Raw genomic sequence first — 72,089 nt, 5'->3', positions numbered from 1 at the left:
ATGCTCCATTCCTGAAGCCAAATTTACACTCTAAATCCCATTGTTTCTCCCGTCTTCTGAAGTTTTCCTACATGATTTTGGCATGAAACTTCTCATTATTCATGGTTGTCATTTTTTCACAATATAAAATCATTTTTCTAAGAGCCTCCAACTCTATTGGTTGTAATCCTGATTATGCAAGGAGTATCTATTTTGGGGTTTTTTTTTCAATCTTAGGTTATTCAATATTAAGTGTTTTGTACCCATTCCAACTACCTCCACCTACTTTTTAATACATTTGGGCTCCAAAATTTGTAGCTACATAAGAGAATCGATGTAATGAGGCCTTGAAAGAGGGAATGCTAGATCTTCCAATCCCACATCTTTGTTGTCCTACATCTATTTTTTAGTAGAAAGAGATCTCTTCACCTCCTTTTGTATTTTCCTTGTGCACACATCCCAAATCAATTTTTTTGAAATTCAACCCCAAGTATTTATATTCTTGGGTTATTCCTAATGGCTCTATGCCTAAGTAAATTTTGGGTTGCATTTTTCTTAACCATACTACCTTATTTTTCTTTGTGTACATGCACATCCAAAACTCTATGTAAAATGTCTCTAAGCATATAATATGTGCTTACAATATACATCTTTCTCTAGCCATAAGTGTCACATCATCTACTTAAAACAATATCCTAATTAGAATCCATGTTATTCATGCCCCCATCTTTCTTGTTTGTCTAGTCTTCTAGGTTGCCAATGTAGAGGTTGAAAAGTGTGAGGGAGAGAGATCAACCTTGCTTTACCCCAATATCATTAGTGATGATTTTGAACAACCCTTTGTTGTTTTTTATTTTGACATTATAATAAATGTATTATTTCCCTCCAATTGTTTTGGACTGTAATATCTACCGACCCTTCCCTCAATTTATCTCTTGGAATGGTGTAAAATGCTTTCCCAAATTCAATGAGACATCACCATAAATATTTCCCTTTGTTATCAAATGTTATCTTTATTATATGTCCGAGTGTGATGTAATGGTTTATGGTGGAGCTTCAGATGAAAAATTCCTTGATTTTTATCTATTTTATTCTTATCCTTGAATAACTTTTATTTCCATAACTCTACCTATAAGTTTGGTGAACATCAACATGATCATGATTTTCTTGTATTTGCTGCAACTGTTCATGTACCCCCTTATAAATATCGGTAGGATCAAGGGTTACTGGATAGCTATTCGAAAATCCTTCTTTAACCAATTTGTTGAGGACCATTGTGATGTGGTCATTAAGGGATTCCTTACCCAACTTTAGGAATTCTACTTGTAACTCTCTAATGTCCATTTATTTCCCTGGTACCATCTTCTTTTACACTTTTTATACATCCTTTTAAGGAAAAGTTACTTGTCTATATTCTCAAGCTCTTAGTTGAAGCATTTCATCCAGTAATAGCCAATGATTTTGTAGAGCTAAATACCCGGCCAAAATTAGTGCCTTCCTTGAGAACAATAATTCAAATTAGTAATATTGTGAATGAAGTGAGTGGTTTGCAATGGAAGACACTTAATGTGATTTTAGCTCTTCAAACAATCATTAAACCTTTCCAGTACTTCTTGAATCCAAAACTGGCAATAGAATTTGTCCTTAAATAATTGGAGATGATCACAAAGGAGGCCCTTGTTCATTCATATGGAATTTTTCATCATTGTGTAGAACATGTAGTGGCATTCAAAGGCATGGTTGCAGTAGAGAGTGTGCATGTACTACTAACTCTCCACAAGTTCTTTCACTTGGATGAAAGGTCACACCTGCCATTTACTTTGAATCCTTCCTTGGATTCATCAAATTAAGAATTTATTGTCCTTTTGGACTATTACTTTGGACACTCCAGTGGAAGAAGCATAATGTGTTGGGGAACTAGCCCAACGAGGCCCATTTGAGCTATAATACATACAACAATGGATTTTATTCCAAAAAGTTCTGGAAACCCACCAAAGGAATTTACGTGATTATGAGTTTTGTTCTCTCATAGTAGAGGGGCTATGAAAGGAGATTCTGACAATTACAAATAGTGGGGGAGATGAGTTCAACCCAATTGCTTTATCACATTAATGGAAAAGATTTACAATATTTATATGTAGATTTAATGTCATAATAGTGTGTTGTACAATTTGAATTTCAATACCTCAACTGGAGGCATTGGACTAATTAGAAGGCATTGTTTTTCAGTTAGTTGTGAGTTGGATGAGTTTGAACAACTTGTTCATAGAATGCCTATTGTTAATGGGGATTTTTCCAGCCTGAATATTGCCTACATGGAAAATATAATTGATTTTGAAATACTTCATGGCATACTGAAGTGTACCTAAAACATCTCCATACATTTAGGGAAGGATGTTCTTGCCATATTCTATGAATTTTTAGTGAGGCCATCAAGTGTTAGTTTTAGTAAATTGTGTGTTGCTTCCATAAGATTCTGGATACAAGATATGACTATTATGTTTTGAAGAAAAGTAATTCACATGTTGGATTAGATTATGTCCATTAAAATGAACATGAATATCACAACAATCAAAGAAAGTTTGCTATCGCTATATTATTATCTCTACAAGATTTTTGTGATAAATTTGGTGGTTGGGATAGAGTTATGGATGTTAATGAAATGTACTTAAGCAATATAATTCCATGAATATAATACAAAAGGAAAACTCTATAATGTTAATACAATATTATTGGTTCAATCAACTACTCAGGTTTCATAAATCCAATTCGAGGCCGCATGCAACTTAATCCTATTGCTTGGTCATTTGGTTAAAAATTGAGGGGTAGGTGAACAAAAAACTTGCAAATGTCTAAATAATCTAGTTTCAATTGATTCCAAGGGTATAAGTCTTGAAAAATGCAGTAAGAAATTCTCAATTTGATTTTCCTTGATTAATTGAGAAAATTTAAATTTCCACATTAGCAGACAACTTGGATGTAGTTAACTTGTGTGACATGGCTTGTGTCACCTAGTTTACTAAGTAAATTCGAGTTGGAGGAGTTAGAGTTTATTCAAGCATGTGTGATTGCTAATTTGTAGCAATTAAGGTCAATCATCTCAATTTGTTTTCAGTTAAACTACTTCCAACTATTGGAGGAACTAGTGGAAGGTCATTTGTGTTGTGGACTTCAGTAAAACTCAATGATCATCCAGTTAACTAATCATCAGCCAAAAATAGCTAATTCATGTAGAGGATTCAAGTTCCCTAGCTGTGGTGGAGATTCCAAGGCAGTGTAACATCAATTATAGACTAGTTTTGAGTGTATAGGTGTTGCATGCATTCAGATGATCAACCTTGGGAATTGTGCAATCCATTTTGGAGAAATTACTAAATAATAGGGGCCTAATTTATCAAGGAATTACACAAGAAATATGGGCTCAAGAAGAGTTAGAAATTCACTAAGTTTGGGTCAGAGCTTCTCAGTGAGTAGAGAGATAGGTTATTCACTTGCAGGTTGTGCTCAATTGAGAAAAAGCAATTGTAATACATCTCTATTCATTAGATTAACACAAGAAAACATTGGGGTTTTTAGTAGATTTCTTTCCCCTATAAAAAATACTATGTGCATTTGTTATTTCTCATTACATGTTTTTGATTTATGTTCTAAATTATTAATTGAATTTCGCAGAGTAGTAGAGTAGGTTTGTCTCTTGTGATTTTGATTAAAACTTCATGAACAGTTGCATATCCACATCATAATTTCTACATGGTGTCCTTATGAAATGTGGTAGGAACTGAAAAATCTATTCCAAAACAGTAGTGACCACATGAAGTTACCTCTCAAGGATAAACTTTGAAATATCAAGATGTAGAAGAATGACACTATCTCGCAGTATCCGAGAAGGTTCACACAAGTTCGTGATTGTTATAGACATTTTTGGGCACTGCAACCCCAAGCATAAAATGTCCATAAACCAAGGGCTCCTAAGTCCCTAAAAGTGTTTTTCCAAGCCCTAAAGGAACAAGGTCAACTGATTACAGCTTCTCCCAGAAGTTCTCCATGAAAAACTGCCCAGAACTGGTCAAAACAGGATCATTTCACTTGCTCCATAGGCAAAGTGCGTTGCATCTCACCTAAGTACACTCTGTGGGTGCGTTGCATTTAAAAAATCCCTTATATGGGGTGCGATGGGCGAGAAGTGACAAATGGCAGTGTCAATCCGCGAGGTGGAGAGGCATGGAATCTTCTAGAAACTTCTCCTGTGACACTCGCCTCTCTGAATTCGACCAAGGATGAGTAAGAGATCATAAATCTCCAAGTGGAAGCAAGAACTATCAGAGGGAAGACACTAATCAAGTCACAAGCTGACTCATATCCCTTACAGATATCTATATATGGATCCCTCATCCCAAAGATTCAGAGGCTGGAATTTTGCATCTTGTAAGGAATTGCTGTTGGTTTCTTGAGGCAACATCATAGTGTTGGGTGATCTAAGCTTTGTATGAGGTGAAGAAGGGCTTACTTGCTGAGAGGATGATGCTGGGTCAGAACAACTGGTTGTAACTGTCTTGGCTCTTTCTTGATTATCAATAAAAGCTATTCAAGTTTTCCTCCATACTCTTGTGTCGTTTATGTTTTATGAATTTGTATGGTCAATTTACATCTGATCCTAGATTGTTTATGATAATAGATCCATGTTCTTGTATAGTGTTATGCTACTTTGATTCTACAGGTACTCTGTGAAGTTGGGTGTACAAGGAAGCAAGTAGAAAAGGACTATCAGAAGAGAGAGGAATCGAACTAGGAGCCAAGCGCAAGACAGAGGTTGGTCTCCTTTATTCTTCTCTCATCTATCTTTCATAAAGGAAAAACGAAAGTAGCTTTACTTTGTTTGTTTCTAAGGTAGCTACCACACCTTAGTGGGATTAGCAGTTCTGCATAGACACTTTTTCCTGTAACAAAATGGCGACCCTGCTGGGGAGCGACTAGGTTGTTTGTTTATCTACCTTGTTGTTTACTTTATAAACTTACAGACGGAGCCTGAAGTCGAGCCAGGTAGCTTTCGAACTGCATTTGCTATGCAAATGCAAAGTAGATAAATGCCGCTTCAGTCAATCTCCGGGTTTTGTTTATGAATTAAACAACTGATTTACAAACTCTCTAATTTCCCTTGTGGTGGCTCTAGTAACCTCCTTAGATCTACCCCTGTTGTTGATTTACTAATTACCACTTGCTCGACCAAAATCCCTGAACTGAACTGCAAACTGTGACCCGGAACCCAAGCAAAGTCTCGTCTCTAGCCCAGCTCAGTCTCTGTTCTGTGAATCTGAAATTCAGTGCACTTCTCAAGTGTAGTAGGTACGCTGCATTTCAAGTTCACTGTGTTACAGGTGCGTTGATCAGACTAGGCATTGTTCCTCAATTTTTTTTTTTGTGTTCATTCTTTTTAGTTCTATTCATGAGTTTTGCTGCCTATGGTCAGTACACCTCTATTTGAAACCCCTTTCCTTTCTGATATTCCGCCTCCATTGTGCAAATAACTGTAAATGTTTTTGTGTATTTGTTGAGTCATTTTCAGTTCTCCTTTGCAAAAAAGTAACGTAATTGTACTATCGTTTCTTGATTTGAAAGTGTCACAAGTGTCACTTTCAATCATAGAAGAGAGTTTGATTGCTCCTGATAGTCGATTACCCTATTACTGTTGTATTTGATCTGAATTTGTAGTTTTTCTAGTGTCAAAAGCAAGTCTTCATGTCCAAATCGCAAAGTGTTGTGATTGTCTTCATTTTGATTTTGAAAAGAAACTTGTTAGTAATTGTCGCTTGAAAAGTAATTCAGATTTGCGCATTAGCTTTCTTTTTATCATTCACATATTAAGAAGGCTGAAAACAAATACATGCATGTGCATTTGCATTTAGACTGTTTGATTGGTTTGATTTAGGACAGTGCATATAGTGTGTGCTCTTTGCTCTTTGTTGAAAGAATTTTGTCTTTCTTTCCTTAGTAGCTAGGATTTTCATTGCATAAAGAAGATAAAAGACTGTTTATCATGTTAGATTGCATTTTAGGAATTGTACATCTACATCACGCGGTGAACCTGAAAGGAAAATTTATTAAGCAAGATCAACTATAAAATAAATTTAATGAATCTAACAACGCTTTGGAACCTAATGCACAACATCTAGAAGTCTAGGCTAGAGACGTATTCGGGCGTTGTAAAGCCTGGTAACTGTTGTTCTCACTGTTGGTTGTGTGATTCCTCCACTTTGAGACGATAAGTGCCAGTACGGACTTGTGCTCCCACGTACCGTTGAGTATATTTTGGGAGACCACAATAGGCTTAATCCTTTATCCATAGGAAGCCGTGTCTGCCGCCCTATCGATCGCAATACACTGAACACAACATTCAGGAAGATTGACTGTCGTATCATAAAAAGTATTCAACAGTTTTGTGATTGGTTTGGTAATCCCTCTACCTAGATTTCCAGAGCAGTCCCTTTCGTTCCTTTTCAGACTCCTTAACAGAAAAGGTCCATCTGAGCACTTGTCACTTCAGGCTCATTAAAAATCGAAGGCGACTAGAGTCATCTTTTGTTTTTTCTCAACTCTTTAAAATTGAAAAAACAAGTTGTGTCAAAGCGTCTAAAATTTATTTTAAACGTAATAATCATCACCTTTCCTACGTTGGTCTTAGGTTGAGAGAATGGAGTCCACCAACCAAGGAATTCCCCTTGGAGGAAATCCTAGTCCCTTCTCCTCTTGGGGAGATGTTGGTGCACCCCATATGGCCACATTGTCACTTCCAGGATTGACAATCGGCTTTCCCGTATGGCTCTTCTCAACCTCTATCGTTTAGAACACCGCAATTCCTGAACAATTGAGTAAGCAACTAGACAATTCCAGAGTTACCCACCAACCTTCTACTTCCTCCAATTCTTCCTCTCCTCCTTCCTCTTTGCTTGATGGGGCTGATAAAGCCAAAAATCAAGTACCTGAGAAGAAGAAGGAAAAGAAGAAGAAAGAGAAGAAGAAGAAGGAGCCAAAAGCGAAAGGGGGCAACCAAGCGTCGTCTAGCGAAAATCCACACACTGCACTGACTAGGCCTAAATCGCCATGTGTCATTTGCAAAGGAGACCACTATCATAGAGATTGTCCCTGCATCCCTCGGATCTTAAGGGACTAGTCTCCTCGTCTGCACAACCCGGTGTCGTCAACCTCTGATGATCATGTTGAAAACACACCGTCGACTAGTGAAAGTGAAGCCCCAGGACAAAAAGGAAAATATAGATTTCCTTGTAAACTGTGCAAAGGCGATCATGCCGTCCACCATTGTCCCTTCTTGGACAAGGCTAAAAGAGTTTTAGACGATCGTCTGGTTTCACCATTACGACTTCCTCCTGGATATAAAAAACTCTTGCCGAGTCTGTCACTAGTTGAAAATCCGGCTGACCTGCCCAGGTGGTCGGCCGAAGCGTCTATCATTGAAGACAAACCATCTCAACCCATACTAGACGAAAGTCAAAAGGTTGAGGCGGCAGTTGACAAGGTCTTGCCTTTAGAGGTTCCGTCTTCAGATGATACAGTCACAGAAGAGATCAAGGATGACACCGTCCAAATTCTTTTCGTAAGCACAGACTTCGATGAACATGGGGGAAATTTACCCATTCCTTTACCGCAGGAAGGAAGTTCGTCAGAGTCGTACCCGGCTGTCTATTCGGTCCCACCTCCGAGCAACCTAGTTGTTTCCTTTGACTGGAATCAACTAGGCAGACCCCGTTTACCGACTAATGTACCATTCCGAATCATTGCTCAAATATATAGAATGGTCATGGCTGGTACCATCATATATGAAGGGGCTTCTGTGAGTATCCTTTCCTCGACTGCTTGGAAAGCGCTTGGTTCGCCATCGCTTTTGCCTGAGATGAGAAATATAACAGGCTTTGACAAAGGAACCAGTCGACCGTTAGGGATCCTTCCCAATGTGCCCATAACATTGAGAGGGAAAACCGTTCATATGAACATAATGGTAGTCCAAGGACCCCTGGATTATAATCTACTCCTTGGACGAGACTATATTTATTGCATGGGAGCCATTGTCTCATCACTCTTTAGAGTAATGTGTTTTCCGCACGAAGGAAGAGTGGTCAAGCTCATAGACCAACTTTCATTTCCCAGATCACACATAGCAAATAGTCATATACCATCCCTGAATGGTCTTTTCGCACAAGGAATGTCTCATCAATCCCCAGTCCGTCCACCTGATGAGCGCGAGTGGTTCAGGGGACATGACTGAAACCCAGGGGGCATGCACCCTGGTCTGCTTCGGCAGGAAAACTTCGGGTATAAGGTAGGTTTCCGCGAGAGATATATGACTAGTCTGTACTCCCGTCCGTGATTGGAAAAGGGGGTTAGAATGGAATAAGATTCCCTCATCAAAGTTATGTGAGTGGATTGTCTCACCTTTGTCTATTTCGGTAGACATCGCCGAAGAAGTGTTTTATTCGCATTGTGAATAGAACAATCTTTGGTAACCTGAAAGAGGTAGACCTTTCCTGATAAAACAAATGTTTTTTCGGTAGAATAAAAGGTGACCTTGAAGCTTTATTTTATACCTGGGGGCATGCAAACCTTTTGGCATGCAAGCGAAGAGCGACTATTTATTTTTTAAATTTGTAGGTCCTCTAACCATTTAAACTCGTAGGATTGGTCGTTTCCTAACTTGCATAAAGAAAGGATGTGGGGCAAAACTCTAAAAAATGTTGTTTTCATATATGAGACATTCTTATTATACGACTGGATTAATCGAGCAGTTTTAACGCGAACTTCATGCTCGTTAAAAAATAAACATAAGCAATGAGCAAATGTTTCCCCCAGCGTTTAAGCTCAATAAAAAATGAACCAATTCCCGGTAAATAATCATCGCGAATGTAGTACTTCAGCCTTTAAATCCTTGGTCGTGTTCCCATCATCACCTCCACTCTGTATTGGCTGATCATTCACCTCTATTTGATTGTTTACCCCTTTTGAGGAACAACTATGAAGAGTGATCCCACTAGCCATCCTTGTAACACTGTCGTGATTGGAAAATTCCAAACCTTACCTGGAATCAACTGCTACCAAATTTTATCACTCGTTCCTAAAAAACGAGTCTCCTTTAAGCTCTTTTCAACTGACTCGTAAAATATGAAAAGATTGCCGAGCCATTGGCCTCTCCAGCTCGTTAAAGGGACCAGAAGTGTTATCCCTCCTTTAGATTTTAATCTTTTTGGGACTGAGGGATTATTACACAAAAATATTGAGCGCTTGTTTTGTTCGGCTCGGTAAAAGTATCGAAAATTCATCCCTTCTGTATTGTTTTATACTTTTTCGGACTTAAGGGATTAGATGACGAAAAAGGATTTTTGGAGTTTTCTTTACATTCCTTTTCAAACTCTCTAAAATTGAAAAGGACCGAGTTATATTTGTCGTTAAACTCGTTAAAACTTAATAGCGACAAACTTGTCCATAGCAGACAAGAGAGAGTTTCACTATCGCTAGGCTTGTTAAAACATAGCGATGGGTTTGCCCGAAGGGAAAATTATAGAAAAAGCATATGTTATCCTCCTCAAGCTTGACAAAAATAAAGAGGTACTGGTCAACAATGACTGGGGAAAAATTGGGAAGAAAACTTGAAGAAACTTTGTTGGTAGCAAGTCGCTCTTGAACATGACACTTTCACTCCGCATCCAAGTCGGTTGGGTTGTTTCATTCACCGGTCACATCAACATGGTCCCATCACACCATCCACATTTGGGGTTAATGCTACCAATCCATCACGTCATTGTCGCCGATATGTTCAAGAGAAGTCACTCAGATAATCCACCTATGTCTCACCCGCTGCAATACATTTACGCTCCATTCTTTCATGACCGCCACCCTAAACCTTATATCACCAGATCGTTTTCACCTCCATTAAAATCATTTGCTTCGTTCCGTGTCATTGATGTGGGATTCATTAAGGCCCCCCTATGATGGATCGCTTCTTGTCGACATCAGCTCATTATCCAAGAAGTTGATCTAGGGACACCCCTTTCAGTGCTTTGAAGCTTGCATGCCTCAATGGCAAGTTTCTCACTTCCGGCGACAGGTTTACATCAATGGCCTTCGACCGAAAGATTTTGCATGGTGTTCGACGCCAAGTCCTTTATTCACACCACGTGAATTGTACTGCAGTACCATGAGGGTCATTATCATTATCAGTGATTCCTCTCGCGCCTGTTAACAGCTTACATCATTGGCTGGTAATCAGGCGATGTCTTTCCATGTTCGACTCCAGAACATCTCTCACTTGGATAGACTTGTAATTCGAGTGAAGATCGAACAAGATTGAAGACCCCGGATCTAGTTTCATCCATCCGGGCTGCGATATATATTCAAGGAAATAAAGACATCAAATGTACATCGTTGTTGCACAGATAATCATCCAATCAAAGGGATGATGGCTCTACCAGAATCATCAGTCTACACACAGACGATTGTCTGTCCTATGTACATGAAAATGAATTTATAAAGCTGAGCATGGGAATGCCCGCCTTAGCTAGATCATGAAAATATGAAGATAATGTATTGTATTGTATCTTATTACAGGTCTCCTCCCAGCTTGAAAGAACTTCGGATCCTCATGATAAAGCATTTCACCCGACATCAAAAAGATTAACGACCTCATGCTTTAGGGGGCAATTGTTATAGACATTTTTGGGCACTACAACCCCAAGCATAAAATGTCCATAAACCAAGGGCTCCTAAGTCCCTAAAAGTGTTGTTCCAACCCATAAAGGAACAAGGTCAACTGATTACGGCTTCTCCCAGAAATTCTCCATGAAAAATTGCTTAGAACTGGTCAAAACAAGATCATTTCACTTGCTCCATAGGCAAAGTGCATTGCATCTCACCTAAGTACACTCTGTGGGTGCGTTGCATTTCAAAAATCCCTTCTATGGGGTGCGATGGGCGAGAAGTGACAAATGGCAGTGTCAATCCGCGAGGTGGAGAGGCATGGAATCTTCCATAAACTTCTCCTGTGACACTTGCCTCTCTGAATTCGACCAAGGATGAGTAAGAGATCATAAATCTCCAAGTGGAAGAAAGAACTATCAGAGGGAAGACACTCATCAAATCACAAGCTGACTCATCTCCCTTACAGATATCTATATATGGATCCCTCATCCCAGAGATCCAGAGTCTGGAATTTTGCATCTTGTAAGGAATTGCTGTTGGTTTCTTGAGGCAACATCATAGTGTTGGGTGATCTAAGATTTGTATGAGGTGAAGAAGGGCTTACTTGCTGAGAGGATGATGTTGGGTCAGAACCACTGGTTGTAACTCTCTTGGCTCTTTCTTGATTATCAATAAAAGCTATTCAAGTTTTCCTCCATACTCTTGTGTCGTTTATGTTTTATGCATTTGTATGGTCAATTTACATCTGATCCTAGATTGTTTATGATAATATATCCATGTTCTTGTATAGTGTTATGCTACTTTGATTCTACAGGTACTCTGTGAAGCTGGGTGTACAAGGAAGCAAGTAGCAAAGGACTATCAGAAGAGAGAGGAATCGAACTAGGAGCCAAGCGCAAGATAGAGGTTGGTCTCCTTTATTCTTCTCTCATCTATCTTTCATAAAGGAAAAATGAAAGTAGCTTTACTTTGTTTGTTTCTAAGGTAGCTACCACACCTTAGTGGGATTAGCAGTTCTGCATAGACACTTTTCCCTGTAACAGTGATAAGATTGTAGGAGTTGGTGATATTATTTTAGATGATGATTCGATAAGCCTAGCCTTTCTAGGCCTTCCCAAGAGCTGACATAACTACCAAGATTCGATCAATTGGAGGGAGAAACTACTAAGTTGGAAGCACTTATGGTCCAATTTGGTATAAGAGGAAATAAGGCAGAATACCATAGATGGAACTTCATCCAAGGGTGAGGATAAAGAAAAAATTACATTGGTTGGAAATGGAAACAAGGGAAAAGGGAAGAAATCTAAAACCAAAACAGAATCCAGTAGAGGAAAGAAGAAATATTTTTCCAAATTAAATGCTTCCATTGCCATGAATTCGAGCACTATGCCATGAAGTTTCCATAAAAAAAGGCGAGCAAGAAGACCTCAAGAGGAGCAGAAAGTGAAGCCTTGGCTTCACAGTTCAAGCTTGAATTTACCCTTGTTGCATGCATGGCCAACATAATGATGGGGAGCGTGTTGTACTTTGACTCAAGTGCATGGTTCCACATGACAGGGTGTAGAGAGTTTTTCGGTGACTTAGAGGAGAAAGGTTTTCATATGCACATCGAGCTAGGGGACAACGGAAGGTACAACGAAATCGGGGTTGGTATAGTCACCTTTCAGAGGGAGTCAGGCTCCCCTCTCAGTCTCAAGGATGTCATGTTCATTCTGAACCTAAAGAAAAATATCATCTCTAATGCAGTTTTGGAAGACCGTGGTTATGATGTCATCTTCAGGAAAGGGAAAGCATTCTTGAGACACATAGCCACGAGAAAGGTGAAGCAGATAGGGGTTCATGTGAATAACCTGTATAAGCTAGATGTGGAGAACTGTGCTACACTAAGAAATAAGGTAGAGAAGGTGAAGAGTCATGATGTCGGTGAATTTTGGCACAAAATACTTGGCCATTTGCATCATGGCATCTTGAAGATTATGCAAGAAATAACCATTAGCCTCCCCAAAACAGAACATGAGAAACATGATGTATGCAAAGGATGTACCTTGGGGAAGTACAAAAAATCCACATTACATGATCAAGATGGAAAAGCACATGTAATCTTAGAAAGGATCCCCTCTGATGTTTGTGGACCTTTCTCGACAACCTCCATTGTCAGAGACAAATGTTTTTTCATTTTTATTGATGACTTCTCACGGAGGTGTTGAATCTTCTTCATGCAGAAGAAATATGAGACATAGTCCAAGCTCATAGAATTCAAGGAACTGGTTGAGAAAGAAATTAGCAAGAAGGTGAAGGATCTTAGGAGTGATAATGGAGGTGGGTACGTGTCAAATGGATTTAAAAATTTCAGTGTGAAAGAAGGCATTCTACGAGAGTTGACAACACCCCAAAACCCACAACAAAATGAGGTGGCTGAAAGAATAGTAACACCGTTGGAGAAACTTGAGCGATGTTGCATGATCAAGGCCTACCTCTACATTTGTGGGATGAAGCATGCAACACAATAGTCTATTTGCATAATTGGAGTCCTCATCGGATTCTGAGCATGATTACACCAGAGGAGGCTTTCTCGGGGAGAAAGCCAGATGTTTCACACTTCGAGATTTTTGGAGCCTCTATTTACTGCCATGTATCCAAAGAATCAAGGAATAATCTTGAGCTGCGAATAGAATTGGGGGTATTTATGGGTTACACAGAAAATCCCCACAACTACCGTGTGTACTTTTTGTCCCTCATAATGAAAATTGTGTGAAGGATGTAAAATTTGATGAGGAGAAAGCGATGCAGTTCTCTCTTGAGAGGGAGCTTCAACTCCAATGAGAAGAGGATATTTTAGCTCCAAAGGAGGATCCTCAAGAAGTTTTGGAGTAGCCACAAGTATAGGAGAAAAGAGTGGAGACATCCACTCAAGCAGAACCATCCAAAGAAAGCAGAAAAAGAACCACAAAAGCTGATAGACTTGTGCAGGATGCGAGGAGAATGTGGGAGCTCCTTCAAATTTGTGTAGGTAGAGAAGGTCACCCGATCAATACACTGGCTACATGGATCTAATGTCTGAGCTTATAGAGACTGAGTCGTTCTATTTTGATGAATAAATAGAGAAACCTGTATGGGTTGATGCAATGGTGGAGGAATACAAATCCATTGTAAAGAAAAATGTTTGGCAAGTGGTCCCAAGACCAGCAAATAAATTGGTGGTGGGTTTGAGAAGGATCTTCAAGGTTAAGCATGCAACAGACGAAAGAATAGAGAAGTATAAGGAAAGATTTGTGGCCAAGGGGTACTCTCAAGTTTAAGGAGTTGACTATGAGGAGACCTTTTCTCCTGTAGAAAATTACTCATCCATTAGATCAATTATTGCATTGGCTTCACAAATGAGGTGGAAGATCCACCAGACGAATGTAAAAACAAGATTTCTCAATGGAGTTATTGAGGAGGAGGTGTAAATCAAGAAACCAGAAGGTTTTGAGACATTTTATCGAGAGTCTCATGTGTACAGAGTCAAGCGAGCATTGTAGAGTCTCAAACAAGAACCCTGTGCTTGGTACACTAGGATCGATATATATCTCACCCATTTGGGCTTCACCAAAAGTGAAGTAGATGAAAAAATCCATCATATCTTGGTAGAAGGTAAATCGATTATTATTGTCTTATATGTTGATGACTTGATTTTAAATGGTGATGAGCAGTTGAACAGATCTTGCAAGGAGGACCTTGAAAGTGAATTTGAAATGAAGGACATGGGTCTCATGCACTACTTCCTCATGGTGTAAGTATGGCAAGGCAACGGGGAACTATTTTTCACTCAAGGAAAGTATGAAAATGAGATACTACAAAAGTTCTGCATGGAGAGTTGTAAACCCATGGAGATACCTCTAGTGACCAACTGGAGGAAGGAGGATGCCACTTCAAGTGAGGAAGTGGATGCTACCACTTATCGACAACTAGTGGGTTCACTCGTGTATCTTATGAAAAGATGACCAGATATGTTCTATGCAGTCAACCAACTAAGCCAAAATATGGTTAGGGTAACCAAATTGTATTAGAAGGCAACTAAGCATGTTTTATGACACCTCAGAGATACTACCCAGTGTGGACTATGGTACATACAAACAAAGGGAGTGAAGTTGTGTGGCTTCATAAATGTAGATTGGGTGGGAAGTCCATCAGACCAAAAGAGTACAACCAGTGGAATTTTCAGTGTTGGGTTTGTAACTGTTCCTGGTACAACATGAAGAAAATATCTGTTGCACTTAGCTCAGCAGAAGAAGAATACATGGCTGCAAGTCAAGCAACATGTGAGGCAATCTGGATGAGAAAGATACTTGTGCGACTATTTGGTCAGATGATGGATCTAACTGTGATCTATTGTGATAATAAAAGTTGCATTAAGCTCTCTGAGAATCATGTATTTCACGATCGATCCAAGCATATATATATCTTCTATCACCATTTACAGGACTATGTGTAGAGGTAGATATTATTGCTACAATACATTCCAAAGGAGGAATAAGATGCTGATATTTTGAAAAATGACTTTTCAAGAGGGAATTTCAAGTTCCACAGGTGCAGGATAGGGGTGGTTGATAATCCCTTTCTTGCTGAGGGGGAGTGTTGAAAAATGCATCAAGAAATTCTCAATTTGATTTTGCCTTGATTAAATTGAGAAAATTCGAATTTCTACATCAGCAGACAACTTGGATGTAGTTAACTTGTGTGACATGGCTTGTGTCACCCAATTTACTTAGTAAATTTGAGTTGGAGGAGTTAGAGTTCACTTAATCATGTGTGATTACTAATTTGTAGCAATTAGGGTCAGTTGTCTCAAGTTTCTTTCAGTTAAACTAGTTCCAACTATTGGAGGAACTAGTGGAAGGTTAGTTGTGCAGTGGGACTTCAATCAAACTCAGTGATCATACAAATAACTGATCAATCAACCCAAAATAGCTAATGCATGCGGATAATTTGACTTCCCCAACTATGGTGGAAATTCCAAGGCAGCATAACATCAATTGTAGACTAGTCTTGAGTGTGCAGGTGTTGCATGCAATTAGATGATCAACCTTGGGAACTGTGCAATCCATTTTGGAGAAATTCCTAAATAACAGGGGCCTAATTTCTCAAGGAGTCGCACAAGGAAATAGTGGTTCAAGAAGAGGCAAAATTTGACTAAGTCTGGGTCAGAGCTTCTCAGTTAGCAGAGGAATAGGTTATTCACTTGCAGGTTGTGCTCAGTTGAGCAAAATAAATTGTAATACATCTCTATTCATCAGATTAATGAAAGCAGGCATTGGGGTTTTTAGTAGATTGCTTTCCCATAGAAAAATAACTATGTGCAAGTTTTTTATTTCTTGTTGCATGTTTGTGATTGATGTTCTAAATTGTGAATTAAATTCCACAGAGCAGTAGAGTAGGTTTGTGTCTTGTGATTTTGATTAAAACTTCATGAAACATTTCAAATATACATCATAATTTCTACACTAAGATATTGATGTCAAGTGTTTCTTACTACATAGGATGTATAAAACATGTGCAAAAGCTCCACCTGTTGAATATTTGAACTCACATTTTTCTTTACAGAATATTGGGGAGGAGTTAAAATGAAGGATCGGATCTAGATCATTATAAGGACCAAAGCTCAAATGGAATTTCTTCATATGTTCAACTATTTTTCTGAACTTTTGAAATCAAAGTATAGTTATGTAAGATGTGGATTTAATTTTTTTTTGGAAAGGCTTCTTCTACAATATTAGCTGTTAATGTTCAATGACCATGAATTGACCAAGGAGTAGTTGACAGAGAATTTAGGCTAGGTGGAAATGACAACTCATATATCTAGGGAAAGGGAAAATGTTGTCATTCGCTTAATGAAAAAAACAATAAATTGCATGGAAAGGGAGAAGCAAGTGCAACTGGTAGCCACATTCATCATCCATGAAGACTAATCATAATTTTGACTCATGTATTTCTTTTATTATATGGAAAATATTATTTTTTTCATAATTATGAAAATGGGGAAATACCAAAGTCATGTATGAGTCAATAAGAATATGAATAGTCACTAGGGGTGTGATAGGTCAAGAGGTAGTTGAATAGTCATGGGGAAGGTGAAAAGTCACCTACCCAATTGTATAAATATACCCTCATGCATCTAGCAAAATGGGGATTTTAGCTTTTAGGTGGTTGTTAACACTTAGGTAGCTTTGAGCACTCTTACTCTTGGTATTTTTGGACTAAGTGTGGTGAAGTCTGGGACTTGCTTAGAAATGATATGAGTATCTCACCTTCTACTATTGGACTTGGATGGAATTGTGGTACATGTACTTGATATTTCAACAATATCAATGAGAAGCTATCTACTCTTGGCACGATTCTCGTGCACTTTCATGATGGTTGTAATGGCTATCTGATACTGCTGTTACATGTGCATTCTTGCTTTCACATGAGTTATATGTTAATGAACTAATTCATGGCATATGATTCACATGCTTTATAATGGATCTATGCTCTTTCATTCCACGCATTACACTAGTTATTAGTTGTGAACTACTTTGAAATTAGTTTCTCGTGCTCTTTTTACTCTTGTATGTCTTGGATGGTTTTATATAACTAATTCCTCTTTAAAGTACTTGGTATTATTGTTTTAATGTTATACTCTTACACTTTGTGTTTCAAGTTTATCATTTGCTAACTAATTCATATTCATACTCCAAATATTTCACACTGGCCTTCACATTAACATATCTTTACTCAAGAGCCAAGAGAAAACAAACAAACATGGTGTAATCTAGGCCCACATGTCGGATGGGACTCCTATTCTAAATGGTGTGAGGTCTAATTGGGACTTCATACTTGGGAAATACCCTAACCATTAGCGGTGCATTTCACCCTTTCAACATATTGGTTGAGGTTCACCTTTTTCTTATGTCTCCTATAATTATCCCTTGTCCTTTTACAATATTTATTGAATCATGGGTTCATTAGGAAGTTGTTAGAAGCTGCTTTCCCTCTCCCTAGCTACTTGGGTTTCCAATTTCCTAACATATTTATTTTTCCTCCATGATCTCTTCACATTGGTCATTCATGTCTTTGTATTTGTTCATGAACCTACATTAGGAGGCGATTATTTTAATTGTGGCATTGTAAATCTATATGTACTCTATTGTAACTTTCATTCCATTTTGTGAATTTTTTTTGTCTTTTGATTTAACCCTAGGTATCCCTTTTGTCCACCCCATTTATATAAAGAGCTAATCATGATCCATTGGAATCACCTCATGGAAATTGTTGATTATAAAGGTTATTACCCTGCCTATCCCACTCTAATATTATTATGTAATTGACCATGAGTTTTTTATTATGTGTGTGACAAATGGCCTTGCTTAATCATTTTCATTGCTCAAGTCTATTATATACAGTAATTTTGTGTGTTACATAAATGTAAGATATCCTCCCTAAATAGTGTGATACATTTGCTTCAATTTTTTGAATTCCTCTTCCATCAACACTCCTCTTTGACCATCCACAAGAGGTGTGCACATTCTACAAAATCTAACTTTCCTTTTTCTTTAAATTATGTTATGTCTCATGCTAGCCAATTGTATGGATCTTCCTTGCATAATATTTTCTTCTTATAGAAATCTAATGAATAACATGCTTCCAAGAAGGTAGACGTGGTCCCTCATAAGCCAAACATATTGTTTGATATTTTCTACATTTTCTTTGGTTATGTTGTATTCAATCTCTTCTTTTATAAATTAAGTAATCCCTCTCCCCAACCTTTATGTCTTTTTCTTGCCTTATCTCATATGGAACAAAGTTTGTATCCTTGAAACTCTTGAATCCTACAATTTTCATGTTTGCGGGTCACAACTAGGACAGTAATGGCTTGCAATTCTATGAGAATCCCTATGATATGAGTTTTCATTCCTAGATATCTCCTGAAGTTTCATATAATTAGTTTTAGTTTTCCTTGGGTCATTTTGGACACATCTCCCTATATTTGGTTTGTGCCCATGACTTTTTGATATTGTACTTACCATTCTAGAGGACATTTGTCATGGACCTAAGATTCTATCCTAGATATTTTTTTTTTCATCTCTGATCATGTACCACTACCTTGCATCAGCCATAATGGTCTTCCCAAGTCATTCTAGCTAAAACTAGACTACACCTCTTCACTTAAATTTTGCTTATAACTTCACCTTAAGCTATAGTATGTTAGATGCACAACTGACTCCAACACAACCTAGTTCACCCAACAATAGGGACATGTCCAACTGTAACGTTAAAACCTACCAAAAATGCTTATACTTAGCCAATATTTCACTACTTAGCCAACACAAAGCAAAGAAAGGAACATAACATTCATCCAAGTAAAAAAAACCACAATAAAAAAATATAGGTGGCACCCAAGGCATATGTCTTTACTTTATTTATATGAATAATGTTACAATGTAAAATAGAGTAATTCAACCAAATGCCTATGACTCATTTATATACTATACTTACAAAAGGCATGAATACTTACAAGAACCAACAATCAAATCCCTAAAGAAATTGTAAGCATACCTCCTATAGGCCTCGTCTTCTTTTTTCCCTAACTCAACTAGTGTAATTTACCCTACTAAACCTAATACTATACTTAGAACAATCACAAAGCTCCCTCACACTCCTTGGGTACCTTAGCACTTTTGGAGAATCCTCTTTTATATGAGACTTAATTTAGGTGGACCCAAGTGACATTAGTCAACTTGCTTCTTTTGGTGCCTTATCTATCAATCATATACATCCAACAAGTGCACTTAACAATGTTTCCAAGTTCACATGACATGCACCTAAGTGCATCCACCTACATCCAAGTGCATCCAATTTTTCTCAAGTGTGTCTGAAGGTAACTCCAATGGACATGGAACACTTATCCCCTTAGGTTTGCATCTCTAGCTCATGGGATTAAGGAATCCCAACTAATATAATGACAACATAGAATGGTTCTCCACTTTTCCCACTAATTGAACATACAACATATTGCATTGAAATTTTTTACAGGAACCATTTGTACCTACCTAGGTAGTGTGCCTACTACCAATCATAGGAGAAGGCCTTACATCCCCACCTTTCCATCATTCCCTCGCCTTTCCACCCTATTAAACTTGTTTCTATATCAACAACATCTAACCAACACTTTTCTAAGTTCCTTGAGCTTTTGCTTCTCAAACTCTCAGCTCCTATATTCATATTGCCACACCACCTCTTTCCTTTCCCAACTATTCTCCTCTTTAAATATATCTTTCTAATTGACAAAATACTCTTTCCTTCCATTCTTAATAAAGTGGTTGGTCATATGTGCAAGTATCTCATCCACTTCTAGCATTGGCCTATCTATGATCAATATAGGTAATTTGGATGGTGAAACTCTACTACGATAGCCTTCATTAATCCTACAAGGCTTCAACTGACTAATGTAGAAAATTAAATGGTGACCCTCTCATGTGGTCTAGCTCCTCCAATTTTCAAGTGATATTTCCAATATTATCAAGTACTCTAAACAATCCTTAAAACTACTATAGCAAGGAACTATGCATTGCACTTGGTGGCTTAAATTTCTTTTTTCCAGCTCAAGTAAAACCAAGTCACTAACTTGAAACTATACCTCCATCCTATCATTATCTTCTTATTCTTTCATATTTTCTATGACATTTTTTAATTGATTACAAGCCATCTCCAATGTATTTTTCCATCCCTTTACAAAGCCCAAGGCTAATGGGTTGCACCCATATTAGCCTTGTAAAACTATGTGGGGCATCAATCGTTTTTATATATTTTCCAACTCAAAAGGACTATAGCTTATTACATAACTCTTTAACATGTTGTAACTAAATTGAGTTGCATCAAACAAACCTATTTATTTTATTTGGCCTTCAAAAATAAAATTCCTTAGGTAATCCTCCAAAAGGCCATGGATAATTTGTCGACCCATTAGTCTACGAATGAACATTTAAAATCATTAGTAGCTTTTTCCAACAAATCCATTGACAACCCTGTCCAAAATCACATTGTGAACCTTATGCACTATAGGAAATGATGTTTAATGGGATACCCTGGTGCTTCAAAACATTATTAAATAACTACATTGTAAATTTTTATGTTACATAGACACCTTCATTGGCATGAAGTGTGCATTATTGGAAAATAGGTAAACAACTACCATTATCCCACTGCAACCTTGTGAAATTAGAATATGAGTCATGAAGTCCATAGAGACACTTGCCAAAGGTCTCTCTAAGACTAAAAAGGTTTGTAGTGAACCAACTTGCATTCTCCTGCCTGCCTTGCCTTTTTGGCACAAACATAAGTTTGGATGCATTCTTCCACATCTAACCTCATATGTTCCCACTAGTAGCATTGATCCAACAATGCCATTATCATTCATTCTCTAATGTGTCCTTCCCAAAGCTAATCATGACACTCCTTTAAGATTTCTTTCTAAATGTTGCATGGATTAGACACATAGTTGTGCTCACTAAAGTAAAAAATATACTATCCATCCAAAAATTCCTCCTTTTTTTTCCTCCATCTACTTCATGATAATCAAATTTATGGGATCCTTATGCAATCCCTCTTTGATCTTATATTGCAATCCTATGAAAACCTATGGCTAAATTTCTATGGATACCAACAACTCATCCTCCTCTAAGGTTACAAGTTGTGCATTCCTACTCAAGGCATTAGTTATTGCATTCAACTTGCCTAGTTAGTACTTAAAGGTCATGTCAAAAATTTCCAAGAAGTCTTACCATCATGCCTTCTTAGGTGACAAATTTAGTTGGGTGGAAAAGTAACTTGTTTCCACATTTCCCATCTTCACAATAAATGGATTTCCCAACAAGTAGTGTCATCGTGCTTGTAGGAAACATACAGCTGCAATCATCTCTTTTTCATGCACATGCCACCTCCATTCATGATCCTATAATTTTCTACTTTCACAGGCCACTAGATGACCCCCTTGTGACAAAACAACTCGAATAGAAAAACTGGAACTGTCTGTGTGCACTTCAAATAATTGGTCAAAGCATGGAAACTTCAACCTATGTGTGGAAAAAAGTATATGCTATAGCTTGTAGAGTACTACTTGGCACTTATCCATCCAAATTCCTGGTTTTTTCTTCTTCAATAAGTCATTATCTGGTGCTAGAATATTAGAGTAAAATTCAATAAATCTATTAGTAGTAGTAGTTAGCCAAACCAAGGAAACTACTTACCTAATGAATTGTTCTCAATTCCTCCCAATCCTCACTTTCTCTTATCTTCATAGGATAATGGCCCAAGAATGGATTTTTATATTACCCAAAATACATATTTGGACTTCTTCAATTACACATAATTTTTCCTTATCCCCTTAAATTTTTATTCCAAATCACTCTTATGTTATTCCATGTTTTTACTAAAAACCATTATATTATCTAAGTAGAAAACTACTAACATATCCAATAATGGTATGAACACATGATTCATCAAGTTTCAAAAAGTAGCTAGGGTGTTTCAAAACCCAAAACACATAATAAGAAATTGAAAACCACCATACCTTGTCATACAGGTTGTCTTAATTGACTCATCTCCTTCCACCATCCTAACTTATTAGTATCCTTGCCTTAGGTCCAAATTTGAGAAAACCTTGACCTCAGTCAACTTGTCAAATTAATCTACTACCATTAAAGATAATGGGGAGTAAGTTTTTACAATTTATCTATTCAATGCACAACATTCCTAGCACATTCTCAGTTTTGGGCATCTTGTAATGTCCCCAACTACTTAGGAGATATAAGACAGGTTCCGCTAGCCTAAACAAGTTCTTGTAGGCTAAGATAGGGGATTTTTTTAATAAGGGAACATGATTCACCTAGGAAAACATTATAAATGCCTAAAGGGTGAAGAGGGGGATGTATCCTAGGTTAATGAAAAGTCACCTTCATTTTATAAAGTGAAAAAGTTATAAAAGTTACTTAATAAAATTAAAAGGGTAAAATCACGACAAAAGTGGCCACTCAATTATAAAAGGAGAAAAGTGAGGAGTCTCTCCTCATTCTATCACTTCAATTTTGAGAAAATGATCTCTTGGAAATTTTTTGGAGAGAATCTAAGGGTTTGATAAACCCTAGATTCCATTGCTATCTTTGGTGTTGAAACTATACACCCTAGTTGTTTCAAAGAATGGAATCACTCAGATTTCACCATTTCACTACTAAGGAGAAGAATATTTGCAAAAGAGAATGGAGGTACACAATTTTATTAGTTGATTTTATCTCTAATATTGAGCTTATCATTCTCTTTTTAGGTTGAGGACTCATTCTTGGGAGAGCTTGTTGAAAATGCAACAATAAATTCCTAACTTAATTTTACCTTTAATTAAATTAGGAGAAATTTCAATTTCAATTTCACTAAAATACATGGAGGAATTTAACTGAGGTGATATGGCACTTATCACTCAGTTAAATAAGTTAATTCAAGTTGGAGACACTTGATTTATGTTTAGTTATGGTTGATCAATAATTTCTAGTAATATATCTCAGTTAATTTGAGTTATTGTAAGTTCAACTAGTTCTAACTGATATATAACTAGTGGAGGATCCAACAATATGGTGTGTACCTCAGTGATCAACCATTTAACTCATAAATCAACCCAGAATAATTGATGTATGCAGATAAATCGAGTTACCGAGTTGAGATTTGAGTTTAAGGGAAGAGTACTATTAGTTGTAGACAATTCCAAAATGTACAGGTGGTGCATGTAGTCATAGAAGGGTTGTTGGGGTTTTTTGTTTTTCCTAAAGGACCAACTGACCTCTACACATTAAATCATCAACTTGGAGTTTTGTTTGTTTATTTCAAGGATGTCCACATAGTTTGTGCAAGAGACAGTGCTAATGTCACATAACATGTATGGTCCTAATGGAAAGTAAAGGCATATGAATGAAATGAACAACTCACACTTAGTGAAATAAATAACTCATACTCGACTTCTAGAATTCAATCTTAAACAATAAATACTGCTAAAGGAATCAAATCGTTAAGTCTTTTGTGAAAAAATAAAGAAATCGAACTGAATACAAAGTTGTTTCCTAGGGAACTGCATCTACAATAAAGTAACAACACTATAGCTAGAAATGAATTCACCAGAAATGATATCAAATCATAAGAATTAACAATTCTACATTAATCAATAGGAAACAATAGGAAATATAGCACTCCAAAGTACCAATTGCAATAAATCTAACTCTGTGATATCCAGTTGTAGCTGTTGCAAAAAATCACACTTGACAAAAAATCTCTTTAACAACAGCATACCTGAACAACTAAATAATTGAATAACAAGAATTAAAAGCGAAATTCAAACTTAATAATACAAGAAAGGACAATATTCATTCCAAGACTGAGCCGAAGATCACTGGAATTCAACTACCTCATGGCTAACTTAGCGCAAAAAGTTAAAGTTGAACCAAAAATGTCTCCATTAAGTTATAATGATTAAATTACAAGAAATGTCAATAGAGTTTTACAATATAGATCAAAATTATTGCATCTCACACTCTTCTCTTTATTGAGGCTCAATCCCTCACTCTTATATTACAAAATGAAGCTATTTTCAAATAGAGAGCGATCCTAAGAATCCGAAGATTCTTAGGATGCTCTATTTAAATTACAAAAATATCCATTTCTTCCCGGAATAGCAGGGCCAGGATCTTTTTCTCCCACTGATTCATCAGAATATAAGTCAATCTCATTCAACTGGCTATAATTAACTCGAACAATCCCACATAATCCATTCTTCCTTGACTATTCCAGGGAACAACATCCAATATCAGATATTGTTGTTCAAATAACGGTTCAAATTGTAAGTAAACCATGCCTTTTTTAGTTTAAATAAATTAAAAAGAGATGAAATAATGAAATTCTATTGTCTCCTTTCTAGAATCTATATTGCGCAAGTTATCACATTATGCACACAAAAATCCTTAGAAAACAAACATAAAAATAAGAAATAAGATAAGAAAATTGTTTCAATTATGAAGCCCAACATCAACCCCCAACTTACCTTTTTGCATGACCTCATGCAAACAAACAATTGACATGAAGAGTAGTTAGGTAATATGCTCGGTAAGGTTCTTCTCCTACATGTTGGAATCTGTTCCTACTCCAGATTTCTTGAAAGGAAACATACTTACCTGCCTCTGTCAGGTCATATTTAGATTTGTAGGAGGATTGATGACACCAAATTATGGGGCATCTCTATTTGCACCCCATCCAAATAGTGCCTTCTTCTACCACCAGATGAGCATAATCCCATGCCCTACTCATAGCATGTTGGAAATTCCGAAGGCTAAAAGGTTCTCTAATTTTAATTTCACTGGATGATGCCTGCCACCTTTGCTTTGCTCCTCGGAGAGCTTCAACCCTAATGTCCCCTAGGTATTCCAGGCTTGATTGCAGAACTTCATTGTGAATGGGTGCCAAGGCATCAACAACACCATATTGTCGCATCAACCTTTTATGACAGATAAGTGTGTGTATAGGGATATGTGGCTTCCCTCTAACCCAGAGGTCTAGGCCAAACTCTCTTCTTTGAAATGTATTATAAGATTTAACCCACTTTAACTGATTCCAAGAGAACGATATAGAATCTTGAAACTGCACATCCCCTATGAGAGGAACAATATTCTCATGACCTTCTCTTTTAGGAAGAATTTATGCATGTACAGTTCACATAAGAAGTATCTTGTATGATCATCTTGCTTATGAAAAGAGGTAACAAAGTCCAAAACATTGTTGAATTCATATGGTTGTCATGTTCGTATGGCCTTGACTTGAAGTAGTAAATGTCATTCTAACATAAATAAAACATAATTCTGGGCCAAATATCTACATGACAGAGCATCGAAATATATAGAACAAATTTCCTTTATTTGTTCCATGGCCTTTTCAATATGGCCCTTCGGAGTCTGAATCTTTTTCTTAGATTCTCTAAGCTCAACATAAGTCTTGTCCTCCATGATTGTCAATGATTTAAACTTTTAAAGTAGCTCTTGATGCTCCTTCTGAGGCACTACCTCTTTCTGATATCAAGCTATAGTTTCTTGGTGTTCCTCCATTGTTTTATTTAGAACCCGAATGGTGGCTTCTACAATTAAGGGAGTATATGGAGGTACATGTTCTGTCTGTGCTTCTCTCGTAATGATGATTGGTGAATTAGTTTGGCTCCCTGCTTTAGTAGTCAAAACATCAATTATTAATGGATCCAACTCAGTTTTAGTTTCCATAGTAGAAGTAGTAGCAAATTCAGCAAACTATGTTTGAGTTCCATATTCCCAAACTTCTCTTTACTTATCATTTTTCTTCTCATGACTCATTTGAGGATTAATGTCCCAAAACCATATCTTTAATTTTCATACCTTTCTTTGCAACCTCCTATTTTATTTTCTCAACAAATCAATTTCTTTTCTAGACTCACTTTTAATTTTATCCTTCAGGTCTCTACTAGTCTTCTATGTAAAATTCTTGACCAGAGTAATTCGAGAAGAGGAAACATCGACTATGGCCTCAGGTCTTCCAACCATTGTTTCTTGGGTGGAATCAACTGTAACATCGATTACAGGTTCCTGAGGTTCAATTGGAAAGTCAATATTGATTTCTTGTTCCATGTTTTTCAAAGGAGATTGTTAAGCTACTTCTTCAGGGGAAGGGGGTTCTAGGATAGTTGCAATGAAATTTCTAGAATGTTATTGAAGAGAATAATTTTCAAGTTCTCCCAAGGATTCTAAAATAATAGTAGCTATATAATTAGGCAACATCTTCTGGTTAGAAGGATTTTCCGAACAAGTTGCAACTTCTTCTAAATTCACAGACTTGAGAAAGTTCTCCAATCCTTCTAGAGTTTTGGCTTCCTCCATTTATTTCTCTTGAGGACAATTCTATTGTAGGTTCTCCTATTGTGTTCCTTTTGTATAAATAAATTCTTGAGGCACGCTTTCTTCCAACAAATTTTCAAAGGAGTCTATATGATTTCATGATTTAGCCAACCTAGTTAATCTTCTCCTTTTTCTAGGTAGCGAGGCCAAGAGGGAAGCCATTATTTTCTTTGCCCTGGTTAATTGTTGAGGAGATGGGTTTTGTGGTGTTCCTTGTAGGGTGCCTTATTCCATGTATTTTTTTGTTTTGGTTGGCCTCCTCATTCACCTCTAGCTGCTCATTATTGAGTAAGGTATCACTAGAATATCCAATAGGTGCTTCACTTTCTGGTGGAGCCTCAGGGTTTCATAAGAACTCTTCCCAACTCATTTGTACTTGATTCAAACCTCTGAAAATTATCAATTTTATGAGCCCATAGTGACATACAACTGAGGCTTGGTCCTTAGATATTTTAATCCTTAAAGAAATTTAATGCGATAATGAATTCAGAAAATAGGGAAGTTTTAGGATTACCTTCCGTCTCAATTCTGCCATTAATTTCAAATGTCGACCTCTTACCACATCGTACCATCCATAAAATGTAATGTACCTTCCAAAAATTCTTTCTAATTCCTTCCATGGATCGGGCAATGAGGCAGGATTTTACCCTTTCCCTTTTTTGACTAGTTCCTCTCTAGGGTTCACAAATAGGAACTTTGCACTTTCTAGTGGAGTATGTATTTCAAACTACTTCTCTCCTTCTATGGAAAGGTCTGTTACTTCTACCAAGAATTCCTCATTCACCTGTATCTGTCTCCCCTTTACCATCGTTATCCCATTGCTCAAATTCCTTGTAAATTTCAAGGCGACTTCATTATCAAATCCTTGCACTTAGAGGAAATAGTCTGACCACCCTACTTGATCTAGAATATTGTGCACTTCCTCAAAGATACGCAACTGGGAAGGTTCACTACAAACTGAATGACCACCCATTTTGACTATTCCACAGGGATAAATTTGGAGGTAGCAACAACAGAATTCAGGAAATACAAAGACAGAAATGTTGCACAGAGTTGAGAATTCAATAACCATAACATGCAATAATGTATTTTTTTTCAAAAAAAGTTAAGCACGGATTATATATTTGGCCTTGTACCCCCCATAATGAAGTTATATCGTCCACAATCTTCCACCATGCGTTAATAGAATTGACATGAATTAATGGATAAGGATATATTAATTAGACATAATGGAGGAACTATCAAAAATAGAAATAAAGGGCGAGGAGTGTGATGTAATAATTAGATGCATTAATCATAAAGCATGCTGACAGGACTAGACATTATGACACCCAAACTATTAAAATCAGAGTAAAATCATGCGAGGATATTTTAAGGCAGTTGTCTATAACGCGACTTTTTGAAAGCTTTTCCGGCGGGTTTTTCTGGTCGAAATCCGGCAGGAATTTATTGGAATCGCAGGTTTGATAGCTAGTTTCTGCACAATGAAAGCGTCCCAGGGGTTTTCGAGGGTGCTGAATCCAAATATAAAGTTAAAAAACCATTTTAACTGCAACAAATCAAAATTTAATCTCAATTTCTTCCGTCGGATTCCGTCACCGGAATCTCCAAAAAGTCGCATTATAGACAACTCCTATTTTAAGAGTTATAAAATGGATAAGACAATATTCACCAAAAGATTACTTTTAGAGAAAAATGATAGAAATTTAGAATAGACTTAACGACTCTTCAAAAAGATTACATCCCTGATATGTAAAATTAAAATTAATTGCTTATGCATACCTATCATCACCACTTTCTAAGGAAATATCTTATAAGTTTCCACGGTAATCCAATGATTTTCCTTTATTTTTGCTAAGGGAGGGCTAAATATCTAACTTTAGATGGTAATTTCAAGTGTACTTCAATACCATAGGCATGTCCTCTGCTGCCAGTAGGCCTCCATAGCCTCGATAGGGTTTCCTTTTAACCAATTGATATGCTAGTGTCCCATTTAAATAGAAAAGATTCATAACTTTTTATTTCTTCGATTATCGTCAAAAGGTCATTGTTTTGGTGTGGTGACAGTTGGTAACAATGCAATTCGCTAGAGCTAATGACACGAACAAGCCGGCTCGTGATGAGACCTCTTGTCCCATTACCTTGGCTTGGTGACCAAAGTGGTAATGTCACCCCATTAAGTCATATGATCATGGTAGGTCGGTTCGTGATGAGACCTCCTATGCTTTGTTTGATTCCTTTGTTCTTTTTGTTGTTTAATATTTATTATTTTTGTTTTGTTATGACAAAAGATTAGTAAATGGGGTGGCTTATAAAATCCTTAAGAGTCAGGGATGGTGTAAAAGCTATTGTAATAATTACAATTTTATCTTGCCATTTTAGTTCCCAAAATTTATTTTTGAAGGAGATTAATGGACCATGAGAAACTAAAATGAAGGAAAATTCCTCTAGTGGTGATTTACAACATCAAGGTTTTTTAGAGCTCAAGAGGTTTAGAAGTCTACTAAAAATTCCTTATAAAACATCCTCTTATGGAAATCACTTGGGAGAACTAATTGACTCATCATTATATCAAGGAAGGGCTTCAATAAAAAAACAAGCTAAAAGAAACAACTATGTCTAAAAAAAATGTGGCTTAGTAAATGAAAATCGTGACAAAGGAAACAATAGTTGTGACTAAGGGAACAACAACTGTGACTAAGCAAACAACAACCACGACCAAGGAAATATCAGTTGTGACTAAGGAAACAACAATTGCGACTAGAGAAACAATAGCCATGACTAAGGGAACAACAATTGCGACTAAGGAACAACAACCATGACCAAGGGAACAATAACTTTTACTAAGGGAACAATAGATGTGACTAAGGGAATGAAAAATATAATTAAGAAAACAATGACTGTGACCAAGGGAAAAACAATTGTGACTAAGGAACAATAGCTATAATTAAGAAAACAATGATTGTGACCAAGGGAACAAGAATTGTGACTAAGGGAACAACAACCGCAACCAAGGGAACAATTTTTTATTTTTTATTTTTGTTAAGACAAACTTCAATAAAAACATTTACAACAAGTATGTACATTATATACTGAATGAAAGAAATTATGAAAAACACTTCAGCTAGTTGTAGCTATGGGCTTACCTCCTCGATCAACTATAACCCACAAGTTGGAATCATTACTTATCTCGTGAAGAAAAGACTTTCGTGTGAGTGGTTGATGATACATACGAAGTCTATGTTGATTGACAAGGAAAGAGATGCCAAAAATGTCAATCGTAGTGAGGCTCACCATGCCATTATCACAAAATTTAGTGATCTCATATGGTCCCATCCATCTTGTTTGGAGTTTCCCTGAGAAATATTGGAATCTGGAGTCATATAATAACGCCCAGTATCCCTTCTGAAAGGTTTTCCTATTGATGAGCCAATCATGCCATTTGGCCCTTCGCTAATGGATAAAAGTTCTGCATTGAAATGCCAGTAGGCGCATCTCGTCCAGTTCATTAAGTTGTTGCAAGTGTTGTTTTTGCGCTTCTGTGAAATCCAATCTGACTTACTTCATAGTTTTGAGAATCTTAATTTCAAATTCTAGTGGAAAAATGGGATCCTTACTAAAAACAAGTTGATATAGTGAATGGCCAATGGCGTTGCGCCAATTCGTTCGATAGGCCCATAAGGCCTTAGGGAGTTTCGAAACCCAATTATAGTGATTCACATATATAGCTTTAGTTAAGATTGCCTCCAAGACTTTATTGGTTCCTTACACCTTTCCATTTTCTTGAGGATGGTAATGATAAGTGATTATGTGTTTAATGTGATATTTCTGCAAGGTAGTGGAAATTTTGTGGGAAGTGAACTATGATCCCCCATCTATTATGATCTCTCTGGGAAATTCATATTGCACAAACAATTCAAATATAAAATTAATGATTGCCTCTTTTATAGCTTTTGAGAAATCTACTGCCTCCACCCATTTAGTTACATAGTTTGTGCAAACTAGAATATACATCTTCTGATTTGATGGTGCGTTGAAGGGGCCCACAAAATCCATCACCCATCTTTCAAAAGGTTCAAGTACCATTTGCGGCTGCAGGGGAATTTCATCAGCTTGAATGGGGATACCCATCCTCTAAAAACTATTGTAGCTCTAGACATATTTTCTTGCATCTTTAAATATTGTGGGCTAGTAATAACCCATATGTAACACTTTATGCCCATTTCTTCGATCAACAAAATTCCCACTACAGGGTTCATCATGGAAATCATTAAGAATATCATAAAATTCATCTTCCCTAATGCATCTGTGGATTTGAAGATCGAACCCTGTATAGAAGAGGTATCTGTCAATCCAGGAGTACCATGCACTCCGTTGAATGATAAGTTTCCTTTCCCAAAACACTAGATGTGCTGGAAGTTTTCCTGCTCCCAGATAATTGGCCACATTAGCATACCAAGGTGTTTTAATTGTCACGGAAAATAGATGTTCATCAGGAAACTGGTCTTCCACAAGTAAGGAATCGGCCACTAATAGAACCCTGAACAGAAAATCCACGACAAGGTTCTCCAAGTTCCTTGGTTGATCTTTTATGGTGATACCAAATTCCTATAATAACAGTAATTAACGAGTTATTCTTCCATTAGTAACATGTTTATTAGCTAAATACCTAATGGCAGAATGATCAGTATATAAAAATACTGGGTATCCTGTTATGTAGTGATGAAATATATTGATAACATAAACAACAACTAAGAATTATTTTTCTGTCACTGTATAATTTAGCTCTATGGGTGTAAAATTCTTGCTGATATAATAGATGACATAAGGTTTTTTATCTTCTTCCTATCTAAGTACAAATCCTATTGTTGTGTCCAATGCTTTGGATGAAATGTGGAATGGTAAATTCCAATTTGGCCCTCGTAACATAGGGGTTGTTGAGACTAGCTTTTTAAGATCCGCAAAAGCAGCATAACATTGGTCATCCCATTCGAATTCCACATTTCTTGTCAATACATACAGTGGTGCTGCTATTTTTGAAATTTTTTCTGTAAAACAATGATAATAACCAGCATAACCAAGGAAACTACGCATCTCTGTTGGTGTTCAAGGAGTAGGTAGCGTAATAATTACCTCAATATTTGTTGGATTTAGCTGGATGCTTCCAGCAGAGATGTAATACCCTAGAACTATGCCCTTTTTCATCATCATATGGAATTTTTCATTTCTAAGGCATTTTCTGGTAGCTATGCATTGTTCAAGAACTTTTTCTAAATTCTGCAAGGCTTGGTCAAAATCATTACCATCCATTTATAGCTCAAGTCCTTCACTGATAAAGTTAGAAAAAATACTTAATATTTCCCTCTGGAAAGTTGCAGGTGTATTACATAGCCTAAATGGTAAAACCCTATATGCAAATGTTCCCCATGGATAGGTGAACATGGTTTTGTCCTGATCTTCAAGAGCAATATGGATTTGGTTATATCCACTCAAACCATCTAGGAAAGGGGAAAAATTATTTCTAGCAAGAGTGTCAAGGACCTGATCTACAAATGGAAGAGGAAAGTGATCTTTTTGTGTAGATTTATTCAATTCTTTGTAATCTAGACATATTATCCATTTTCCATTTTTCTTAGGGACCACAACCAACGGTGAAACCCATTGACTGTCAGAAATAGGATTATATGAAATTAACATCAATAAGTTTCTGCAACTCTTATTTTACTATATCCATAAGGTGTGGATTTAATCTTCTTTGAGGCTAGCGAATGGCATGAGCATTTTTCTCTATATAAATGTGATGTGTACATAGTTGGGGATCAATGCCTCTCATATTAGAATATTCCCAAGAAAAAGGTTGTTTATATTTCTAAAGGATTTGAATTAATTTTTTTATGTTACAGGTCATCTAAATTAGCATTAATGTTCAGAGTCTTACCATTCTCAATTTCGATGGGAACACTATTATGAACTGCAGTTGTGGGTATAGGTTCATTATTCAGAACCTCTAATGGATCTCCTGGGATTTATTATCAATCACATCCTTTAAAATTTGACATGTTGGATTCCCAACAGTAGAAGGTTGGTTAATAAAACCATTAGTTACATCATCCTCAGTTTTCCTTTTAAAATTAAGAGCTTCATCCAAAGTAATATGAAAACAAAAATTTTCTTCTTGATATTTGGGAGGAAACGATTGATAATTGTTGACTGATAGGCTGGGTCTAGCGAGCATATATAAAATAATATTTTTAACGATAGTCCCTTTCACAATTGCCATGTTTCCAGTCTTGCACCCTATATTTGCATATGCAGTTTCCAACCATGGTCTACCCAATATCAGAGGATTCCCATCCAACCTATTTCTAGGATTGACAACTAGAAAGTCCATTGGGTACTCCCATGAATCTACTAAAATGATAATATCATCCAAAGTGCCTTATGGTTTTACTGTCGATCTGTCAACTAATCCCAACATAATGGAGGTGGGTTTTAATGATGTGATTTCAAGGATCCCATAAGTTTCTACAGTTAAAATGTTTATTGCAGCTCCTAAGTCCACTAAGGTGTTTGGGAAGTTATGACCTTGAATTTGAACAATAATTACTGGGTTTCCAGGGTCATCAGATTTAATAGGTATTTCCTTCCCTAAGATGAGATCAGAAAGGGTCCCAAGGACATGGAATGTAGGAGAGTCATCAGAAAGTGTCCCAAGGACATGTATTGTAGGAGATTCTTTGGTTTTCTTCCAGGCTTCTTGACACACAGTTCTTTGATGGTTTTAACATAGATCTTGACATCCCAGATAACCTAGAGAAGAGGAATTTTAATACATAACATTTTTAGTTCCCCTATGAGATCAAAATCAGAATAGACCAATGGTTTTGTCATAGTAAGTTTCTCGGGGAATGGAGGAGAAGCTTCCATAGTTTTAATAAGCTCTTGTTGTGTGGTTGTCTTGTCAAGTGCCTTTTTTTTCAGTGACAACTACGGTGGATGAAGGATGTTCCACTAGAGGTTACTTCTCAATAGGATTTTCATTGTTTTCCTACTCTTGGTTTCTTGTGCTATCTTCTGGAAAGATAATTTGTCCAGATCCTAGGTGCAACTCATTACATGTAAGAGAGGTAGAGCCACAACCTGAGTTTTCTAAGATCTCCAAATATTGGATGGGCGTGTTATTCAAATTAGGATTCGGTTGAGTAGGTAATTGAGGATGCAATGAAGGTGGAACATTTGGGGGTAATTGGACTGGGGCTTGCAATGGTGGTTGTGACTAAGGTAGCGTTCTGACAAATTGATTAATTGGTCCCACAAGACGTTGCTAATACTGAGACCACATTAGTCCCTGAATAGGTGAATTTTCCTAATGTACAGGATATGAATTATTTGATGGATTTTTCCATGAAGATGTAGGATATTGTTGATTTTGCCACAAGGGTCCAGAAAATGGCTGATTTATATAGAGTGATCCAGAGTATGGTTGATATTTCCAGGAGGTATTAAAAGGCCGATGAACCTACCACATTGATCCAGGAATCTGTTGCTAATCATATTGTCCATAATAAAACAGAGAAAGGTCCTGCATCATACCTGGAGGGCGGGTTTGCCACTGCTTTCATTGCGTCATGAGGTATGCTAGCTCTGGATCTTCCTCAACTTCCTTGAATACAACCTTCAATCTAGGGAGTGAGGTACAACATTCAGTTGAGTGATATTTAGTGCAGATAACACATGTTTCAATTGTGTCCAACAGACATTCTTTGCGACAGTGCTTCTTCCGAAAATGAGGAAAAAATATAGTCAGGACTTGCTTTGCATCACCCTGTTTTTGCTTCACATGTAAGACATCCAACTGCGTAGTTAATGTACTCAAAATATCAATTTTAAAATATTCTAAAAGATTACCAATTTCTGCTAGTGTAACTCCTCCACCTGCAGTTCTACTAGATCTGATGAGAGGATCTCATATTCTAGATTTGGTTCGTGTACTCCTTTGTGAGCACCTAATACAAAGTTTTATGATATCATCATATTTATCTTTGGAAATATTACCCTATCCCATTAAATTAAGTGTTTCTATCCATTCATCTTTCATGTCCCAAATCAAAGCAGTTTTCAATATATATTTGGGTAGAGTAGTGTGTGGTGATCTTTGGAAATTATATTGAAATAATTCAAACATATTCTTCCAAATTTTCATCTTCTTTTGACATCATTTTAAATATTTATTCTTTGAAATCCCTAGACCGACAATAGTCTTGATATTTAGTAAGGAATGCCTCTTTCATTTGCTCCCATGAGGTTATAGTACTGCCCCCTAATCCCATGAACCAGCGTAATGCTGCTCTCTTTAAGGTAGAAGGAAAAATTTTTAATTTTTGAGGGTCAGTATTATAATCATAACCTTGGCATAAAATATCAAACTCAAACAAAAAATCATCAGGATCCTTAGAATCCATTCCATGGAAATTTGGAAGATTTTGTAATGGGGTAGCCTTCATTGGTGCATTAGCCTATGGATTAACAATATGATACTCTATGGTTGAAGTTTGTGTTCTTTCTGCTGCATTTTCCATTTGGTTAAAGATATTCTAATAATCTTCAGGAATCTCATGATCAGAGGTATTATGCGGAAAATAATATGCTAGAGGGGTTCTAGATTTTGACCAGGTCGTACGACACTATTCAGATAACGAACTTTAGGTTCTATTCTTACAACAGGTGTTGCAGGAAATTCCAGCTCAGAAAGTCGTGGGTATGGCTTACTCATCTTACCTTCCCACTGTTTTAAATTGCAAGAATTACCCTCACTTTTATTAGAAGGACTGAGATGCCTAACAATTGTATCTTGAAATCTTTTGCTTATATCCTATAGTTTTATCATGAATATCAACGTTAACTACAACAGATGACCTTGACACTCTAGGTAAAACAATAGAACCCTTCCTAGATACTATTTGGGGACTTGCCGATGCTTGATACTTTGATTTACAAATTATTTCGTCTATAAAGGCCATTCTTCCAAGGCCAACTTGTCCTTGAGTTTTAGTGGTTTTTAGGGTAGATTTTCGATCTATAACTATCTGGTTTGTAGTATATTGTAGTAAAAAATCAACCCCCCATTTTTGACTTATTTATTTCAAATAATAGGGATCCTTTCCATAGATTTTGGGCTAAATCATCTTTTTAATATTTTCATTTAGTTAAGTGTCCTACAATTTTGCCAATTTTTCATTTTCGTCGGATTTCTATTTTGATTGCTACATTGAGTTTGAATTTTCGCTAGCTTTATATCGGTATTTGTTTCATCTCATTTGGTTACATGGTTTGCAAATGGTGCTCATCCAAAGTTTGATAATTTTCACTGCCTGGGTTACAAATGTACAAAATGTATATTATTTAAATTTTTGTAAATAAATTAGTAATTAAGTGTAAATATTGTTTTTATTAATTGTTGCTAATTAATTCACTTTTCACTAACATACCTACAAAATTACCGCAACCAAATTGTAGAACAATTAAATTTATGTGTTTTGGATCTCAGAAGTTAATATAAACATCAATTCTTGATACTCCCAAAATCCCGAAATTATTCATTTTCCAAAGTGACTGTAATTTTTAATGTTTGGACTTTTATTACCTAGTGGTTGCAATTATTTTATTATTTAACATTACAAGTGGTTGTAGTTAATACATAGGAGGGAGGGTCTCACTCCACATGGCCCTCCTCTTCTCCTCCACATGCCCTTATAACTCCCACTCCACCATACCTCGGAAAAATAGTTTATCGTACCTTCAATACTACAAACCTCTGATATCTCAAGACTCTTAATGTCTGATATGTTAAGTCCTCTGATTGGATTTTTATTAAAAAAATTGTTATACTTTAGAATAATTAAAATGTTCGAATCATTTAAAAGGTGGTGAAACTTTAACATAAGGTTGTTGGCCTTTATCAAAACCACGGGCTTTTGTTACATCAAAGCTCCTTTAACTAATCCCTGATATCCAACTTCCTCTGATATATAAAAACTTGATGGCATAACGTTTCATTCTTGGGCCCTCTCCATATTGGGCCCCAAGATATCGTAACAATGCATAGCAATTGCATTGAGAATTCCCGATATTTAAAAAAAGTCGATGGCTCTTCAAACTCTGATGCCTTGGTCAACATATTGGTTATGCCTTAGTTTTGTAATATATTAAAGTAATAACTTTCATAACACATTCAATTTTGTAACACGTTAAGTGTAATTTTATTTTAATAAATAATTTCACATTGTTTAATTCTTATTTTAATAAAATTTTAAATTTAATTTTATATTTTAAGTTTGGTATATAATTTAATTTATTTGTAAATTAATTAACATGTAATTAATTTAATTAATTGATATAATAATAATTTAATAGTAATTTGTATATATTTAACTTTATAATTTTAATTAATTAATTTTAATTGTACAACTAATTAGGATTAGATTTTTAATTAAAATTTCTTATTTTTTTCCCACGCAGTGACTTTTCCAGAGTTCTCGCAAATATGACACTTCAACTTTATTAATATTATTATTGTGTATTAGAAATACTATCATTTTTTAGATGAATTGCATTTTTTATGGCATAATTATGTTAATTGGATTTACATTATGCATTATTGTCGATATGAATTCATGTCTGACAAAATTAACTATCTAATTTGTTTGTCTCATAAATCTGTTGTTAATGGTGTATTTTTGCTGTGATGTATTAAGATCATATTCCTGAGTAAATATTTACTCAGAAATCTGATATCTAATTATGATTTAATTTCCATTAGCATTATGTGAATTACATCCTAATGTTTTTGGTTTATTATTCGTGGTTAATAGATATCTAAACAACATGTTTGATAATCATAATATTAGTTGATTGAAATACTTCATTAGTTGCATATTCATCTTAAGTCATGCATTCTTAAAATCACAATCATTTAATTACGTTGCTCTCGGTTGGGTTAGATCTACATCTTCCTAATTGAGATAGGCTTAGGATTTCTTTCCTTTTGCTTGCATTATAGAATTAATTGAAATTTAGATTTAATTTACATTCCTAAAAGTCCTCTTATCAAAGAGGAAAACTTTATTTTTGGCTTGGTTGAGCCTTAGATCAACTTAAAGATCACTTTCTTGCCCGATCAACAAGAAGAATTGATCTGATGTCTCTTCTCTATTGGTAGAAGAAAGTAATAGTTTAAGCCAGTAGAGATAGAGAGAAGGTAATTGAAGCTAGTTTAACCAGTTGGAACCACCATTCCAAATGGAAAAAGAGTTACTTTAAGTTCCCGACCAAGTGGTCTCCCTTATAATGTTGAGGTAGACATTTCGAGCCTATAACATTTTTGGCGCTAGGAGAGCCTGACGACTTGTTGTCTTTTGGAGTTTTTTTATTGTAAAGTTTTATTTAATCACAATGGATACTCTTAAACTTCCCATTTGGAGGTGTATCTCTGGATATGCATCCTCCAATACTCCACCGGAAATAGTAAAACACTTGTCAAAGGTAAATTTTAATGGTAAGAGGAATGTTTCTGCATTTGATCATGCCTTATAGTTTATTCAAAATTTTGCAAATTCTATTTTTAATGATATTGATGAAGGCGTTTTATGCAAGGTTTTCACTCTTACATGCTCAAGAAAAGCCAAAAACTAGTGTCAATATCTTCCAGTTGCCTCTATTCACAATTGGGATCAATTCATCACAACATTCCATTATAAATTTGACGGTTATGATTATGAACACATATGTGATGAATTTGAAGAATTACGAAGATTGAAAATGAATCTCTCTTAGATTTTACTGCTAGATTTCAATTAATTTGCTTGAGCTTCAAAGCTTAAGATAAACCTTGCGAAATTGAATTGATCGATCGGTTTGAATATATTTGTTCCCTTCCTCCCATTTCAAATCTATATGTAACAATTACAAGATTTTATTACTCTCTTTCAACTTCTAGTAACATTATCAAAAATTCTGATATAGAGGCGCATATTAACCATGATAAAGTGGCCTCAGCCATGTGTGATAAATTCTTAAATCTAGTACACACCGCTTACAATATTAATGATAATAATGCTAATGAATCATTATCACAAAGATTGCAAGAATTTGATAAACAACTACAAGACAAAATTAATAACGAACTTGAAGAAACATCTACCTCAAAATCTGAAAATCAGCAACCACAAGTGCAAAGTGAACATTCCAACAAAGTGCATTTTGATACAGAAATTGCTAAATATAATCATGTTGATCAAATATTAAATTCACGGAAACTAGTGAAAATTCTTCAAGAAAGCACAATTAGCCAAGTAAATGTTTGGAATTTAGAATTTACAATAGACAAAATTCACAAGAACATGCAAATAGAGATATTTTTTAATTCATTGCTTCTGATTCTCATTTTTACCTCTATCCTAACATTTTTGTTGATAGCAATTCATCCCCTCTTTGCATTAATATTATTCCAGAAAACAGAGAGACTGATATAAATGAATTTCCTATTATTTTTTTATCAAGATAGAGAGATGATTATTGGGCATTCTTCTCACATTAATGAACATGTGCTCCATATTCCTTCTTGTTTTGATGCATCAGATAAGAATAAAGATAATACTAGTGAATGTTCTGAAATCATTTATTATTACTATTTTAACATTGAGGATGATGATTTGTTTCCTTCCTTATTAAATCTCGATGTTCCAAATCAAATTATACTTGAAAATGAAGATACAGAAATTATTCCAACTGACTCTCATTTTCAAAAATTTAATCATACTCATGATTTTAGAATTCAAGAACCCATCCCAATTTATGATTCTTATGATGATAAACATCTTGTTCCTATTCATAGTCTTGATCCTCTCTCTAATTTAGAAGTTGGTGTTGGTGATCATTCTAATTCCATTATTCTGGCCAATTCTTGTGAGAAAGAAATTGTTTCAAGTCAACCCTAATTGTGCTATAACACTAGTTGTAACAATAATGTAAATTATGATTTGATTTCATTGTTGTTCCTTCACTTATTTTGTTTGATTTCATATTTGTTTTCTGTTTTCATTTCTCAGTTTTAGATATCTTATGTTAACATATTGAGCAGTTTAGCATTGAACACTCAATTGATGCATTGCCTAAATGGGAAAATGAAGTTTCAAATCATAATCATGAACATCAAGAGTTATTACTCTTCCAATTTCAATTAATGTTCATCTCTTATCACTTGTTCATTTCCTCTCTAAAGCAGTGCCAACAAGAGAGTATATTTTTACAATATGACCAACAATCTAATTCAATTAATGATCTTCTATTGAATGTATGTGACTTCCATACATATTTCATAGACCCATTTGAAAGACGTTTGGAAATTTTTTCTACACAAATTGTTAATAATTTAACATATGTAAATAATACTTAAAATTTCATGCAATTCATTGTATCTAAAAATTCATTTCAACAATCTGGCTCGTTTTTTTCTCTTTTGAATCTCTTCCAATCATTAATGGAAATCCATCTAGATTTATATGTTCCAATTGAAATTCAATTGGAAAGGACATTTCAAGAGAGGGTAATTATAAATAAATTTTTTCCTGTAAATATGTTAGCAAATAGTGTACATACTATATTCAAATTCATTTTTGTTTGTTTAACTATATTATCATTACTAATGTTTGTCATGTACATACATTCAGGAGTTAGAATGAGAGAATGGTTATGTTGGAAGTATGACTACATGTAGTCATGTTTCCTTTCATTGAGTTAGCAATAGGAATAAATTAATAGATTAGATTCTTTTTCTGTTTGCATTTATTTCATTATTGCGGATTTTTAATAAGCAAGTAATGAATCCAAGTTTTTCTTGGCATCCCTTTTCATTTTCTGGCAAATTGGCTTAGAACATATCAGAGTTCTTATATAGTTGGATCATACACACTTGTGAAGCACTTGATTGTCTTGTTTTTGCAAAACTTCATCACATTTTTAAAATGTTTTTGTAATAAAAGCACATATGAAGAAGTTCCAAGGAATTCCTATGGCTTAATAATTTTTAATTCAAAAGCATTTCTAAGGCTCATTTTCACCACTCTTGTCCTCCGATGTAAATTTGAAGTGGATTCACTTTGAAAGTTTATTAATTAGCATTTTAGATTGAATATGTAGATGATGTTGAACATATGCGAATTTTGAGAAATACATGGGAGAACTTGAAGATTCATGAAGTAAACTTATACTCAATATTCTTTTAGGTATGCATTAACATGTTCATCTTTATCTATTGTTAGTTTTCTCTTTTTCATAGTTTACTTCTTATTTATGTTCTCTTCCTTTTGCAGGTCTTCATTGGCTTGATTTTGGAGACTTGAGATAAGCAAGAAGTCAACCCTTTTTAATCTGCAACATGTCCAAGGAAGTATTTTTTGTTTTATCAGAATTTGGGTATTCTTTGGTTTTGTTTTTATTCATATTTTCCTTTCTTCACACATTTAGCAATATGAGTCAATAATCATATTCTGCCTCTCATCGATGCAACTGAAATGAAATGCCTAGACTCTTTATAGATCAGATTTTCTATAAACAGAGGAAATACACAAACTCTTGCAACAAATAATCATATCCATGATTTTATGTATACTTGTTCTGATTCTCACATTTTCTAGTTGAGTTAAAAAACTTTTCCATTGCGCTCATTCATTTTACATCTACTTTAGTCACATTTCTTCCTTTGAATTGATTCAAGGCCTCTATCTGGTAATTATCGAAACCTGAATTTCTATTGTTCACTTTTCGATATCTGATTCTTGTGTTTATGTTATATCAGAACCATTTGAAAACACTTTCCGAGGCATTTCCCTTATATCCACGAGTCTTATTTTATTTTATCTACTCAAAATCCTTGATCTCAGAATCTCTTACAAGTCATGATGAAATATTATCGTATCCGAGTTCAGACATTATATTCTTAGCCAATATCAATATCGAGCTTCCTTTTATAGGAACTCTCATTTAAAAATCTCTACAAGAATATTTATTGAGACTTTCGATATCGGAAGTGAAAATCAATTAAACTTTCGAAAATAATTTCTGCCGAAAACGTTCAAATAAAAAATAATAAAAGGCCCATATTATATCAAAATGTGTAAATATCATAAGCTTTATTTCGTATTTCCTAAGATATGTCTAGCCCCTCCAATGTCTGATATGTTAACTCCTCCGATCACAAAATCTTATCAGACCTCAAAGTTCTTGGCACCTTGGGGCTCCTTTGAAAATGTTACGATATATTAATATCCCTGATCTCCGATGGCGTCGAAGCCTATGATATGACTTAATTAAAATACCTCTGATGGCATAGAAAGACCTCCAATCAAGCTTCAACAATTTACATTAATAATGTAAAGGAGATGTAATATGTAAACTTTGGTCATGAATTTTGAAAATTTATGAGAATCATGGAGTGAATATGAAATTTTAAATATTAAGAGAACAATCATCGTTGTAAAAGCACATCATCATTCCCATTTTTGATGGATTTTATTTACTTCAGACTCCTTAGACATGAAACATTGTTTTATTTTATTTTTCTGCTTGCTTTAGTTTAGATTTAATAAATGATGATTTTGGGTCAATAAGATTTCAGAAAATTCAATTTCTTCATGCTTTTAATTCTAATTAAAAGAAGAAGTTATCTTTTGTTGGAGAAAATGATATCTCCCAAGTAAGATTAAACGAAATTCTCCAATGGTAAGTTTCATATGCCCACTTTCATTCATTTTCATTTCTTTACTTTTGGTTTCAGTTTTGTTTTTAGCTTTCGCTGATACAAAACTCTGTTTTTCATCTCTTCATAAACTTTTTTACACCTCTACCAGCTTAGATTGGGAACTCATTCTCTTTATCGTTTGCTTTTTTTTTTTAGCAATGGTGATAATTGTTCATCAAAACAACTAAAATGTGGAGTTTAAGAACCTTTAGTCTGTTTCTTAAGCATTGTTTTTATCATAAAATTGTTAAGGTGATTTTATGTAGGATTTCTTTCGAAACAATAAAATTTGCAGCAGGCAGAGACTTCTCATTTAACTTATTATCTCTCATGTTTGCTATTCATCCTTCAATTTCAGAAGCCTAATCGCTTATAACTCCACAAGATAAAATTGATTAGATTCTCAATAAAAGACGAACACACATATGGTTTTCTTCTTTTATTCGTTTGTTGAGACACATTTTATAGTTAATCTGGTTGGAGTTGGTTCTTTAAATTTGGATTTTTTTCCTTTCAGCTTTTACTTTCTTTGTTTGACATTTTTGAAGTTTATTTTCCTCTTTTACTTCAACTTGGAATTATTATCCTTTTGCTTTTGTTTTTGGCTTGATTTTGGTGACTCCGCCATGATTTATGTGGAAGGCATTTTCCTCACCAACAAAGGTAGGCATAAATGAGAAATATTTACTCTATCTATTTCAATGAATTTCATTTATCATTAAAGGTATATATTTATGGAATTATGAAACCCTCTTGCTTTAAATTTTTTTTCATGGAGGAACATACATATTTTCTAAGTGACATGTTTTCCTTTTCAAGGAAAGCACTGATCTGCGTTCAACTCAATGGATACCTGCCACCCCTCCACTTTCTAAAAGCCTTTGATTGATAGTGCCTTTGATTGATAGTCGCGAGAAAAGAATTTGGAGTCAACATTATGGAAGTATTATATCCATTAACATAAGTCTCTATTACAATCCCACTTCTTACACTCAAGTAAATCATAAACTAAAAGCTCACAAATGCACTTATCAAAAGGGTGATTAAAAGAGAAAGCATGGGAAATAAAAATAAACTCGTCGGGGTTGTGGACGCTCATTGGCAATGGGGCTATGTTTGTATGGCATAAAAGGAAACTTCGTCGGGGTACTGTTCAGGCTCGATGGTAGTGAAGCAATGTCAAAGACAATTCATAATAATGGATATATGCTTTATCAAAGAACTTCTATATGTACCTTCTTCTATTTCTCATATGAGTAATTTTAAAATAATGTTTTTTACCGAAATTTGAATTCATGACTTTTACTCTAGTCTTCTTTGAGTATTTATCTTTTAGAACTCATATTTTTATATATATTTATGTGGGACCCATGTAAATGTTTTAGTGTTATACGGTTTCTTGGAATCCATCATTTTTAACCTTTGGGTAAATTAAAATTCATTTTTTTTAACCTGAGATAATTGGTTCTTCCTTGTGCGTCGCCAGTGTTGTAGTAGAAGCTCAACCCCCCATTTTTGACTTATTTGTTTCAGAAAATGGGGACCCTTTCCATAGATTTTTGGCTAAATCATCTTTTTAATATTTTCATTTAGTTAAGCGTCCTACAATTTCACCATTTTTTTCGTTTTCATTGGATTTCTATTTTGATTACTTCATTGAGTTCAACTTTTTACTAGTTTTCTATCGGTACTTGTTTCATCTGATTTGGTTACATGGTTTGCAAATGGTGCTCATCCGAAGTTCAATAATTTTTACCACCTGGTTTAAAAATGTATAAAATGTATATTGTTTTAATTTTTGTAAATAAATTAGTAATTAAGTGTAAACATTGATTTTTATTAACTTTTTCAAATTGATTCATTTTTTCACTAACTTTCCTACAAAATTACCATAGCCAAATTGTAGAATAATTAAATTTATGTGTTTCAAATCTCAAAAGTTAATATAAACTTCAATTCTTGATACTCCCGAAATCCTGAAATTATTAATTTTCCAAAGTGGTTGTAATTTTTTAATGTTTAGACTTTTATTACAGAGTGGTTGTAATTATTTTATTATTTAAAATTACAAGTGGCTATAGTTAATACATAGGAGGGAGGGTCCCACTCCACATGGCCCTCCTCTCCTCCTCCACATGCCCTTATAACTCCCCCTCCACCATACCTCGGCAAAATAGTTTATCGTACCTTCAATACAACAATACCTCTGATATCTCAAGACTCTCAATGTCTGATATGTTAAGTCCTCCGATTGACTTTTTATTATAAAGAATTTGTTATATTTTATAATAATTAAAAGGTTCAAATCATTTAAATGGTGGTGAAACTTTAACATAAGGTTGTGGGCCTTTATCGAAACCTCGAGCTTTTATTACATCGAAGCTCTTTTAACTAATTCCCCATATCCAACTTCCTCTGATATATAAAAACTTTATGGCATAGTGTTTCATTCCCAGACCCTCTCCATATCGAGCCTCGGGATATTGTAACAATTCGTGACAATTGCATTGAGAATTCCCGATATTTCAAAAAAGCCAATGGCTCTTCAAACTCCAATGGATTGGTTAAACGTATTTGTTATGACTTAGTTTTGTAATATATTAAAGTAAGAACTTTCATAACACATTTAGTTTTGTAACACGCTAAGTGTAATTTTATTTTAATACATAATTTGATATTATTTAATTCTTATTTTAATTAAATTTTATATTTTAAGTTTTGTATGTAATTTAATTTATTTGTAAATTAATAAACATGTAATTAATTTAATTAATTGATATAATAATAATTTAATATTAATTGTAAATATTTAAATTTATAATTTAAATTAATTAACAATTAATTAATTTTAATTGTACAACTAATTAGGATTAGATTTTCAATTAAAATTTCCTATTTTTGGCCTAGGCAACAATTTTTCCAAATTTTTGGCAAATATGACACTTCAACTTTGGAAGCTCATAAGTTGGTTTTTATTTGGCCAAATGAGGCGCATGACTACTCGTTAAATAGATAAAATCATGGAGAATATTTTTGGAGTGACTGCATGACCAAATTTGGTCATTAAAGGAGTATAAATTTTAGCAGAAAAGCAAGCTCCGAATTTGTAAACAAAACTATTTTTCTAAGTTTAATTTTTTGCATTTTCATTTGTTCATAGCCTGTGTTAATTACATATCCATTTGTTTATGTTCTCTTTGACCAATAAGATATATATAAGGATCAATGGAAAGCTCAGATTTCCTCTTATTTATTTAATTGAGTTTTGATTGGAAATGTTTATGTTCTAGATTTAGTATTTTTTTATTTTAATTTGCATTTTAATTGAATTTTGGTTGGTTTTCGCAAGAGAACAGTTGAGGAGATGAGGAAGAGAAGATTTCAATCAATGAAATTACTCCAACAAGAGAAGAAAAATAAATTTGGCCAATGAAAATTGTTGGAGCAGATTTATTCTTCAACAACTCTCCTATTTGGAATTCATTTTTGTAATTATAAATAGTGTTTGTAGAATGGAGAAAAGGCTTCTCTCCTCTGCAATTCTGGAATTCTTAAAGCATTATTGTAATAGAGGTTTCATTGCTGTAGGTAGAGAGGATCAACCTTAGACCTGGGGATTATTAGGATTTGTCTCTTTTCATTCTAAACTATGTATGAGAGGCAGAGCTTACACTATTGCAACAAAAGTTATGCTTTGGAGGAGATTGTAGGAGATTTGATTTAAAGGAATAGAGCAAGAGAATAGGTTCAAATTATTTGTATTAGAAATACTATTATTTTTAATATGAATTTCATTTTTGATGGCAGAATTATGCTAATTGGATTTATATTATGCACTATTGTCGATATGAATTCATGCCTTAAAAAATTAGCTATATAATCTGTTTGTCTCATAAATCTGTTGCCAATGGTGTCTTTTTTCTCTGATGTGTTAGGATCATATTCCTGAGTAACTATTTACTCATAAATCTGATATCTAATTCTGATTTAATTTCCATTAGCATTATGTGAATTACTTTCTAATGTTTTTGGTTTATTATTCATGGTTAATAGATATCTAAACAACATGTTTGGTAATCATAATATTAGTTAATTAAACTACTTCATTAGCTGCATATTAATCTTAAGTCAGACATGCTTAAAATCTCAATCTTTTAATTACTTTGCTCTCGGTTGTATTAGATCTACATCTTCCTAATCAAGATAGACTTAGGATTTCTTTATTTTTGCTTGCGTTATAGGATTAATTGACATTTATATTTAATTCTACATTCCTAAAAGTCCTCTTATGAAAGAGGCAAACTTTAGTTGTGGCTTAGTTGAGCCTTACATCAACTTAAGGATCAATTTCTTGCCTGATCAGCAAGAAGAGTTGATTTGATGTCTCTTCTCTATTGGTAGGTGAAGGTCATACTTTAAGCTAGTAGAGATAGAGAGAAGGTAATTGTACCTAGTTTAACCAGTTAGAACCATGATTCCAAACGAAAAAGGAGCTGCTTTAAGTTCCCGTTCTGGTGGTTTCCCTTATAATGTTGAGGCGGACATTTCGAGCCTACAACATAGTCCTAGTCTTCTTCCTAGTAAGGCACAATAAAAAAAATCTAAATATATCAACTGAGGGTTAACACTAACATAAGTTTTTTACTTAGTTCATGCGTAGGTTCTTACCTTTGATCTTTAATACCCAATCCTTCATATATACATATAACGCTTCTTTTACAACCTTCCCAACAATGACGCCAAAATGTTGGGGCATTTTGTTGTTCCTAAAGGACCAATTGACCTCTACACATTAAATCATTGACTTGGAGTTTCGTGTGTTTATTTCAAGGTTGTCCATGCAGTTTGTGCAAGAGGCAATGCTAATGTCACCTAACTTTTATGGTCCTAATGGAAAGTAAGGGCATACGAATGAAAGGAACAACTCACAGTTACTGAAAGAAAAAACTCATACTCGACTTGTAGAATTCAATCTTAAAAAATCAAGACTGCTAAAGGAATCAAATCATTAAGTCTTCTACCAAAAACAATAGAGAAATCCAACTGAATAAAAGTTTTTTCCTATGGAACAACATCTACAAGAAAGGAACAACACTATAGCTAGAAATGAATTCGCCAGAAATGATATCAAATCATAAGAATTAACAATTCAACATTAGTCGACAAGAAACAATAATGAAAGATAGGACTCCAAAGAACCAATTGCAATAAATCTGACTCTATGATATCCAACTATAGCTGCTGCAAAAACTAACACTTGACAGCAAATCTAATTAACAACAAGTATACCTGAACAATTAAATAATTGAATCACAAGAATTGAAAGAGAAATGAAAACTTAATAATACAGAAATGACAATAGTCATTCTAGGATTCGGCCCAATATCAATGGAATTCAACTACCTCGTGGCTAACTCAGCGCAAAAAGTTAAAGTTGAATCGCAAATATCACCATTAAATTATAATGAGTAAATTACAATAAATGTTTGTAGAGTTTTACAATATAGATCATAATTATTGTATCTTTCACTCTTCTCTTTAATGAAGTTGAATCCCTCATTCTTATATTACAAAATGAACCTATTTTCAAAAAGAGAGTGATCCTAAGAATTTGTAGGTTCTCAGGATGCTCTATTCAAATTACAAAAATCTCCATCGTTTCCCGGAATAACAGGGTCAAGTTCTTTTTCTCCAACTGTTTCATGAAGATAGAAGTCAATCTCATTCAGCTTGCTATAATTAATCCGAACAGTCCCACATAATTCATTCTTCCTTAACTATTCCAGGGAACAACATCTAGTATCAGATATCCTTGTTCAAATTGTAAGTAAACCATGAATTTCATAGTTTAAATCAATTCAAAAGAGATAAAATAATGAAAGGCCATTTACTCCTTTCTAGAATCTATATTGCGCAAGTTATCACATTCTACACACAAAAAGTCTTAGAAAACAAATATAAAAATAAGAAATAAGATAAGAAAATGGTATCAATTTTGAAGCCCAACAAGGGCCTATAGGGACTGCGTATTTCTGGAGGGAGAATTTCCCTAATTAATAAAGGCTAATTCCTTATCGTACAACACAAGGAAATAGGGACTTGGGAAGGCACAAATTTTGTTAAGTATTGATGAGAGGCATCTTGTGAAGTAGTGAGATAGATTATGCTAGTGCAAAGGTTGCTCGAGCTTGAGAAAGCATTCTATTTCTTCTTTATTTTCTGACTAATGCAATACAGATAGGAAGTGGCTTTGAGCAGACGATTTCCTCTAGAAAAATCTCTAAGCATATGTGATTTTATCTTGTCTTATTTTGATGTTGTGATTTCTCGATCGATTAATTATTTTCCATTGATGAGTAGAGTAGATTCAAGTCTTTTGTTTTAACAAATTACATTAGCAGTTTTGAATCTACAAGGAATATCTAAATGGTATCATAGCATGAATCAAAATAGAAGAGAGGATTTCAAAGTTGTCTTTACAAGTGAATTAAATTTGTAGGATCATTCTTCAGAGCTAACAGGATGCCTTTCTATGGACTGAGACTTGAGTATTCCCTTGAGGGTAGCTAAAATTATATTTCTTGGAAGGACATGATGGAGGCAATGTTGAAGATAATGGGCTAAAGGAATTCATAGATAATTAAATTGCAAAGGGTCCAATATATGATGGTCAAGATCTAGCAGAATGGAAGAAGTGTGTAGCAAAGGCGAGGAAGATCATATTGTAGGGAGTTCAAGATTATATTGTCTTGAATCTCCATGGGAAAGAGACTCCATATGCAATGTGGCAAGGCTCGATAGACTTGTTTTAAAACAACAGTGACCATAGGAAGCTGGCAATAAAGGACAAGCTTTGGAAGATCAAGATGGAAAAGGGAAACACAATACCATAGTACCTGAGAAGGTTCACCCAATGTCAGGATGAACTTGGGAGTGTTGGTATTATAGGGGTGTAAGATGATCTAGTAAGCCTAGCACTTCTAGGCCTTCCCAAGAGTTGGAACAACTACCAATATTCAGTAAATGGGAGGGAGAAGATACCAAATTGGGAGCCATTATGGTTCGACTTAATGTAAGAATAAATAAGGTGGAACACCAGAGATGGTACCTCATCCAAGTATAATGATGAGGAGAACCGTGCCTTAGCTAGAAAGTAAAATAAATGAAAAGGGAAGAAATCCCAATCCAAAGTAGAATCAAGTCAGGTGGAAAGAAGAAATACTTGTCAAAAATCAAGTTATTTCACTATCATGAGTTGGGACACTATGCCACAAAGTGTCCACACAAGAAAGTGGGTAAGAATCCCTTAGGAGGAGTGATAGGTGAAGCTTTGGCTTCACAGTTCAAACTTGATTTCACCCTCATCGATTTTATGGCAAGCACTGTGATGGGTAGTGTGGGGTATCTAGATAGTGGAGCCTCATTCCATATGATGGGAAAAATATAATTCTTCAGTGACTTGGAGGAGAAGGACCTCCAAATGCACATATATATGGGAGATGATGGAAGGTATAGTGCGACCGGTATTGGTACAATTACTTTTCAGAGCGAGTATATCTCCCCTCTCAAATTAAAAGATGTCATGTATGTTCTGGGTCTGAAGAAGAATCTCATTTTAGTTGCTCTGTTGGAAGGCCATGGCTACGATGTGATATTTAGAAAAGGGAAGTCTTTCCTTAGACACGTCGCCACGAGACAAGTGAAGAAAATTAGGGTTCATGTGAAGAACCTCTACAAATTAGATGTGGAATATTGTACAACATTGAGCACAAAAGAAGAGAAGGTGCAGAGCCAAGACATCGATGAATTATGACATAGAAGACTTGGCCATTTTCACCATGGAACTTTGAAGATCATACAGTATATTTCTACAAGCCTTCCCAAAGGTGCACTAGAGTAGAGAAATACATGCAAAGGGTGTACTTTGGGAAAGTACACAAAATACACCTTCAATGACTGGGATAGTAAAGCGCAAGAAGACCTTGAAAGAGTTAACTCTAATGTGTGTGGACCTTTCTCGACAACCTCCACTGCCAAACACATGTATTATGTTATATTTGTAGATGATTTATCACAGAAGTGCTAGTTCTAATTCATGTAGAAGAAAGACCACACATTCTCCAAATTTTTTGAAATTAAAGCACTTATTGAGAAAGAAACTGGCATGAAAGTGAATTCTCTCATGAGCGATAACAATGGAGAATATGTGTTGAATGAGTTTAAGAATTTCTGTGAAAAAGAAGGCATCCAATGGGAGTTTACAACACTCCATAACCTACAACAGAACGGGGCAACTGAGAGTATGAACATATGTATTGTGGGAGTTACACGGGCCATGTTGCATGACCAGAGCCTTTTGTTTCACTTGTGGGGATGAAGCATGCAACACAACTATTTATTTCCAGAACAAGAGTCCTCATAGGATTCTTGGCATGAGTACACCAGAGGAATCTTTTTCAGGGAATAAACTAGATGTGCCACACTTCAGGATCTTTGGATCATTAGTTTACTGTCATGTTTCCAAGGATGCAAGGAAACATATAGGGCCTACAACTGTCTTGGGCATATTTTTGGGGTATACTGAAACATCTCACAAATATCATGTGTACTTGCCATCTCTCAAGATGACAGTTGTTAGGAGAGATGTGAAGTTTGATGAGGAGAAGGCAATGAGGTGTTCTCTTGAGAGAGAGCTTCAGTTGCATTCATATCAAGAGCTTTTGGCTCCAAAGGAAGAACCTCAAGAATTTTTGGAGCAGCCATAAGCAAATTAACAAAGAGTGGAGAAACCCACTCAAGCAAAGACAATTAGAGATGGAAGGAAGCGCACCAAGGAAGCTGAAAAATTATTGCATGATGCTAAAGAGAATGTGGTAGAACCCACATCATAGTGCAGGTAGAGGAGGTCACCAGATCGATACAATAACTACATGGATCTAAAAATGAGCTTGTAGATACTGAGCCATCCTCATTCGAGGAAGCAGTGCAACAACTAGTATGGGTTGATGCCATGGTATAGGTATATGATTCCATTATAAAAAACAATGGTTGGGAAGTGGTCCCAAGATCATAGGAAAAGGCATTGGTATTTTCCAGGTGGATATACAGGGTGAATCAAGCAGTGGATGGAGGCATTGAGAAACACAAGGAAATTTTTTTGGCCAAGGGGTTCTCTCAGGTGGAGGGAATTGACTATGAGGAGACCTGATGAGCCTTGGTATTGCAAAAAGAATGTTGCAACTCCAAAGGCTACCGACTTTAATTAACAACCTGGAGTTAATACAAATTTAAGAGGTATCAGAACTATATGTGCAACATACAATGTGTCCTTCCTTTGTTGTCATGATGTAATTGAGTGCATGTACTGAAGTCAAATCCTAAACTAATTGCAGAAAATGAAATGCTTGAAATGGAAACCTCAACCTATTGCAAGAAAGAAAGTACAAGGAAAGAAACCTATTCTAATTGCATAGAGTAAATATCATTTTAAATACTTTAGATCCATTAACAAGGTTCATTGGATGTGGAAATAAATAAAAACATCACTGTATTACCAATTTAATAGATTTTTCCATTAGCCCAAATCGCTTAAACGTTTTGCATGGGTAAAGAGGAAAGTCCTAAGTGGTCTTCAGTCTTCCCTAATCATTGATTTAGGGCCTAGCGGTCTTTATTCAACCCTAAGGGACAATAACCAAGCTTCTTGAGTGAATTTGGGAAAGTATATGCATGTTGGAAGGCTACTACAGGGTTTTGTGTAGTACTACTATAAGAAACAACAGATTTGCTATAGGGAGTTATAATTCATCGAATGACCAACCAAATTAAGTTCAAATTGGATGGGACAATTTTTTTTATTGACTATGACGTCTTAGGTATCCATTCCAAGTGGAATCACTAAAAAATACCTCTGTTAACCCATGCTAAGAAATGGCAGAAAATTAACAGTCTAAAATCTAGAAATTTGAGAACTAGTGAGCTATTAAATATATCAAATTCCTAACCTAATCAAGTGAAAGTTCAATGGGGTAATTTTGTTATTAACTATGATGTTTTTATGATCTAATTCAAGTGGAATCAACTCGATTGAAGCTCGTTAGCATTCTCTAAAAAATAACAAAAATTTATTGTTATTTGCCACAATGACTTCCGTAAATCTACATTTGGGAATAATCCAAGTAGCTCAATGATTACTATGACCTTCGAAAGCTGTTCCAAGGATGAAATGATTATTTTTATCCTACAAAAGAACTTAATTCAACCATTTAACCCAATCCTACAACAAGAAAACATTAACACTAAATGTAGAAATGGAAAAAAAATAAGAACAAGAGATGCATGTGAATAAGAAGTGAAAAGAATAAAAGTGAATGATACAAAAGGGATTTGAGGCTCTGGGATGGCCAAGCCTAAGGAAACTCATAGTCCTATGAAATAGAACAAGGTTTATAATCTGAACATGACACCAATCTTCATTATTTCGATCAATAAAATTACATCCCAACAAGAACTAACAATGGAGTTGCAAAAATACGAGTTCTCTCCACAAGAAGACTAATAAAAATCCCCCTAGAGGCAAATTCGACTTGTTACTTATACAAAATAATTAGGAATCATTCCCCATGAAAGAAGGAAGCTTTCTCCATCAAAATCCCTTGATTATTGGATCTATTTCACAATACTAGGAATCCACATTAAATGGCAGGGAACACATTCCTAGATTTTCTCAATTATTGGAGCTCCAAAATTTGTGCCATAATTCCATAATATCTTATTGTTTTATTATTTAATATTGATCCTCCTGTAGTAGGGAGTAGGTCCCTAAATTATCTCCTCCTCCAAATCTTCATAATCTGCCCAATATTCTCACAATATTCCACAAAAATAAATAATATTAGGCACAAATATGCAATTATCCACAAACCTTCATAATGAACATATTAAAGTTAAAAATAAATTGTATAATGCAAAATAGAGGTTTAATGTGCTGAAGGATGGTCATATGGGCCTTAATTTATGTATAATTTAGAGGCATGGACCTTAATTTATGTCTAATTTAGAGGTCCATCATACCTCCTGCTAAAAGTGTTGCTCATCCTTTGAGAAACTTAGTGACCTCATTGTGCCTCATTCATGGCATTGGTGGCCTCTCTGTTGTGCATTCCTCTGTCCTTTCTCTTAAGAATATTGGTTATAAGTTTTGCAAGGATAAGCACAAAAATATAGTTGTTCTTTTCATAGTTGTTTAACAGTGTTTCAAGGAAAAAAAACATAACTTCCTCTTTGCAAGTGAACTTTGTTGGCTTGTAGATCCATTTCATTCATATCCTCTCCCTTCAAACCTTCATTCCATTTTCACTCATTTTTCCAAAAAAAATTGTGCATAGAAAAAATCATAGTGTTTCTTGAGACCATTAGCTTTCCTTCTTCCCCTTATTCAAGATGGGTTCTTGTATATTTTTTAGTTTGGCAAGGCCTTCCGCATCCTTTTCCAACCTTCTGCTACCTTGTTCCACCATTTGGACACCTATGAAACCTTCAAAACGCCTTTAGATGAGAACTAGGATATCATGTAGTAATTCTTGTAAAAACTATTGGAAACCCTGTAGCATTTCCTATAGTACTACATGAAAACTTGTAGTAGTTCCTGTAGTACTACAGGAAACCCTGTTTAAACTTGTTTTGAGCAGAAATGATAGTCTAAGCCTAGGGTAGGCCCTCAACTTGACTTCCATGCCTTTCTCCCATTTCTATAACATCTTTTACGCCTTGGACAAAATCTAGAAAGAGATTAGAGAACTCTTGGAAAGTCTCTTTTCATTGCTACAGTTTGAGTTCTATTTTGATGGTGAATGCCTTATTTCCTTTTGTTGCCTTCTTCTTCTCTTTTGTGGCCTAGATGATTTTCTAATGGCCTTGGAGTTCTCTTTTTTGATTAGGTCTCTCTTACGCACTGCCATTTTTTGTTTTAGCACAATTTGTTCCTTTCTTTCTTATTGTAGCAACATTTTGCCTTCCTGTAGGAGTCATTCCTTCTTCCTCCACGATCTTCTAACTGTATGGGAGTGATGATAAATTATGTACAGGGGTTGGAGGATGATTCTAGGGCTTAGAGGGAGTAGTGTAGGTTTGTGAAAATGGAGAGGATGCTCTGTTTGTTTTTTTCAAGAAATTTTCAGGGTGAGGCTAGTGGATATGAAGTGTATGGAGGGCTTGGAGTGCTTTTGTGACTTTTCCTTTGCACAAATTTCCTCTTTTAACTATTATCCCCATTCCTCGAAATCATCACCCTTCATAATTTGGCTTTTCCACATTGCATGAGTGAAGGAGTGAGCTGCAATTTACTAGTTGAAGGCAGCTAAGACTACTGACCCATCATTAGCTCATAAAAACTCATCCATGCATTGACAACAAATTTATAACTATAATATGCTTAAGAGAAGAGGTCAATAATATTGCATACCTGTACCTACCTGATGGTTGTTGCAGAGACATGCATGTTGCTACTGAGTTGATGATTGATCCATGGTTCTCTAGAGGTGATAAGTTCCTTTGTTTTCTTTTGCACAGGTCTTCATAGCTTGGTGATTCTAAACCTTTGTCTTCTAGTTACCATGAGGAAGTTATCCTAGTCAAATCTGGCCTTCTTGGAGTGATGGGTTTGTCCATGGGTGATGTTCACATTTCCTATACCTTATTCCACCATTAGACACCTTTCCCACACTTTATTTCACCTTCTATACCTTCCTATAGCTTTCAGCCTGTTTCCTGTAGTAAACTATGACTCCTGTAATAAGACTACATGAAACAATAGATTTGTCTTGTTTTGTCCATATCTCCCAAACGGTAGAATGGATTGACCTAGAATTTTCTGAGCATGTTTCTATCATCCTTATGCACCTCCCCATAAATAAATTTGGCCAATGGATCCACGAATCTTGAGAAAAATTAAAAACGGTTGAAGTTGATGGAGGCCTATTTATTGGAAACCATGCACTGGAATTTTCTAAAATTGCTTGGGTATGTTACCATCATCCATTTTCATCTACCCATGAAACAAAATTTTTAAATGGATGCACGAATACAGAGAAAATTCAAAAATGGCTTTAGGTGATGGAGGCCAATTTTTAGAAAACTATGTGTTGGAATTTGCTAAAATCGCTTGAGAATGTTACCATCATCCATATACATCTCCACCTGAAATAACTTGGAAAATGGATGCATTGTTTTCAAGATATGACAAAAATAAATTTATGCTCTATGTATTTTTGTTTCCTGTAGTGAAACAGAGCATTCTTGTAGTATTTTAGGACAACAAGGAAACTGAATGGGAAAATCTTGAGAATGATGGGTATATGGTGGAAATAGATGAGGGTGATGGATTGGCATGGCCTTGGCCCTTTTGTAGCATCTGAGAAAAGGAGGGGAAAGTCCAAGTTTGACTTCCTTTGACTAGAATTTTGATCATTTTTTTTTTTGCCAACTTGTTTTTGTTGCTTGTAGATGTTGGAGAGCACCTACATTCATTAGAGAGATCCATGGAGAAAAGTTTTTTTATTTTTTCCTTTTTTTTCTTCTAGGCCTACTAGCCACCCCAATGAGGTTTTCAACTAGTAGGTTTACCTAGGAGCCTCAAAGGAGGTTTTCACCCAGGATATTTCTTTTTTCTCTTTTTTTTTTTTTTTTTCCAACCCATTGACCACCTCATGGAGGTTTTCAACCAATAAGCAAATCTTAGACACCTCAAAAGTGGTTTTCACTTGAAAATTTTATTTTTTTTCTCTTACTTTTTGTTTTTTTATACCCTACTCGAAAAAAAATAAATCATTTTCAAGTATAAGAATACTTCCAATGGAGCCATGTGCACATCAATATGATAGACAAACTGATGTGTAGGCTTGAAATGTATTCTTTGACATGTACCTTAATTTGAGAGATCAAATTATTTGACTTTGATGATATCAAGCACAATTGAAGAAGAGAGTGTTGCTGCAACTTAATGACTGTCTAGAACCATATTTCAATATAGTTGTGATGCCCCTAGTCCACTTGTTGATTTGGATCATCTTGGATGTCTTCTTCTTCCATGACCTTTAAATATTCCTCTTTTTGTTGATTTTTCTCTTGAACACATGGAGGATTTTATGGTAACCATGAGGGAGCTTTCTCATTCTCTGATTTTCATGTCTGCTCTTCATCAAATGCAACCCATGATCTTTTGGTATTCTCATTTGAATGTTATTCTTATGGATGTGGTCCTTCAATGATATCAAGAGGAAATATTTGGAAGCGTTGTACCTCAGCATTGTAAGTGGGCTGAGCTACTTCATTTTGTGGGTTTGGAAATGGTGGTATAGGTAGTCGAGTGGGAGTGGATATTTGAGAGGGATGTGGTTGGGGTTGTGGTTGTGGTGGAGGTGAATGGTAGGGATAACATGGAGTTGGGTATGGAGGATATTGAGGATATTGAGGATATTGTGGATGGCTCCCATAAGTTCCTTACCAACCTTGTTGCCAAGATTGGTTTTGGGGTTGAGATGCCCAAGGTTGCCAAGGAAAGGGTGTGTTCCAATTATTTTGAGATGGATGTGCATAAACTTGAAATTATGAATTAGGTTCTTGCATCATATCATGTTGAATAGGTTTCCATGGTCCTCTTGGAGCTACATAACATAGTTGCATTGGCAATTGACTTGCTCCATTGTCCTTTGGTAAACTTCCTTCAACCTGGGTAATGAGGGGCAATGTTACATAGTAATTTGTCACTATCCTCATCTCACTCCCTCTGCTATGTCATGTATCAAATAAACATGTTCATGTCTTCCCACTCATGTAAGAAGATTAAGCAAATGCTCTTTGTTGCTGCAAGTTGACCCTTATTCCCTAGGTTTTTACCTCGTCGCGAGTAAACCATTAATATATGCGACGATCCCATGTCCTAAACAGTCTCATTGTGACACCGTCACAAGTGTACACTTGTTTCCCGTGACGGTCGAATTTTAGGGCTTGACGTGAGCCTCTTAGCTATTTATCACAATGATTGGTCTGCATGCATTGCCTCCTCATGATGCCATTGTGGAGACTCAGTTCATGGCTAGTGACGATCCGGAATGGGTGAATTTGTTCAAATAGTTGGCCTTTTGGATGTCTCTAGAGTTAGTTGTTGGGACAGTTTGGGTCGCCTTTCCTCCTCTGGGATGGTGGTTTCATCTTTTATGCAACCTTTCTTGAGGATAAGCTCCCTCTCCCTCATTTCATGGAAACTCCTCTTATAAAATCACTCACCATTGCTATGATCTGCTAGTTTTTTTAGTTGGACAGTGCTGCTAGTTCTTTTGAGCCTTGTAGATAGCTCTGGTGTGAGTGTGACAAGTGTGGGATTGCTAATAGTTTGGCAGGAGGTTGTGGAGTGCCTTAACTTTGTATTAAAGCTTGTGAGTGAGAGAGATGTTGTCTATTTGGGAGACCCATTCTTGAGAGTGAATGCTTGAAGAAACATACTGGCTGGACCCTCCAAGAAGTCTTGTGACAACAAGACTTGGTTGTAAGCTTTTCTCTCGATTCATTTTAATACAATCAATGATGATTTCCTATGTCTTGTGTACAATTTACTTGATAGCTTATTATTTCTTGACTTTCTAAGTAAATAGATCATTGTTATAAGAAGAGTTTCAGCGTAAATCACATGTAGAAAACCTTTGTTGATGCGTTTCGAACCAACTAGTGTGGTTCATCGCCAGGACAAGTTGAGGAGTCAGATCATGGCTGCAAATTAAATAGGGAGAACAGATCTTCCCAACAGCTAGGTTCACTAGGTTGACCATCAATGGCTATATAAAAAAATGGCTAGATAATATTAAAATGTTAAAAAGTCAAAAGGTAATAAAAAATAATATTATAATTATAGTAACTAATTTTCTTCCTAATAAATAATTTTATGTATTATAATATATTATATATTAGAATGTAATACCATTTTATTTTATTTATATATTATTCTTTGGTTATTAATATATTTAATCCTTTTTACTTTATTTATTTAAATCACTAGGGATAAGTGGGGGTTCTTTTTTTAATAATATTGATTTAATGGAATTAATAAATTATTATTGAAAATTGGTTAAATTTTTTAATTAATTAATTATTATTATTATTATTTTATTGGTAAAGGTAAAATCTTAATAACAAATATACAAGTAAAGCCATCTAATAGAACAAGCCTGGAAAATATAAATAGGATGAGCGACAAATATTAAAAACAAGAAGGTCAAGAACAGGACTAATAGTAAAACAACTAAACCAAAGGAGAAACCCTAGGGGGATGGAAAAGACATGGCTCAAAAGAGAAGGATTCGAGAAATTCAGGGGAAACCTCGAAAGCTAGAAAAGGTTAAAAAGTGGGGGGAAGGGGGGGGGGGGGGGGGAAGAAAGGCAAGACTAAGAAGAAAGGGCAGGGATCCAACACCTACTGATCTTCCAGCCATCATCTCTATTGAGATTGTTATGGATTCTTTCAATTTCAATAGCTTCCTTGAATTTACGGTGATGGCACAGCGCAACCTTGGCAATAACCCTGGCCTCCTCTATGCAAACATGATGCTTGGTCTTTTCCACATGCTCTGCTAATGCTGAAGACTTGGTTCTCCCATGTCTTAGGTCAACTGCATGTTCGTTGATCCTTTGATGGATGGAGCAACCTGTTTCCCCGATATAGGGGGTCCCCCAAGAACAAGGGATCAAGTAGACACCTTTCATGTCTTTAGGGTCAATGGGATCTTTCACCGATTGGAGGGATTTACGAATAGTGTTGAGGGGCCTAAAGGTTGAGGGAATATTATACTTCTTAAGGATCTGAGAAATCTTGTCTGTGGTTCCCTGGACATAGGGAAGATGGCCACCTAGCAGGCGTTCTTTAGGTTCTTTTTTAATTAACGATATTTTAGAGGCTTTAAGGAAAGCCTTTTGACCTAGGCCCCTACTATAGCCATTCTCCACAAAGACATTAAGGAGATGGGATTTCTCCTTATCGAAGCTCTCATTATCAGAAATCCTAAGGGCACGAGTAGCGAGGGTGTTAAGAACACCCAAATTTTGAGCGGGGAAATGATGGGAATCGGCATGAAGATACTACTTAGTATGTGTTTTCTTCTGGAACACTAAGTGGGAGAGGGAACCGTCCTTATTCTTAGATATAAAAATATCCAGGAAAGGGAGGCAACCATTGACTTATTTTTCCATGGTGAACTTAATGGCAGAGGACTGACAGTTGAGGTGATTGAAGAAGAGATCCAACTCCTCTTGGCCATGGGACCAGGTGACAGTAGTGTCATCTACATACCTAAGAATTTCTTGGATCCTTCTCTTTTGAGCCATGTCTTTTCCATCCTCCTAGGGTTTCTCCTTTGGTTTAGTTGTTTTACTATTAGTCTTGTTCTTGACCTTCTTGTTTTTAATATTTGTCACTCATTCTATTTATTTATTCCTAGCTTGTTCTATTAGATAGCTTTACTTGTATATTTGTTATTAAGATTTTACCTTTACCACAATATATATATATATATATATATATATATATATATATATATATATATATATATATATATATATATATATATATATATATATATATATATATATATATATATACATATATATACATATATATATATATATATATAGATAATAATAATAAAAAATAAATAAAATGGGATTACGGTGGAGCTGCGTCGATTCATGCACTGTTAGGGTTTATTACAGTTCTGCAAACGATAGATCTTTACAAACAACGCCCTGTGGCCATTACCCTCCAGCCATAAGCTCATTACGGAATGATAAGGAATCGATAGCCAGCAATGGAACCCCCTCAGGGGGAGGCTATGGAGCCTCCCCCCACTGATACGGAAAATGTTATGCGACACACAGAAAACATCAGGAAGGACAACCAGGAAAGTATCGGAATAGAGCATGAAGATGCGTGAAAGAATACTGACCGAAATGAAACATCCAGAGTAACGTCAGCGACCTGCAAGCCTATAGCAGTTGACAGACCTAAGATTGAGCTCCCAAGTCAACAGATCAACACTCAAATCTAGTATATGAAAGATCATGCATTGATTGGAAAGTTCATAGGCTTTTGGCCCACAGAGAAAGAACTGCATGGCTGGATAGTAGCCAAATGGAAACCAAAAGGGCACATTAATCTGTAGTTAGGACCTAAGGGCTTCTTTACTGCAACCTTCAACTGTTTGGAGAACCGAAACAGGGTACTGGATAATGGACCATACTTTTTCATTGCAGCTGGACTGTATCTACGAGATTGGATTAAGCGTTTCAACCCGGACAAAGAAGATCTGAGATGGGAACCGGTGTGGATTTTCCTTTACTCCCTCCCTCTAGAGTACTGGGACAAAGATTCACTACAAGATATTGAGAATGGCTTGGGAGAATTCATCAAAGTTGCAGAGGAGACGAAACTCAAGCGATACACCTCCTATGCGCGGATTTATGTATATATGCACCTCAACAAAGCTCTCCCAGATGCAGTAAGCCTTTATCATGATGATTACAAATGGATACAGTCAATAGATTATGAGCACGTACCATTTCGTTGTAGAAAATGCCACGCCCTGGGCCATTTATTCCGAGATTGTCCTTCTAACCTGAAAACCTTGACCACTCCCATCATGGAAAAACCTGACCTGGATGGGTTCACCAAAGTCACCACTCGCAAAAAGACCCACAAAAATCCCTCTTCATCTGCCAAAAAACCTGTTACCAATACCTCCATGCCATCAACCAGTAATAGCTTTGAAACCCTGCTCCAGCCGGAGGTTAACATCTTAGAAAACCTGGAACTCCTCGAAGTCATTCCTAAGGCTATCCCCAATCCCGCTCCCTCAAGCTCAAAAAAAGCCCAAACTTTTATGCAATCCTCAGATCTCAAATCACCCCCTCCCAGTAAATCCCCAAAATGGAATGCTCAAGGAATGGAAGTAGAAATCACACACCAGTAGCCAGTGACTGTAGAAGATACATAGGTAGAGCAAGAAGAAACTCAACACATGGAAGAGGAGTTGGAGAGCTTTGACATTGGAGATATCGATATACTGGGACTAGAACATGCCTATAAGAAAAAAGAACATGACAAGATCCCAGAAAGGTAGCTGGAAAACTTAGAAGTCATTCTCTCAAGAGAATAGAAGCAAAGATCACTAGGTATCCAAACTGGAAGTCAATGGGATGAAAGAAACATCTTCAAAGATAATAAGAAACAAGGAAAATAGATCTTCAAAGAACAATTCGCATAGGAGAGATGCTGGTGGAATCTGGAAGATACTCCAAGCTTACCAAGTATTACAATCCCTTACCCAACCGTGTATCATGAAGCTCATTTCATGGAACATTAGAGGGCTCAACAGCCCAGGGAAATCTAGACTAATAAAAAACATGTATCAACAGGAGAAACCACAAGTACTCTTCTTGCAGGAGACAAAATGTAACTCTACAATGTTGGACCAGATCCTTGCAAAAGCGTGGCCATGAAGCAAAGAAGTTGCAGTGGATGCCACAGGAGCATCAGGAGGACTAACAATAGTATGGGATGAAAAAGCCATAACGCTTACTAACATTCATGCTAGTAAGCACTTTATTCAAGCCACGTTCCATATTATAGGGACAAACGTACATGGACACATGACCAATGTTTACTTCCCCTAGGTTGCAATAAACAAGGTAGACATTCTGAATACTTTAGCTCAGATCAACTCAGAAAGATCCCATCCACTTTGGATCATGGGAGGAGATTTTAACATGATAACAAAATTGGAGGAAAAAAGAGGAGCAAGGGTCAAGCTAGACATTAAAAGCACTCACTTCAAAAATTTCATCCAAGATAACTGGCTCATAGATATGGCATGCAACAATGGAGTATACACTTGGAACAACAAACGAGTAAGTGCTCATCAAATCGCCTCTCGATTGGACAGATTCCTGCTCTCTGACAATGCAATCCATCTTGGAGGAGATTTCTCAGCCTCAATCTTACCACTCTCTGGTTCTGATCACTGGCCTATTATGCTTTAGTGGCAAAGACCGGGAAACATTACATGCAGGCCCTTCCGCTTTGAAGCCTTTTGGTTGACTCATCCAGACTTTCACAACCTGATTACAGCAATATGGAAAAGCTTCAATCCATCGGAAGGCACAAAAATGTATCAACTACAACAAAAACTCAAAAATCTCAAGATAAACATCAAACAGTGGAATCACTCTACCTTCGGCAATATCTTCCAAGCACAAGGTGCTCTTGATCAAGAAATGCAAAAATTACAGCAGAGAATCATAACTGAAGGCAGATCCGACGCCCTAGTAGAACAGGAAAGTCACCTTCAAACACAAATCTCTGAGAGAGAAAAGCAGGCAGAAATTCTTTGGAAAAAAAAGTCGCGAATCAGATGGCTTAAAGAAGGCGAACGCAACACAAAGTTCTTCCATTGAACTACTATCCAAAGGAGAATGCATAACAACATTACACACATTCATAATCGACAAGGGGAACAACTAGAGAAACACAAGGATATAGAACAGGAATTCCTCACCCACTTTCACATGGTGCATCAAGAACCGCAGATCAATCAGTTGCTAGCTATAGAGAAAATCACTCAGAAAATTCCTAAGATCATAACATAGGAACACAATCAAATCCTTCTCAGGCCTATATTCTTAACAGGAAGTGGAAACAGCTATGTGACAGCTCAAAGTAGGAAAAGCACCTAGACCAGATGGCTTCACATCCGACTTCTTCCACAACTTCTGGGATCTAATCAAAGAAGAGGTATGGCAAGTAGTTGAGGAATCCAGGGCCAATAGATGGATGCTTCCATCTTTGAATGCAACCTTCATCACCCTCATTCCTAAGGAGTAACACTGTCAGACTCCAGACAAATTCCGACCTATTGCATTATGTAATGTCATATATAAGATCGTCTCCAAATTTATTGCCATGTGACTCAAACCCCTGCTTCCGTTACTTATATCACTGGAGCAATAAGGATATGTGTTACACCAAAAAATGTCACCATGACTATTTGCAGTTAGTATGGCTCCATCCACTATCATACTATCCTCCTTGGCAAGTCTCATGCCTCTGCTCTTCATGTCAAACTCCAAGAAAGAGAGAAAGTCATTAAAAATCTATATATCTCTGGGTACGCAGTTTCTCTTAGCCTTACCTGCGTGTACGCAACCCAAGTTCACAATACCTGCGTACTTGTACGCTCTGTATGTAAAAGGGTGGGTGCGTACCCCTGTAAAGGTCAAAATGCGCGAGTTTCATCTTAAAAAAGTTACTTGTGGTCATTTCTAGAGTCTTCTAGAAGCTTGTTTGACGTGTATGAAGCGCCTCCAGATGGTTCATGTATCCCTACCAAAGAGGAACTTATCCCATCAAGAGGGGAGCTATCCCATCCAAAGAGGAGCTTATCCCATTGATGGTGGACCTGAATAACTTCCTCTAGAACACTATAAATACAGGCATTGGGCCAAAGGGAGGGGAGGTTAAAAGCTGAACATTCCTAAGGGTAGATGCTGCTGGAATTAGGACTTCCTTGTAGAAGCTTGTGAGGAGAGATTACCATCTTTGCTTGTTTCATTTGGAAGTGGGTGAGCTGATCAGAGTAAAGGAGAACTCTTGTGGACCCTGGGAGGGACTTGCACGACACCAAGGCTCAGGTTGTAATGGTTCCTTTTGTTACCTTTTAATACAAATAAGTCCATTCTTCTCAACAATTTGTTATTTATGAGTTGTTTCATATACTCCTTGGTCTATATGTTAAATATGTTTTATTGTATGTGATATTCAGGTGCTATTTAATCGTTTGATTGTTAGTGAATGCAGGTTTCGAAGAGAAGGAGGAGCTCATCCGGATCAACGAAGCTGGACTACTACAACAGCGTTGGGTTACAGGTAGGATCTAAACACTTGATTTCTCATATTGTAAATGCATATTTAGAAAAGGATTGCTCTTATTTGTCTTGTTTGTCACTAGAAAGTCTTAGGCTTCTAGGGAGGTCGGTTGTGTCCGCACTAATGACTCTTTCCGCATGACAAAATGGCGACTCCACTGGGGAATCCATGAATGTGTTTGAGTTCTTTTTGATTTGATATTTTGGTCTGAGAAAAATCGCTTATTTTCTAGTTTTTGGCTGTCTGACTGTGTATTTGGGTGGGTTAGCTTAGAGTTAAATTAGATTTTTATTTTTCTTAGCTTTGCCAGCAGTACGCAGCCTCTGAGTTAGGCATAGTGCGTACTTGTACGCACTGCGTCTTTGTGCACAGGGCGTACCCGCACCTGTGTAAACAGATCACCTGCGTACCCCTATCAAATTTGAGAAAATTTCATTTTTCCTCTTTTTTCTCTTTAGATTTTGTTTTTAATTTGTTTTACTACCCAGATCCATTGGTTTACTGTCAGAGATCTTCACCTAAACTTGTCCCGTTAGTGTCAAGGGTTTTGGTGGAATTCATAGAGATTTTGCCTTAGGGTTTGATTTTTAACTGGTCCTGTAGTGACTTTGGCGTTAGAGGTTGTCAAACTTTGGATCTCCCTGGTTTTGTTCAACCCTCTTAAGAGTCGGGCCTGTCATAGAATTCACCCTTGTGAGAAACCTACCTTTGTGTCTTCTCTTTGCGAATCTCGAAAAGTTTGTTGGTTTAAGCTTTGAATTTCATTCTTGAGAAAAAAGAACAAAAAGATTTCGATTTTGTTTTTTGATTAGTTTATGATTCTGCATGAACTGATCCTTAGTTGCATTTTGACTGAGTGAAACATCCGGGAATTATCCTTGTAGGCTTTTGTCCTCATTATTTTTTGCTTTTAGGTAAATTTCCTTTTAATTTTCTTTTGAGTGAGTTTGATTTGATTGTCTTAGATTTGTTAAATTTGATTTGATAAATAGTTTTACATGCTTTATTAATATAGAAAAAACACAAAAATTCTTTTGGAAAAAGTTTGCTTTGGTAGCATTTGTAGTCTTTTGGGAGAGAAAGGAAATTTCGTGAAGTAATTAGTGGTCATGAGTTGTGTGTTTTGAAAAGATAAAGAGATTGTTTCTTTGATTGTCTTTGCCAAGAAAGTTGTTTTCTATAAAATTTGCATTTTCCAACTCTCTTAGCTAGGAGATTCATTGAAAAAGAAAAGTAGTGTAAATCATCTTAGCTGCATCTTTGTAGTGGTTGCGAGTCGAGTCTACACACCACCAGTTTCATCTCCACTACCTTTTGTCTTTAAGAAAAACCATAAAATTAACGCTTAAAGTAAAATCAACTTAGTAACTTTTATTTACTAGGGCTCTGAAACACCAATATAGATCAGGCTAGTGTCTTGGAGTAGGAGAGTAATTAACTCTCCAAGACAGCAAAACCAAACAAGTAGCTCATCTTGTGGTAGGATAAATCCAATTGTTTCATTTGTACTCTAGGAAAGCTCCTCTTAAAGGAGAAGCACGAGCTCGTGTCCGAACCAGTGAGGGGATCAATCCTCCCTCGTTGGGAACGACGCCAGACACGCACGTATTACAAACGGTAAACCTCGGATTAACCATTGTCGAGGAGCCAGGGGTCACTTGTCGGTAAACCTTGGATTATTGTCAAGGAGTCGACAAGGGGATTGAGCTTGATACTCTGCCCTTGCATGCTGTCGGAGTGTAGACTGTTCCCCCAGGTGCATTTGTTGCTGTTGGTAACCCTAGTGACCATTATCTTTAGGATTCTATCGAGGTGACGGTGGAGGGAAGATCCCACTGTACCTGGAGCAGACGTCGGCTAGACTCACTTGGATTTTCCGGGGGGTTCACTTCACTCGAGACGGTTAAAGTGGAGGAACTTGTGCCAGTCTCATTAAGCAGGTTGCCAGGGTAACTGTTTCGCCCACCACTTCTGTACTGAATTCAACGATGTTGGGTTTCATCTCCAACTAGTGTTTTCGGTCCGGAAGGCTACTGTTTGTGCATGGTTTGACGCCCTAGATTATTTAGGCGTGTGATTCAACTTTGTTTGGTTCTTTAGAGACTTTAGGTGGTTTGTTTTGAGATTTTACTTTGTTTGTGTGTGCAGTAGTTAAAAGTTTTTAACTGTGGCGGAATTACCGAGACAGTCCCGTCGACTTCGGGGCAAGTCTCCTGAGGTTGTTTCCGTGGCCGAATTGTTGAGGAAATCCCGTAGACTTCGGGGTGAGCCTCCTCAAGGCGTCCCAAGTCATTACGAAGGTTTAAAGGTCCTTGTTACTCCTAGTGGTAGTAAAGTAGGTTCACCTGAAGAAGGAGAATCGTCGTTGGTAGTCCATCCATATTACTAAGGTCTAGAAACAGGTTATAATCCTGAAGCAGTTGCAGTTTCCGAGCTTGCTGGTAGTTTTTCATCTACTAGTGATATAGGCAAAGAACCTAAAGTATCTGAACCTGTTACTCCAACTTCTAGTGCACCTGATTCACCTAGGGTAGAAAGAGTCATCACCGAAAATCTTCCTGCTGGTTTAATAGCTATTGAAGAACTTGCTCCAGAGGAAGAATTGGGCGTATCTATCCTTGAAGATCAACCTACTATTGATCTAAGGGAGCGTGAATCTATCTTTTACAGTCCTCCTAGAAGTACTACTTGGTACCTTTCGTTAACCAATTATTTAGACAACTCAGGGATAAGTTTTTCTCCACCTCGAAGTCCTTTTCCACCTGGAGGTATTTATACTCCTGTAAATATGTCTGGTCAGTCGTCCGTGTTCACTCAATCTCCTGAATCTTTCTTATACGACGGTCCTTCTGTTCCTTCCAAGTATCAGTCACTTTCTGGTACTTTTGCGGGAGCATCTCCTCAACCCATTGAACATGGGTTATTAGCTGGAAACAATGGTAATAAACCGTTGGGCGTAGGGGACATTTACATGATGTCAGGTTCAGTTCCCGGTTCTCCACCTCAAGGTGGCCAGTTACCGCCTGGGGGGCAGCCTCAATTAACGCCTGGGGGGCAACCTCAAGGTACACAGATTGTGTCTGGGGGGCAACCTCAAGGACAGTATGTACCCATAGTACAATACATTCCTCAAGGTCAACCCCAGCCTCAATATGTACCCCAAGGTCAACCTCAGTATCAGTATTAACCTCAAGGGTATCAACCTCAAGGTCTAGGTCAACCCCAGTATCAGTATTTACCTCAAGGTTATCAACCTCAAGGTCAATACTCGACTCAAGGTTATCTACCACCTCAAGGTCAAGGTTATCAACCTCAAGGTCAATACTCGACTTAAGGTTATCTACCACCTCAAGGTCAAGCTTATGCTCAAAGTATGGGAAATGTACCTGTCAATTATCAATCTTACCCTCAACCTGGTTATGGATCTCAGTATCCTCAACCTGTTAAGGGTCAATACCCCGGAATGATAGTGTGGGATCCATCACAAGGTCAACAGGTGTTGCAGCCAAGTATACAGTTGTTACCTCAAACTGGACAACCCATAGTTTCTGGTTCATCCCAGCAACTGCAACCTGTCCAGTCAAATATTCAAACTTCTGTAACTTCGGTAGTTACTCAGCCACCAATTGCACCTAGTACTCCATCTCAAACGACTACTGCAACTACCGCAACATCTACCGCACTTACTTCTGGAGTATCGACAACTCCGGTTTCTACTGTCTCTGCAACCACTCCTCAGACATCTTTACCGTTGTCCGGATCTACGATTCAAACCACGGTTCAGATGCCTGTAGGGCAGTTTGGTTTAAGTACTGTTGTAACAAGTCAACCTCAATTTACCTATCAACAGTACCAGGGACAATACCAATTCGGTCCTGCTATCCAACAACCGGTTTACCAGTATCAACCGTATCCTGGGTACACTTATCAGCAACCTCAACAACCCCAGTACGGTCCGGTTAATCCTGGTTTTCCAGGAGGATATAATATCACGAACGTGATTCCTATTCCTAGTTATCCTGGATATCCTCCTCCTGGAACTGGTATTGTGACCCAGAGTTTTAGAGATCCTAACCGGCAATTACCGTTTATCGCAACTTTGGATTTACCTGACTTGACGCGCCTAACGAACGATCCAATCAATTATCTTCCGTTTTGGCCGCCAATGCCTAATAAGTTGCCCAGTGATATACCCAAGTTCGAAGGTAAGTCTGGAGAGGATCCGTCAAATCATGTGATGACTTACCACCTCTGGTGTGCCTCAAATTCCATCTCGGATGATTCGATCCGCTTACGTCTTTTCCAGCGTACGTTCATTGGTCTCGCGGCCAAGTGGTACATTGAGTTACCACGGTCCTCTTTTTATAATTTCAGCCAGTTAGCTACCTTGTTCCTAACTCATTTTTAGTTGCCGGTTAGATACGATAATGGTATCGAGTTATTAACTTCATTAAAACAATCGACGTCCATTTATATTTCCGATCATATCCATGAATGGAGACGTCGAAGACGTTTAGTGAAAGTTTTTATCCCGGACCAAATCTTAGCTGAATGGTTTGTTAAATCATTATTACCGAAGATTACTGAAGACGTAGCTAAGGCCGGAGTAGTTACTGAGGAGCAAGTCATTTCTCAAGCCCAGTACCTTGACTTAGTTTACACTCAGTCGGGTACGTTGCACGAGAAGATCCCAGATCTTCCTAAGTCGAATCAAATCGCTGCTGCTCCTTCGGGGTCTCATGCTGCTGATGGCATGATTGGTACGGTGAATACTAAAAGTAAGAAGAAATCCTCAAAGAATTCTTCTCCAATAATAACTTTACCAGACTCCCCGACAGGAGAGTCTTCTCCTGAAATTACCGCCGACATTCACGCTGTAGAGTCATCTACGGCTAAATCAAAAAACGGTGGTAAGAAGAAAGGCAAGAAGAAGGATAAAGCAGACAAGGCTCCAAAGGAGAAAAAAGAGAAGTCGGAATCTAACGACGAAAAGCGCAAACCTCGCTATCCTTGTTTAATTTGTGAAGAAGATCATTTCACAAGAGATTGCCCTCATCGGGCAGAGGTTGTGAAAATCGTTAAAGGTTCCCCAACTCCTGCTGTTTTGAAAGATCCATTTCCAAAGTAGGAGAGTAAAATGATAGGTTCTTCCTCGAATGCCAGTGAAGAACCCGTATTGATGATGTCTCATGTACGGATTGCGACTCGATCACAAGATTATGGTAGTAAGAGTCCTGTTGATGGCAAAGAAACAGAATCTTCTCATTCTAATCCATCAACCTCAGCTCCCGGTTCCGATCCACTACAGATCGAGAAACCTAACCCGGACTTGGTAATCAAATCGCCCGCCAAGGGTATACTTCGAAAGTCTGCTTTCAATCCACATGCAAGAGCAGCTCAGAATTATAACATTGTTGAGGATTTAGCTGTTTCACCCTCAGCAATGTCGGCTTTGGAAGTGCTGCAATCATGTCCAGCACAACGAAAATTACTTTTGTCGGCTATAGGAGCTGTTGATATTCAGGACCCGAACCTGATAATCTTTGATCTAGAAAATAGTACACTGCGTCTCCCTCATCAGATGGCTTTCCAGATTCCAGTGATAGTCAAAAACAGGCCTATTCATCGGACTGTAATTGATGAAGGAGCTTCTACGTGTATTATGTCGATTCATTGTTGGAGATCGCTTGGTTCTCCTTCACTGAACCAATCCCCGATGATTCTTAAGGCCTTTGATGGCCATGGGTTCCATCCGTTTGGCATTCTACAGGATTTTCCTATAGGGGTTGAAGGAAAAACCGTTAGTCTGGATGTGGAGGTGGTTGATGCCCCTCTAGACTACAACCTTCTTTTGGGTCGCAGTTGGTCTTACGCTATGACAGCGGTCGTGTCATCGGTCTTCAGAGTTATAAAGTTTCCACATAATGGCAAGATCGTGACAATAGACCAGCTGGCTTACTTTTCATCCGACCCAGCCTCTTCAGAGAGTATCCAGCATGTCAGTAAAACGACTATCCCTTAGAAGGATGTTGGTGTAGGATTAGTTAAAGATTCCGGTTTACTGGGAACTTTTCCTTTCCCTCCAATCAACACAGACCCTTCATTCGCTTTCATTCATATGATTACTTTAGACACTATTATTTACGATGATCCTTGGATTGTCCCATCTGAATCTGAGATAGACTCATTTGGTGATGCTATGCCTTTGAGTCCATATGAAATTGCTTATGAGGCCGTGCAGTCTTTTACCGACTCGCGTTCAACCCAAATCGACCAAATTAATGTGGTCCGTGAGGAATCACTTTTCACATCAACCTCAGAACGGATAACGTTTCCTGAAGTTGTGTCATCTGACGAACAACTTCGCGAAATCCTAAGTGTAGACGATCTACCATGGGAAGATCTTCATCATAGATCTTCGTTTTTACCTGAGGGTGATGACTTTGAAAATGATTTTTCATCAATTTTTACAGCTGAATATGTCAAGGATGCTCAGAATCCCATGAAACATCCTGATTCAGAGTTGAATTTGGGAAACATTTCCCAAACTATTGCCATTGACATTTCAGTCAAAACCGGAATTATTGAGAACATTCATATAGGTGCCTCGTGTACAGATGACGAAATTCAAACATACAAGGTCCTATTTCAAGAATTCCGCGACGTGTTTACCTGGTCCTATGAGGAAATGCTAGGAATTGATCCCTCCATTGTTGTTCATGAGATCAAGACTTACCCGGACGCTAAACCCGTTCGGCAACGTCTGCATCAGATACACCCTAGGAAAGCGGCTGCGATTAAAGCAGAAGTCGAAAAGCTGTTGAAAGCAGGTTTCATTTATTCGATCCCGTTAACAGATTAGGTATCGAATATTGTTCCGGTTAACAAGAAACAAGGAACAATAAGAATATGCATCGAATAAGAATATGCATCGCTATTTTTATGAGGTGTCGGCATTATCGAATTCGGTTGAACCCACACAAATGTGTCTTCTGCATAGAAGTGGGACGATTGCTAGGATTTGTCGTTTCAAAAGCTGGTATCCGCGTCAATCCCTCGAAGGTCGAAGCTATCATCAAATTGCCTCCTCCTTCGAGTTTCCGCCAACTCCCAAGTTTGCAGGGGAAAGCAAACTTTTTACGTCGATTCATTCCTAACTACGTCGAGGTTACAAAGGGTTTCACCCGGTTGTTGAAAAAAAAATGCACAATTCTCTTGGGATGAGATAGCTCAGAAGTATTTTGATGCACTGAAGCATGCGTTGACCCATGCACCGTTGTTGCATCCTCCCAACTACAACCAAGACTACTTTTTGTATCTCGCCGCCTCCCACTCCACCATTGGAATGGTCTTAGTTCAGGAAGACGAATTCGGAACGGAACATGTGATATATTATCTTAGTCGGACATTAAATCCAACCGAGCTAAAGTATTCGCATGTGGAAAAGTTGGCACCGGCAGCCGTTCAAGCTGTCCAGCGTTTTCGCCACTACATTCTTCTCCGTAAAACTATAGTGATTTCGGATTGCAACCCTATGATCTATATTCTGACTAAACAATTGCTAGGGGGCAAGTACTCCAAATGGATTGTTATCCTGCAGGAGTTCGATTTGGAGTTCGAGAAGTCCAAGTCTAAGAAATCCTTAGTTTTTGCCGAGTTAATGTGTGATTTCCCGCGTGCTGAC

This window comes from Pinus tabuliformis, chromosome 7 (assembly GCF_031772625.1).
Source record: "Pinus tabuliformis cultivar Carrire ecotype Pingquan chromosome 7, CPIR1, whole genome shotgun sequence".
NCBI classification, from domain to species: domain Eukaryota; kingdom Viridiplantae; phylum Streptophyta; class Pinopsida; order Pinales; family Pinaceae; genus Pinus; species Pinus tabuliformis.
This window is presented reverse-complemented; position numbering follows the sequence as displayed.